Source organism: Oncorhynchus kisutch, linkage group LG18, assembly GCF_002021735.2.
Source record: "Oncorhynchus kisutch isolate 150728-3 linkage group LG18, Okis_V2, whole genome shotgun sequence".
NCBI classification, from domain to species: Eukaryota; Metazoa; Chordata; class Actinopteri; order Salmoniformes; family Salmonidae; genus Oncorhynchus; species Oncorhynchus kisutch.
This window is the reverse complement of record NC_034191.2, coordinates 66,037,119-66,105,787: the sequence shown is the minus strand read 5'-3', so window position 1 is coordinate 66,105,787 and position 68,669 is coordinate 66,037,119. Positions and strand designations below refer to the sequence as shown.

Sequence of the window (68,669 nt, the reverse complement as noted above, 5' to 3'; positions counted from 1 at the left end):
TAGATTTGCAGTGGTCTGATACTCCTTCCATTTCAATATTATCGCTTGCACAGTGCTCCTTGGGATGTTTAAAGCTTGGGAAATCTTTTGTATCCAAATCCGGCTTTAAACTTCTTCACAACAGTATCTCGGACCTGCCTGGTGTGTTCCTTGTTCTTCATGATGCTCTCTGCGCTTTTAACGGACCTCTGAGACTATCACAGTGCAGGTGCATTTATACGGAGACTTGATTACACACAGGTGGATTGTATTTATCATCATTAGTCATTTAGGTCAACATTGGATCATTCAGAGATCCTCACTGAACTTCTGGAGAGAGTTTGCTGCACTGAAAGTAAAGGGGCTGAATAATTTTGCAAGCCCAATTTTTCAGTTTTTGATTTGTTAAAAAAGTTTGAAATATCCAATAAATGTCGTTCCACTTCATGATTGTGTCCCACTTGTTGTTGATTCTTCACAAAAAAATACAGTTTTATATCTTTATGTTTGAAGCCTGAAATGTGGCAAAAGGTCGCAAAGTTCAAGGGGGCCGAATACTTTCGCAAGGCACTGTATTTTTGGTTGAGTTGGAGACATGAATCCAACATATCATTTGTTAACAAGTTAATCGGCTTTTTATTGTATTTCGAAAGTGAAATTGAATTGTGTTTATTTTTTTGTCAACACAACCAAATATCAACATTTGAAAGATATTTATCTTCTGCTTGGATAGTTCCATCTGTGCCACTGACTTACTCTGGCTTTAATTCTAGTTTGTCTGCAAATTAATCATTGATATGTTGGAGTATTATATCTGATTTTTCTATGTTGAAATTTGGTTACCGTGATGCCATTATTCTCTGGTTGAAATTTGGTTACCGTGATGCCATTATTCTCTGGTTGAAATTTGGTTACCGTGATGCCATTATTCTCTGGTTGAAATTTGGTTACCGTGATGCCATTATTCTCTGGTTGAAATTTGGTTACCGTGATGCCATTATTCTCTGGTTGAAATTTGGTTACCGTGATGCCATTATTCTCTGGTTGAAATTTGGTTACCGTGATGCCATTATTCTCTGGTTGAAATTTGGTTACCGTGATGCCATTATTCTCTGGTTGAAATTTGGTTACCGTGATGCCATTATTCTCTGGTTGAAATTTGGTTACCGTGATGCCATTATTCTCTGGTTGAAATTTGGTTACCGTGATGCCATTATTCTCTGGTTGAAATTTGGTTACCGTGATGCCATTATTATCTGGTTGAAATTTGGTTACCGTGATGCCATTATTCTCTGGTTGAAATTTGGTTACCGTGATGCCATTATTCTCTGGTTGAAATTTGGTTACCGTGATGCCATTATTCTCTGGTAGAAATTTGGTTACCGTGATGCCATTATTCTCTGGTTGAAATTTGGTTACCGTGATGCCATTATTCTCTGGTTGAAATTTGGTTACCGTGATGCCATTATTCTCTGGTTGAAATTTCACCTTCAAAACAACAGGATGATATTTTCCACATAGATTCCACGTCACAATACATTGACAAATTACGTTGAAACACTTGATTCAACCAGTTTGTGCCCAGTAGGGGAAGGGGGGGGGGGGTTCGCAGTGAAGGTTGTTTGCGGTGTCTCATGAAACATTATCTTATAAAAAGAGTATGAAAACCAGTGAAGAACAAATTACTCAGTAGAAAAAATCATTGTATTAATGTGTCCTGGTAGAGAAGAAAGTAATCCTTGGTGTGTGTGTGTGTGTGTGTGTGTGTGTGTGTGTGCGTGTGTGTGTGTGTGTGTGTGTGTGTGTGTGTGTGTGTGTGTGTGTGTTTGTGTGAAATAGAGTCCTTGACGTGGTGTGTGTCCTTAGTGTAGACTGTGTTCCCTGAACCTAGTGCCTTGTGTTCCAGGCACCTCATGCAGCAAGAGAGGAGTGTTCAGTGGTCGTTCTTCAGTCAGTAGAGGAACATCCTTCAATGCTGTCTCACTATTGCGTTACTTATTCCGTGTTTTTATTGGTTGGTTTGTTATAGTTGTTAATTCCAGAGAGATTGAACCTGCTGCTGTTTCTCCAGTGCGAGGTCATCATAGTACAGTAGTTGCTTGTTCGAGTGGTGGAGCACATATGGTCCAGAGGAGAATGTGTGTGTTTGTCATTCACTTAGGACGATTACGTTTTGTGATGTTGTTTCTTGGTTATGTTCACTGGCAAGGTGAGGTGTTGTATCCGGTGATCTCCATGTACACCTTAGTAAAAATACATTTATAAATGCTTTCTGATTGTTTTTAGCAATGTTGTCACCACTGTTATCCACTGGTACTTTAGAACTGGGAGAAGAACAGTCAACAGTACACCCCACATTGCCACGGGAAGTAGGGGTGCTGAAGAAAATTACAAAAATAGTTTTTTTTTAAATCACAAAAGTAGTGCACTGGGCCTTTAATAGTCCTGTATTGCTCCTCTGTAGCTCAGCTGGTTGAGCATGGTGCTTGTAATGCCAGAATAGTGGGTTTGATTCCCGGGACCACCCATACGTAGAAATAATTGCACACATCGCTTTGGATAAAAGCGCCTGCTAAACGGCATTAAAAAAGATGTAGATGAGGATTGAGACTGTGAATGTAGTCTGGGATTAGGAGGTAATTAGTTAACAATTAGATTATTACAAACTGTTTCATTAGATTAGGCCGTCATTAGATTAAACACGTGGTATCATGTAAAAATCTGTGTTTCAGAAACAGAAGAGAAGAAGAAAAGCTTCTCTAGTCATTCCTAGTGGTGTGCAGTGCAGTTGAATTCTGTGACCATTGTTTACATATTCAAAAGCGCTGAGAGTTGTCGAAAATGTCTTTAAGTCTTTAAAAGTGTCCCATACACATAATTTCAGTGATGCTGCATACACAAGTCCAGTGATGCTGCATACACAAGTCCAGTGATGCTGCATACACAAGTCCAGTGATGCTGCATACACAAGTCCAGTGATGCTGCATACACAAGTCCAGTGATGTAGATGTTTTGTTTTTAACTTTAACTTTTGGGGGCGTGACCCACCAGAACCAATGGAAGTGTTGTTTAGAGCTCCTATCACTCTCTTTCAAGTCTTTATCATTGTCTGATGCATTTCACAATACACCAGTCCGGCAATGTCATACACACTAGTCCAGTGATGTTGTCTAGTTCTAACCAAAGACATCAAAGTCCATGGCTGCCTCGTCCAGACTTACTTCCTGGGGGCTGGCCCTCGTGTAGCGTTGCCGGGCTTGTTCCTAGGGCGACGGACTGGCACCTTGGAGACAGGGATCCTGGTCCGGGCTGGGGGAGGAGCTTGGGTGGGTGTGTCAGAGGGAGGAGTGGCTGTGAGGACAGTGGAAAGAGCTGATTGGCTCACCGAGTGAGGGGGTGTGTTCTGTCTGACACTAAGAGGGATTTTGGACTCGCGGGGAAGGCTAGTGCTTCCCTTCATCGAGCGAAACGATGAAGAGGAGGAAGAGGAAGGAGGAGTAGTCTGGGAGGGAGCGCTGCGTTTGTAGTCGTCAGTGGAGAGGGAAGGAGTACTTGTCAGATCTTCTTCCTCTTCATCAGATCTGTCCAATTCCTCATTGTAGAGGTCGTACAGCGCGTCGCCAGAGCAGCTGTCACGCGATAAACCAATCCTCTGGTTCCGCAGGAAGCCGTCGTCAGGCGTTGCCGTGGGGGTTGCAGAGGGCGTATCCCAATAGCCCTCGTCTCTAAGGGCCGGGACATCCTGTTGGGGCTGGACCTCCTCCTTAGTGTCCTTCTCATTGGGCAAAGAGGTTTGACGGGCAGCATGAGTGGGGAGTTTACTCATCCTTCCTCCCCCCACTAAAGGGATCTTGCTGAGTCCCAGAGACTTGACCTGGGGGGGTTTCCGCTCTGTACCCCTGGGGGGAGCCGGGTGAGAGCTGGGTCGGGGGAGGGCGGGGGAGTTATCTCCCCCAGAGGGGAGCATGTGCCAGAGCCCCTGCATGTCTGCGTCGTCCACCCCGTCAGGGCTGGCCATCTCCTCGCCACCCCCCATGTAGGCCACCACGCCGCTGCCAGAGGGCTGCTGAATCGGGGCAGAGTGGGAGGGCATCAGCCGTGCCCTGGCTGGGAGGGGGGCAGGGGCGGAAGTGGGGGTAGGGGTAATGCTGGAAGGGGTGGCATGGTTAGTAATGGAGGATTTAGCTGGGGAGCTGCGTACTACCCCTCCCCCACTGCTACTGCTACTACTGGTGACACTTCCTCCTCCTCCATTTCCTCCTCCCACGTTTCCTGCCACCTCCTCCTCTGCGTCTGCGATGATATCACCGCATCCTGTCAGCGAATCAAAGCTCTTGAGCGAGGTGACGTCAGTGAAGAGGAGTGAACAGAGCCGGTCCACTGAGGGTTCAGAGGTGGGGTCACACCGATCCAGAGGGGGGGTGGCCGTTGCTGAGGAAATGGACGTTTTGGTTCTTGAGTGAAAGGCAGAGTGAAGAGGGGAAGGGGATGGTGTATAGGGGAATTCTGACAGGTTTGTCGTCATGGCAGTAGAGTGCGTGAGTGGTGTTGTGGCGTTGTCTGCGGGAGAAGTTCTCGCTGATTCTGTGTTTAGCTCAGCTTCCAAGCTCCCATTATCCTCCTGTGGTGAGCGGGGCTGGGGTTCAAGGGTCAGAGTGACGTCTTTCACTTCCTCCTTTAGAATCACATCTCCCTCTCTCACCTCCCTCCCCTCAGTTACCCCCACCTCTCCCTCCATCACTCTCTCCTTCCGCCGCCACCTTATACTACTAAAGAAGCCTTTTAAACCCCTCCCCCTGCTTCCAAACCCTGTATTCTCATTAGCTCTCACACTTCCTCGTCTGAGCAGCGAAAAGAAGCTCAGTGATTTGCTGAGAGACCTCACCTGTCCCGCCTCTGATATTCCAGACTCCTCCCCTCTCTGTCCATCTGTCTCCGAGCTTGTTAGTCCATCATGCGTTTTACTCCTGACGAGCTCGTTAGCCGCCCCCACAGAATTCCCATTCACAGAATTCCCATTCTCGGAATTCCCATTCCCATTGGCCTCTTTGTTCCTGAAGGAGAAGAATCTGGCCATTCCGGAGCTGGAGCGTCGTTTTCCAAACAGCTTTAAGGCTGCTTTGTTGATCTTCCCTGGAGGTTGGGGGTCGCATGGGGGAACAGAAGGAGTAGGTGGAGGAGGTTCCACGCATTCTGACTGCACCTCCATCTTCTAGCTATCTCTATCACTCTATTTCTCCTGCTGTTTCCCTCTGTTCCGCTCTCTCTCTCTCTCTCTCTCTCTCTCACTCACACTCGCTCTCTGTCCTGCAGCCTGGTACTCTCTCGCTTTCTCACTGGTTCTATCTGATGCTTGCCTGCTGGTTTTCCCTCTCTCTCTCTCTCTCTCTCTCTCTCTCTCTCTCTCAAACACACACACACCGGGTGCTACTCCTGACTGTATCCATGGCAACTGGTTGGGCTAAGCAGCTTTCGTCAGAGTTGGCGGACTGCCCATGTCTCTCCTCCTCCCTCTCTCCCTCCCCTTCCCCACCCGATCAGCACCATGGCTCCCTCTCTTCTTTTCTGGCCTTTATTTATTCATCTTTGTTCACGCCCCCAGATGAGTTCCTCCCATCAAAGTGAGACATAGAGAGAGACTGACTTGTGCTGCACTACTGTGTGTGGTTGTGTGTATGTGGTTGTGTGTGTGTGGGTGTGTGTACGTGTTTGTGTTTGTGTGAGATTTCAATAGTACGTTAGACAGATGAGCTTGTGTTTGCTCATGAATGTGTGACCTATACAGAACTTACATAATAACGTGTGTATGTGTTCAGAAGTAAACACTTTAAGTATAAAAACTGACCCCCTCAAATCCCACTCAGATGAGAAGACTCAGTTGTGTAATGTTTTTCCCCCATTGCATGTGTGTCTGTGTGTGTGTGTGTGTGTGTGTGTGTGTGTGTGTGTGTGTGTGTGTGTGTGTGTGTGTGTGTGTGTGTGTGTGTGTGTGTGTGTGTGTGTGTGTGTGTGTGTGTGTGTGTGTGAGAGTAGATCTGCTGATCAGTGGAATGAATAGGATAAAGCATGTATATAGATTTAGAGAATTATTTCAGCGTTGCTAATGTTCTCAACACACACACACTCACTCAGTCACACACACACACCTCCAGTAGAGTTTGGCCTGGCAGTATACAACATATGGCAGTATACAACTAACCCTGTTCCACATGGAGTCAAGGTCCATGTGTCCAATAGGATATGACAGCTAAGAGACAGTGGTCTAACAGTCTCATCTAAAGAAGACTGACTGTTGAAATAGATTTTTTTGTGTTGTGTATTTGACCCAATGAAATAAATACATACATGTATAGTACCTGTATATCATACCGTTTTGTTCTGTCTCCCTCCTCGTGTTTCGTCCACAGACTCTGTTTCATTCTCTCCTTCCTATATGAGTACTGCTTATGTGCTCAATCTGTACTATTCTTTTTCTTGTCTTTTTCTATTCCTCCAATCCTCCCTATCTCCCCTCAGCACCCGACCTACATTTAGCCGCTCTCCTCGCTCCTTCCCTCCTCCCCCTCTTCCTTCCTAGTTTTGAGGCACGGGACCCATCTTCCACCTCATTGCTATCAAACAATGTCTTCATTCACAGGCTGGAGGCTACCAACATCCACACAGACACACACACAAAGACAGGTGAGGGCTTCCCCAGAGTGAAGCGCTGAGGTGGATCTCCTTATGCTCTTTCCCAGCCAACTCTATTAGATAGAGCCTAACCAGGCCTGCCTGTCTGTCTACCTACCTTTCTGTCTGTCTGCCTGCATGTCTGCCTGTCTACCTACCTTCCTGTCTGTCTGCCTACTAGCTTGTCTACCTACAGTACCTACCTGTCTGCCTGCAAAAATAGTATGTTACTCTCTATCTCTCTCTCGATTGCGTGTTTTTTCACAGGCCCCCTGGGTTGATCTCATCACTAAATGGAACAGTTAGAGGACATTACAGAGTGTTACTGAGTGTGTGCATGTGTGTGTGTGTGTGTGAGAGAGAGAGGTATCTGTCTATTGACTCCATATTCAGACCAATGACTCAATCCATTGATGGGCTGAAGCAGAGTGGAGTGGATTGTGAGAGCGGTTGGCATGGTAACAAGTATTGGATGGATCAGGCCGTGAATAGCCATGTTATTCATATCTGCCTTATTAGACATCCGTCTGGCCATAGTGGTAAGGACAGATTTGATGGATTTAACAGGTCATATCTTCTGATCTGAACAATACAAAAGTGTAACCCTTCCTCTAATACAGAATTAATAACACACAGTACACAGACATGTGCATGCAGACAGAGCACACACTGGTCACCCCCTCTGTAGCCCCAGGAGTATTGTAGTGAGTGGTTTTGGGGGGTAGGGACTCTTGGAAGAGTGTCTCCTCAGTGTGGCTGGGTCAGAATTAGACTAATCCATGTACGTGTGTGTGTGTGTGTGTGTGTGTGTGTGTGTGTGTGTGTGTGTGTGTGTGTGTTGTAACCCCCCCAGGATTACTCCTTGTGCTCTTTTGTTCCTGTAATGAACAGGGAGCAGCTTTAGGTCTTATTAAGTGACATAGAGCCACTCCCCTCATTGTGATATAGTATGAATATACACACACTCCTATATTAAAATCACATGTACAGTTCAGTCAACAAATTGTATTTGCTGTCTTAGGACTGGTCTAAATGTGAGCATGAAAAGGGAACATGTAGATACAAAAGTATGTGGACATCCCTTCAAATTAGTGGATTCGGCCATTTCAGCCACACCTGTTGCTGACAGTTGTATAAAATCGAGTACACCGCCATGCAATCTCCATAGACAAACATTGGCCCATACTGAAGAGCTCAGTGACTTTCAATGTGGAACCGTCATAGGATGCCACCTTTCCAACAAATCAGTTTATCAAATTTCTGCCCTGCTAGAGCTGCCCCAGTCAACTGTAAGTGCTGTTATTACAATGGCTCAGCAGGCTCAATGGCTCAGCAGGGCACACAAGCACAAAGTGCTTAAAAATCATCTGTCCTTGGTTGCAAGGAACACTCACTACCGAGTTCCAAACTGCCTCTGGAAGCAACATCAGCACAATAACAGTTCGTCGGGAGCTTCATGAAATGGGTTTCCATGGCGTGCAGCTGCACACAAGCCTAAGATCACCATGCACAATGCCAAGTGTCAACTGGAGTGGTGTAAAGCTCGCCGCCATTGGACTCTGGAGCAGTGGAAACGATGGAGATGAATCACACTTCACCATCTGGCAGCACGACGGAAGAATCTGGGTTTGGAGAACGGCAGGAGAACTCTACCTGCAGAGTGCCCACTGTAAAGTTTGGTGGAGGCTGTTTTTCATGGTTCAGGTTCAGGCCTTAGTTCCACTGAAGGGAAACCTTAACGCTACAGCATACAAACATTCTAGATGATTCTGTGATTCCAACTTTGTGGTTGGAGGAAGGCCCTTTCCTTTTTCAGCAGGACAATGCCCCCATGCACAAAGCAAGGTCCATACAGAAATGGTTTGTCGAGATCGGTGTGGATGAAACTGACTGGCTTGCACAGAGCCCTGACCTCAACCCCATCGAACACCTTTGGGATGAATTGGAACGCCGACTGCGAGCCAGGCCTAACCGCCCAACATCAGTGCCCGACCTCACTAATGCTCTTGTAGCTGAATGGAAGCAATGTTCCAACGTCCAATGGATAGCCTTTCCAGAAGAGTGGAGGCTGTTGTAGCAGCAAAGGGGGGACCAACTCCATAGTAATACCCACGATTTTAGAATGAGATGTTCGACGAGCAGGTGTCCACATTTGGCCATGTAGTGTATATGGAGCGTGTGTGTAGGTGTGGGTGGACGTGCATGCATGTATACTTAGCCCTCAGTAGTGTCACGGCTGTCTCTGGTCTAGAACGTAGCAGAATGTTGGCGTGCTATGGGAGAGGGTAGGGGAACCATGTCGTGTAGAAGACCTGTTAATGTTTAATGGAAGTTAAAGTGCAACGGGACTAAATGGCTTACGGAAGCACAGTTCATCATGTAGAGGGAGAGAGAAGTGTCGGGTGTGAAGTCTTGTCTATGCAGTCCAACCCTTCAGCAGACACTCTTGACAGAGTGTCTGTGTGTGTATAGTAACAGTGACCTCCAGAGCTCATTTACAACAAGGACCTTCTTGTCTCAGGCTACAGGGTTTTAGCTGGTCTTTAGTGAAAGCTGACACGAGTATAGAGTAGGAACAATGTATTGGTGAAAACAGACAATCACACACACAGGCTTGGAATAAAAGGCCTGGTAAAGGACATTGGTACAGTGTCTTCATGGAGGTTTGCAGAGAGCTGGTGGAACTAGTTCAATGCCCATGCAGGGCATATTCATAAATAATTTAGGAGCAAGTGCTTTACCCCCCTCCCCCAGTTACATTGTGAAGTTTGTCTGAAAGTATGTTCACACACACAAGTAATACCATCTGTACACTGTGTGCTTGTCAGTGTGTGAGAGGGATCAGAGAAATGGTTTAGGTCAACTTGTATAAACCCATTCCAGACAGTCTAATCCTAACTCTGTTACACTACTGTAGTGACTGCTGTGGGACAGCAATGTCCTGACCTCGGCATGGGCCGTCGTGGGGTTACATTATACACTGAAGTGAGGGTCCCGCGGGCCCAAGGGGAATCAAGGAGGGCCTAGTTCTAGTGGCCAGCTCAGATGCACTACGACGAACAACTAAAACCAACGGGTGACTGTCCTATTGTTTGCTGTCGCCACAGAGTGTTGTAGCGACCACCTGCTGGATGCCAGCTATGGCTGTTCTCACCAATGTGGAGGCGGGGGAAAAACGCACACCTGTTTAGGCGAGGTGCTGCCTAGCGGAGTAGAACCCTTGAAAAATAAATGGAGAACCGCACACTCTAGGAGCTCCGATGCAATAACTGAATAACCTAACCAACGTTGACAGACAAGCGGTCTTCATCAGGGTATAGTCACCCTGACGTTCTCACCAATGGAACATGATGAACTGTCTGAAAGATTGCAATAACCTGGTCAGAGGCTCTACTGCACATGTCAAACTCATTCCATGGAGGGCCAATCGTCTGTGGATTTTCCTTCCTCCCTTGTACTTGATTGATGAATTAAGGTCACTAATTAGTAAGGAACTCCCATCTCACCTAGTTGTCCAGGTGTTCATTGAAAGGAAAAACCAGCAGACACTAGGCCCTCCATGGAATGAGTTGACAGCCCTGCTCTAGTCTCCTCTAATGGATTGACAAACTCTTCCAGTCTCTCACACACAGCCTCCTTGTTCTCCTGCTGACCCCTCCAATGTTCTATGACCCTAGAGTAACTATGGCAATTACCTTGAAAATGGGGTTATGACCTTACCCAGTGAGACAAAGGTAACCAACTGGATTATCCAATCAACCCAAGGGAGCCAATGGGATTATCTCAATGCCATGTCCACGGATGAATGTTGGACATGGAAGTAAAAATCAGCTTTCACCATCCATCATTCAGATTACAGTGGAATCATGCAATCTCGGAAGATGGAACAGTTTGAAGGATAAATGATCTGATTTCAGTGCAATTCCACGTTAAAACAGGGTTATCCAAAGATGTCCTGGCTTAGACGGAGGACATTTTAGAACTCAAATCTGTACCTGGCCGTCACCCCATCTGGAGGATCACAATATTAAGAACATGAATTATGGGATGTTCATTACTAAATCGGCTCGACGTTGGATTAAGAATCTGATGGTTTGAACATCAAGAGATCAGAGCAGACACAGTCTGATGCCAGGAACTGTCCTACAGAGTATTGGCTTTCACAAATATAGTTGTGTTGAGTTGAATAACATAGGCAGACAGAACACACAGATCTTCATGATGTCATTTATTCTCTTTAGTGCTTTTCAACATTCTTAAAAACAAGCCTTTCTATGTGCAGTAAATGGCGCTTTCTATAAAGATTTATAATACAACCTTCATTCGCCAACATAGGAATATGGCTAAACACAACACACACACACACACGCACGCACGCACTCACACCAACACGCACACACTCGTCCTTTAGTGACCCCATCTCTCACTCTTTCCATTCCTCCTCCCTCCATTCCAGCCCAATCACCCCTCCTCCATTTCTCCAGTATCACGCGCCTCAGCAGGTCATGCGGGCCACTCCAAACTCCAGGCTGACCACAGCGGGCTCGGCCTTGGCCCCGTATGTCTCCTGCAGGTCACTGTAGCTCTCCTTGCGCTCTGTACCGCTGCTGCCCTCTACTGTCCGCTCTGTGTCACTGCAGCACTCTGTCACCTCCTCTCCCACCTCCTCCTCCTCCTCCTCCTCCTCCTCCTCCTCCTCCTCATGCTGTCGCTGTGCCTCCTTCCGGCTGAGGGGGGCTCCCAGGATGAGGGAGTGAGGGCGCGTGGGGAGGATGCGTTGGGCTCTAGGGGAAGCCTGGGGGTCCGGGGTGGGGGGGCTGATGCCATGCTTCTGTAGCCTCTGGAGGGACAAAGAAGGAGACATAGGGTTAGATTTAGTAACGAGAACCCCCTCCACCCATAAAAACACATTGCGCACCACCAATACCTCCACACAATCACCTGTTGTTTTCAGAATTCTGATGTGCTGATTGATGTCACATTGTGTGTCGTTTCAATACACCAGCACCACATTAAAACCGTAACTCTAACCCCTCCTCTCAAGCCATATTTTATTTCTTTATTAACTTACACCTTTATTTAACCAGGTAGGATAGTTGAGAACAAGTTCTCATTTACAACTGCGACCTGGCCAAGATAAAGCAAAGCAGTTCGACACATAACTACACATGGAGTAAAACAAACATACAATCAAAAATACAGTAGAAAAATCTTTATACAGCTTGTGCAAATGAGGTAGGATAAGAGAGGTAAGGCAATAAATAGGCCATGGTGGTGAAGTAATTACAATATAGCAATTAAACACTGCAATGGTAGGATGTACAGAAGACGAATGTGCAAGTATAGATACTGGGGTGCAAAGGAGCAAGATAAATAAATAAATACAGTATGGGGATGAGGTAGATTAGATGGGCTAATTACAGATGAGCTATGTACAGGTGCAGTGATCTGTGAGCTGCTCTGACAGCTGGTGCTTAAAGCTAGTGAGGGAGGTAAGGGTCTCCAGCTGATTTTTGCAGTTCGTTCCAGTCATTGGCAGCAGAGAACTGGAAGGAGAGGCAGCCAAAGGAAGAATTGGCTTTGGGGGTAACCAGGGAGATATACCCGCTGGAGCGCGTGTCAGTGAGCTGAGATAAGGCGGGGCTTTACCTAGCGTAGACTTGTAGATGACCTGGAGCCAGTGGGTTTGGCAATGAGTATGAAGCGAGGGCCAGCCAACGAGAGTGTACCGTGGTGGGTAGTATATGGGGCTTTGGTGACAAAACGGGTGGCACTGTGATAGACTACATCCAATTTGTTGAGTAGAGCGTTGGAGACTATTTTATAGATGACAATGCCGAAGTTGAGGATGGGTAGGATAGTCAGTTTTGCGAGGGTGTTTGGCAGCATGAGTGAAGGATGCTTTGTTGCAAAATAGCCTTTTCTAGATGTATTTTGGATTGGAGATGTTTAATGCAAGTCTGGAAGGAGAGTTTACAGTCTAACCAGACACCTAGGTATTTGTAGTTGTCCACATATTCTAAGTCAGAACCGTCCAGAGTAGTGATGCTGAACGGGCGGGCAGGTGCGGGCAGCGATCAGTTGAAGAGCATGCATTTAGTTTTACTTGCATTTAAGAGCAGTTGGAGGCCACGGAAGGAGAGTTTTATGGCATTGAAGCTCATCTGGAGGTTAGTTAACACAGTGTCCAAAGAAGGGCCAGATGTATACAGGATGGTGTCGTCTGCGTAGAGGTGGATCAAAAAGTCACCCGCAACAAGAGCAACATTATTGATGTATACAAAGAGACAGCCCCCTGAGCCCCCACACCTCCTGAAATGACACCACACTGTTAATAATTTGATACAATTCAAACCGAAGGCAGTGTTCGTTCTTGTTAGCCATACAGCCAACTTGGTCTGGCCAAACAAACAGTTCAGCAAAACACATTTTACCCTTTTCTCTGCTTGAATAGCTTGGCCCCAATCACAAACATCCCCACAGAGAAGACCACTCCCAACCTCACACAGAGTCTAGAGACAATAACAGCATTATCTTGGCACACAGAAAAAAACATGATCAGTCTCAGTCACTGCACAAAACAGATACCCCTCCCCAACTAAACCCTATAGCTATTGGTGACCAGGGCTCCATGTAATACCCTCCACTGGAGGTCCTCTGACATGTTTGGCACTGTGAGCTTAGAGCACCCTCCACCTATACCCTGCCATGCTCTCAGCCCCACACAACCCCCTGATGCCCCGTCACTCCCACTAAGCTCCTGATGTGCCTAACCTTGACACGGAGGGTGTACAGCGCCTTACGCACCACTTCCACAAACTCGGCGTGCTAAATATCAGTAATATCAGTCTCTGCTGTCACTTGCAGTGGTGGCCACTCCTCCAGAGGCTGCTCTAGCACACGCTTCTCTGGCTCAGGCAGAGCCTCCTGGACCTTCCCATGACTCTCTCCAGCAACCTAAGAGACATTAGTCCCGCCTGTTGTGCCAACTCCTGGGGGGTTTCCCACCCCCCCACCAGTCGTTGGTCAGCTAGTCTCCTGCTGCCATTAAACGTCACTGCAGGGTGGCTGAACAAACAGGCCTCAAAGGGATCAGTGGGTTGTGGAAGATGGGCTTCTCCCATGCCCCCCCCTCGTGTGGGCCTCAGCAGCTGCCAGGCACTCAGTACTGCAGCATAGAAATCAGAGACCCCTGCTTCGTTTAGTCTCTCCGGCTTCTTCTCATGAAGAAGAGCTTGCGGCGCAGCCCTAAACCACTCATAAACAGAGCACATGCTGGTTCCCTCCAGCTAACATCAGTGTGGTACAGTAGCCTCTGCACTGCTTCAAGTCAGAATGATGCCACCCTGCTCTCCAGGTCCAGCAGGCCTTGTCCTCCCTCCTGGACAGAAAATAATCCATGTATTTGCGTTGCATGTCCGCAAGCAATCCGCCGGTGTGTGTGTGTGTGTGTGTGTGTGTATCTCCCTCACAACAGAAGTTACACGCCCATCAGACAAAAGTAAACCATGGGTTTTCTTGGTTTCCCCACTCTGTTTTTCCAACCCAAACAAGAAATGGATGCTGACAGCTCTCTCTCAACATGGAAAGTCTCCTTTCTCTTTGATGGGATAAAGAGCCCCACGTCCCAGTGTAGTTGATAGATGATCTTGCATCCCCCACCTTATCCTGCCACACCAGCTCAACCTCCGCTACACTCAAGCTCCCCAAGTACCCTGAAGAAGAAAAGGCTGTATACTGCTGACAGAAGAACCCAATCTGGGCTTTCCATACATCCCACCACTGACAGAGACTCCAACTCCCCTTTCCGGTGTCCCCACCTCTCCCAAAAGCTTGAGCAAAAAGTGTTATCTTGTAAGAGCTTAAATTTGAATTTTCAATAGGACACCTGCCTGGGCCCTGGTGGAACAGAGAAGTGAGCCATGGCAATATGATGGTCTGAAAGCCCAACTGGGAGAATGGAGGCTCTCACTAGCGTATTGCTCTGATTTTGAAAGTATAGATACGATCCAAACGAGTTGCGTTCACCCTTCCCCAACCACCTTTAATGCTTTGGAGGTGGGATACTTAGTTCTCCATGTGTCCACTAAATCAAACTCATTCAGAACATCATTCAACACCGCTGCAGAGACCGAACGCAATTCCTCAACATTCCTGTCTTTAGTGAAGTCAATTGTCTGCTAACTCCTGGACAGTCTGTGGTGCAACGTGGCTTCGGTCGATGGAGCGAGACATGATGTCCCAGATGTGCTCAATTGGATTCAGGTCTGGGGAAGGGGCGGGCCAGTCCATTGCATCAATCCCTTCCTCTTGCAGGAACTACTGACACACTCCAGCTACATGAGGTCTAGCATTGTCTTGCAATAGGAGGAACCCAGGGCCAACCGCACCAGCATATGGTCTCACAAGGGGTCTGAGGATCTCATCTTGGTACCTAATGGCAATCAGGCTACCTCTGGCGAGCACATGGAGGGCTGTGCGGCCCCCCAAAGAAATGCCACCCCACACCATGACTGACCCACTGCCAAACCGGTCATGCTGGAGGATGTTGCAGGCAGCAGAACGTTCTCCACAGTGTCTCCAGACTCGTCACGTCTGTCACATGTGCTCAGTGTGAACCTGCTTTCATCTGTGAAGAGCACAGGGCGCCCGTGGCGAATTTACCAATCTTGGTGTTCTCAGGCAAATGCAAAACGTCCTGCACGGTGTTGGGCTGTAAGCGCAACACCCCCACCTGTGGAAGTCGGTACCTCATACCACCCTCATGGAGTCTGTTTCTGACCATTTGAGCAGACACATGCACATATTTGTGGCCTGTTGGAGGTCATTTTGCAGGGCTCTAGCAGTGCTCCTCCTTGCACAAAGGCGGAGGTAGCGGTCCTGCTGTTGGGTTGTTGCCCTCCTACGGCCTCCTCCACGTCTCCTGATGTACTGGCCTGTCTCCTGGTAGCGCCTCCATGCTCTGGACACTACGCTGACAGACACAGCAAACCTTCTTGCCACAGCTCGCATTGATGTTCCATGCTGGATGAGCTGCACTACCTGAGCCACTTGTGTGGGTTGTAGACTCCGTCTCATGCTACCACTAGAGTGAAAGCACCGCCAGCATTCAAAAGTGACCAAAACATCAGCCAGGGAGCATAGGAACTGAGAAGTGGTCTGCGGTCACCACCTGCAAAACCACTCCTTTATTGGGGGTGTCTTGCTAATTGCCTATAATTTCAACCTGTTGTCTATTCCATTTGCACAACAGCATGTGAAATGTATTGTCAATCAGTGTTGCTTCCTAAGTGGACAGTTTGATTTCACAGAAGTGTGATTGACTTGGAGTTACATTGTGTTGTTTAAGTGTTCCCTTTATTTTTTTGAGCAGTGTATATAATAAGAAAAAAGAATCACATTTAAATGATTTTGTTTTACAAACCCCTCCCCCCCCCAGTCTCTGCTGCTTTCATGTTAAGGCAGCCAAACCATAAAATCTCCAGGTGGGAGAGAAAACACCACAATTAGAAACCAGTAGAGTAGCCCATGAAGCCACCATGCCATAAAATACCTATCAATTTACAGGTCTATAGAAATGTCCCTTACGCACCAATGTGACCCATTTTCTTAGCCTATACTGCTTCCTGGGTGAGGACACTAAACCCCTCATTCTTCATCAGGTGTTGTGTTGACCTTACAAACCTTTCAGAAGCAGGAATATAACACTCCAGCGGAACCTTCTTTTTCCCTTTAGTCTCCCTCAGGAAGCTAGACAGTTCCCTCGCTGTATGTATAGGGCCCACAGACCCTGTACTCACCTCCTCACCGCTCCCCACAGACCCTGTACTCACCGCTCCCCACAGACCCTGTACTCACCGCTCCCCACAGACCCTGTACTCACCGCTCCCCACAGACCCTGTACTCACCGCTCCCCACAGACCCTGTACTCACCGCTCCCCACAGACCCTGTACTCACCGCTCCCCACAGACCCTGTACTCACCGCTCCCCACAGACCCTGTACTCACCGCTCCCCACAGACCCTGTACTCACCGCTCCCCACAGACCCTGTACTCACCGCTCCCCACAGACCCTGTACTCACCTCCTCAGCGTTCCCCACAGACCCTGTACTCACCTCCTCAGCATGCTTAGCGTTCCCCACAGACCCTGTACTCCCCTCCTCAGCATGCTTAGCGTTCCCCACAGACCCTGTACTCCCCTCCTCAGCATGCTTAGCGTTCCCCACAGACCCTGTACTCACCTCCTCAGCATGCTTAGCGTTCCCCACAGACCCTGTACTCCCCTCCTCAGCATGCTTAGCGTTCCCCACAGACCCTGTACTCACCTCCTCAGCATGCTTAGCGTTCCCCACAGACCCTGTACTCCCCTCCTCAGCATGCTTGGCGTTCCCCACAGACCCTGTACTCACCTCCTCAGCATGCTTAGCATTCCCCACAGACCCTGTACTCACCTCAGCATGCTTAGTGTTCCCCACAGACCCTGTACTCACCTCAGCATGCTTAGCGTTCCCCACAGACCCTGTACTCACCTCCACCACCAGAGTTTCCGTTACTACAACAACCTGCCTCTGCTCACCCCCCCCCCACATCTATACACCCCCTTCTCCAAGAAACAAACAATGCGTTAACACTGCACCATGAAAACAAATGCATAAAAACGTCAAAATAAGCACGAAACAGGATAGAAAAACGATAGTTGCCCTCAACACAACCCATCAACCCAGACCCCAGGAAAATAACCTCACACTCAATGTCAACAAAACCAAGGAGATGATTGTGGACTTCAGGAAACAGCAGAGGGAACACCCCCCTATCCACATCGATGGAACAGTAGTGGAGAGGGTAGCAAGTTAAGTTCCTCGGCGTACAAATCACAGACAAACTGAATTGGTCCACCCACACAGACAGCATCGTGAAGAAGGCGCAGCAGCGCCTCTTCAATCTCAGGAGGCTGAAGAAATTTGGCTTGTCACCAAAAGGACTCACAAACCTCTACAGATGCACAATTGAGAGCATCCTGGCGGGCTGTATCACCGCCTGGTACGGCAACTGCTCAGCCCACAACCGTAAGGCTCTCCAGAGGGTAGTGAGGTCTGCACAACGCATCACCGGGGGCAAACTACCTGCCCTCCAGGACACCTACACCACCCGATGTTACAGGAAGGCCATAAAGATCATCAAGGACAACAACCACCCGAGCCACTGCCTGTGGCTCTGACTGAAAAACAGCTTCTATCTCAAGGCCATCAGACTGTTAAACAGCCACCACTAACATTGAGTGGCTGCTGCCAACACACTGACTCAACTCCAGCCACTTTAATAATGGGAATTGATGGGAAATGTAAAATATATCACTAGCCACTTTAAACAATGCTACCTAATATAATGTTTACATACACTACATTATTCATCTCATATGTATACGTATATACTGTACTCTATATCATCTACTGCATCTTTATGTTATACATGTATCACTAGCCACTTTAACTATGCCACTTTGTTTACATACTCATCTCATATGTATATACTGTACTCGATCCATCTACTGTATCTTGCCTATGCCGCTCTGTACCATCACTCATTCATATATCTTTATGTACATATTCTTTATCCCCTTACACTTGTGTGTATAAGACAGTAGTTTTGGAATTGTTAGCTAGATTACTTGTTGGTTATTACTGCATTGTCGGAACTAGAAGCACAAGCATTTCGCTACACTCGCATTAACATCTGCTAACCATGTGTGTGAGACAAATAAAATTTGATTTGATTTGATACAAGTACTCACAGTCTCCAGGTCTTTTATTGTGTCCTCCAGTTGGCAGTTGCTCTCTTTCAGGGTGAGAACGTTCTTCAGGACAGACTGACGGGGGTGCATGGAGCGATCAAACTGGTGGTACATATTCCTCCAGAACCTGACACACACAGAGAGAGAGAGAGAGACAGAGAGCGAGAGCGAGAGAGCACGCGAGAGAGACAGAGAAAAGAATGTATAACAGTGTAGGGTTGATGAGAGAGAGGCAAGGTAGAGGAAGAGAGAGGGACGGAGAGGAAGAGAGAGGGACGGAGAGGAAGAGAGAGGGACGGAGAGGAAGAGAGAGGGACGGAGAGGAAGAGAGAGGGACGGAGAGGAAGAGAGAGGGACGGAGAGGAAGAGAGAGGGACGGAGAGGTGGAAAAGGGGGAAGAGATCAAAATGTAATTGTATTTTCTTCGTAAACAGGTGTAAACTAACAGTGAAATGCTTAATTACGGACCCTTCCCAGCAATGCAGAGAATTTTTTTTATTTTAATGAAAATATTTTGGGGAGGGGATGGCTATATACACAGGGTACTGTACAGTTTATGACTGAAGATTTTTAGGGCCTTCCTCTGACACCGCCCTGTATAGAGGTCCTGTATGGCAGGGAGCTCAGCCCTAGTGATGTACTGGGCTGTACGCACTACCCTCTGACACCGCCCTGTATAGAGGACCTGTATGGCAGGGAGCTCCGCCCTAGTGATGTACTGGGCTGTACGCACTACCCTCTGACACCGCCTTGTATAGAGGACCTGTATGGCAGGGAGCTCAGCCCTAGTGATGTACTGGGCCGTACGCACTACCCTCTGTAGCATCTTGCGGTCGGATGCCAAACAGTTACAATACCAAGTGGTGATGCAGTCAGTCAAGATGATCCCAATGGTGCAGCTGTAGAACTTTGAGTATCCGAGGGCCCATGCCAAATCCGAGGGGCGTGGTCCTGCCCTCTTCACGACTATGTTGATGTGTGGACCATGATAATTCCTTAGTGATGTGGACACAGAGGAACTTGAAGCTCTAGACCTGTCCCACAACAGCCCCGTCTATGTGGATGGGGGCGTGCTCTGCCCTCCATTTCCTATAGTCCACGATCAGGTTGTTGTTCTGGCACCACACTGCCAGGTCTCTGACCTCCTCCCTGTAGGCTGTCTTATCGTCGTCGGTGATCAGGCCTACCACCATCTGCAAACTTAATGATGGTGTTGGAGTCGTGCTCGGCCACACAGTCATGGGTGAACAGGAGGGGACTAAGCACGTACCCCTGAGGGGCCCCTTTGTTGAGGGTCAGCGTGGCGGATATGTTGTTGCAGAAGGTGTTTAATACCAGGGTCCTTAGCTTAGTGATGAGCTTGGAGGGCACTAGGGTGTTGACCGCTGAACTGTAGTCAATTAACAGCATCCTCACATAAGTGTTCCTTTTGTCCAGGTGGGACAAAGTAGTGTGGAGTGAAACCGAGATTAGGAAGATGAGGAAAGGATAGAGAAAGGATATTCTTAGAGTAGAGTGGATGAGGGAAGGAGAGAAAGAGAGGAGGTAAAGGACTAGTTCTTACTTGAAGTGGCAGGGCAGGGTGGAGGGTTCTAGGACGGGGTGTGCGTCTGCGTAGGTGGGGCAGTAGGCAGGGTTTAGGTAGTTCTGCTGCTCTCTTAACAGAAACGCCCACAGAGAGTGAGTCCTGTCTCCAAGTCTGGCAGGAGAGAGAGAGAAGACTGAGTGAGTGAGTGGGAGAGAGATGGAAAGCGTGCATGTTTGTGGTTTACTCACTGCAGCTCTTCTCTCAGTCTCTGGTTGTTAGCCAGGAAGTTTCCGTACTGACAGGAGTGAACATGTTCATGGATCTGCAGCAGCAGCCACTCACTGAACTCAAACGCCTGAGGAAGAGTAGGTATCATCATCATCACCACAATCATTCCTCACTCTTCCACTGTGATGGCTGCTATGTGGTGAGTATACTGGAAACACCAGATGCCTGCACACACACACACACACCTGGGGAAACTGCTCGGTGAGCTGCCACACACACTCCAGGAACTGTGTGAAGACGGGGGACACCTCCTTGGGGTCTCCATCCAACTGGTCACACCTGTCTGCAAACTTGTGTCCAAATGAGATCCAGTCTTTCTCTATGAGGACCTGAAACACAGAGAGAGCAGAGTTTCTCATGACATGTTTCCTTCCTCTACAGGCATAGGGAAGTTGTTTGATGGTGCAGTAGCACACACACACACACACACACACACTTACCATGAAGCCTTTGATGGTGCGGTAGTAGGGGTCCATGAGCAGAGCTCCCAGAGAGCAGACCTGGGCTGTCCGATCCCAGCCGTCTGAACAGTGGACCAACACACTGGCTCCTTCTACGGTCACTGCCTATGGGGGAGGGGGACTGAAGTTAAATCACTACCATTGCCATTATCATAACTTGTAAATAAATTATATTTTTTTAAATACAATGTTTTAATTGTCACACACACCAGAAAGGTGCAGTAAAATGTGTTGTACATAGTCAGGATTAGGGTATTAGAAACAGGTGACCTTTTGGTTACTGGCCCAATGCTCTAAGTGCTAGGCTACCTGCTTCATGTGACAAATTAGAAAAATGCTGGAGAGTCGACTCCAAAATAATTGATTCCTCAGCAGCACGTCGACTCCCGGTGTTGACTCCCATTTCTGAATGCCAAGATTAGATTCCGCTCAGAATCAACTCCTAAAGATTCAGTATTTTTGGAACAGAGGAGACTGAGTAGTTGCCGTACTTCCACGAAACACAAACACTTGCATCTTTCATAGCGAGCTAGCGAGGGACGGATATCGAGGGGAGGGGCACAGCATAGTCAGGTCAGCCACCAGGCAGGCAGACAGACAGAACCGTGCACTAGGCCCATCTATAGGCAGTCAAAAGCTGTATATCGCAACGGGATGCTGTATCTCACTATTTATTTCCTTGCAATGTCTCGCAACTTCAGTAAAGCAGGGCCTATTATCAATGAATAGGCTAGGATATTCTACACGCAACAGACGGAAGACTGAACACACACTGGCATCATGATCATGACACTGCTCTAACAGTTGAGAAGCGTTTTTCAACTAAAACTAGAGTTTCTACAGACAAATGCAGGTAGGTCCCTCCCCGTTTTCTTCTGTTTAAGAATAATTTTGCAACAGAATCGGCAGAATGAATACGCCCCCAGGCGAGCCAGCGTGAGGGAGAGAGGTGCGCATGTGTCTTGGTAATCTGTTTTGCATTCCTCGCAAATTCACCAAAGTAGCCTCAAGTTCACCTCTTCCGCTCTGGCTTTATTTAAATGACAACTTTCCCCAGACCTATATAGCATATAGTCTAGTTAGGATATAACACGCAAAATCATGTTGTGTGATAACTGCACTGCTACATTGTTTTTCGGTTTGGGATTTTTCTTAAAACGTTAAGGATCCCAAATTAACGTTTATACCCCTAACTGTCTGCAATCACAGTGTGACTAAACTGAAGTGGAAAGAAAAAAGTGATTGGAGAAAGGACATGGCCTTACCTTGGTGAGGAAGATGGCTGCATCTACCACAGCTTTGACGTGCCGTAGCCAACCACAGCTCTCCAAGCCCAGCAGGTAGTCATTTACCGACAGAAAACGACTTCCCACCACTGAGACAGGCAGAGAGAGATGGAAGGGGTGAAATAAATAGCGCATGCGGGTGTAGTGCATGTGGGTGTAGTGCATGTGGGTGTAGTGCATGTGTGGTGTGAGTGAGTGTGCCCGCCTGACCTTCCAGGAGTTTCTGTAGGCTGGTCCTCATCACGTGGATGTTCTCGATCCCCACAAACTGGAAGCGGATGTTGGAGTAGTTATCTTCATTCTCATAGCCTTTACCTGCTGCTCTGTTGGCCATGGCATTCAACTGCAGAGAGGGAGGGCGATAAACAAAAGAATGAAGGAATGGACTGAGAATGTCCACATTCTTTGGGAAGAGCTTGCTAACGGCGTTGCGATTAGGTACCTTGGGCCTGGTATCCATGACGTAGACAAATCGGCTGTTGTGATTGGCCTTGCTGATGGCCTGCAACATGCTCTCGTCCTCCAAGCATCGTGCACTGAACCCAGAGAGAGGCTGGCTGCACCGACACACTGCTGCCTGCAGGGGACAGGGACGAGCACAGAAAACAGGGATTGGGCCCCATACACCTAACCGGACGATTTACAGAGACTTGTTCGGTTGGGAATATTGTGTTGGGGTGAAATGGTAAAAGTTACAGTACAGATTAGGTTTAGATTATGACTGGTGTTGTGATCAGTGGTAAAATGTTAGGGTAGGGATCATCAACTAGATTCACTGTGTACAGATTATTCCTTGAGCAGATGGTCGGGGTGCCTGAACATAATTATAAAATCATTTGTAGACTGTAAATTGACCGAAAGAAGCCCAAACAGATAATATTCAACTAGCACATAATCATTTCAAACCTTACATGATTGTATACAAATGTATCTCCATTATGTGTGGGAATACTTGGGAACAGATTACTTAAATTAAAATCACTTGGGACTGATTAAAATTCTCAACAATAAAAGAACTTGGGGGGCCAAATAAAAGCAGATAGGTGTTATATGTTTAGGGTGAAGATGAGTAGGGTATACACTGCATTCAGAAAGTATTCAGACCCCTTGACTTATTCCACATTTTGTTACGTTACAGCCTTATTCTAAAATGCTTTAATTTTTTTTTATTAAAAATAAATAAATACTACACACAATATCCCATAATAACAAAGCAAAAACAGGTTTTTAGACATTTTTGAAAATGTACTACAAATAAAAGCTGAAATACCTTATTTATTTACCCCTTTTTCTCTCCAATTTCGTGGTATCCAATTGATAGTTACAATCGTCTCATCACTGCAACTCCCTTACGAACTCAGGAGAGGCGAAGGTCAAGAGCAATGTGCCTGGCCCGCCATGTTCGGGACACGAACATCCCTGCCGGTCAAACCCATCCCTAACCCGGATTACGCTGAGCCAATTGTGCGCCACCCCATGGTTCTCTCCCAGTCGCTGCGACAGAGCCTGGACTTGAACCCAGAATCTCTAGTGGCCACTGTGCCACTTGGGAGGCCCTGAAAAACCTTATATGCATAAGTATTCAGACCCTTTGCTATGAGACTCAATTGAGCTCAGGTGCATCCTGTTTCCATTGATCATCCTTGAGATGTTTCTACAACTTCATTGGTGTCCACCTGTGCTAGATTAAATTGGACATGATTTGGAAAGGCACACACCTGTCTATATACAGTTGAAGTCGGAAGTTTACACACACTTAGGTTGGAGACATTAAAACTCGTTTTTCAACCACTCCACAAATTTCTTGTTAACAAACTATAGTTTTGGCAAGTCGGTTAGGACATCTACTTTGTGCATGACAAGTCATTTTTCCAACAATTGTTTACAGACAGATTTTTTTACTGTTTCACAATTCCAGTGGGTCAGAAGTTTACATACGCTAAGTTGACTGTGCCTTTAAAGAGCTTGGAAAATTCCAGAAAATGATGTCATGGCTTTAGAAGCTTCTGATAGGCTAATTTACATAATTTGGCCTACATTCAAACGCAGTGCCTCTTTGCTGGACATCATGGGAGAATCAAAAGAAAATCAGCCAAGACCTCCGCAAAAATTTTTGTAGACCTCCACAAGTCTGGTTCATCCTTGGGAGCAATTTCCAAATGCCTGAAGGTACCATGTTCATCTGTACAAACAAGAGTACGCAAGTATAAACACCATTGGACCACGCAGCCATCATACCGCTCAGGAAGGAGACGCATTCTGTGTCCTAGAGATTAACGTACTTTGGTGCGAAAAGTGCAAATCAATCCCAGAATAACAGCAAAGGATCTTGTGAAGATGCTGGAGGAAACAGGTACAAAAGTATCTATATCCACAGTAAAACGAGTCCTATATCGACATAACCTGAAAGTCCGCTCAGCAAGGAAGAAGCCACTGCTCCAAAACCGCCATAAAAAAGCCAGACTACGGTTTGCAACTGCACATGGGGACAAAGATCATACTTTTTGGAGAAATGTCCTCTGGTCTGATGAATCAAAAATAGAACTGTTTGGCCATAATATCCATAGTTATGTTTGGAGGAAAAAGGGGAGGCTTGCAAGCCAAAGAACCCCATCCCAACCGTGCAGCACGGGGATGGCAGTATCATGTTGTGGGGGTGCTTTGCTGCAGTGCTTTGCTGCAGGAGGGACTGGTGCACTTCACCAAATAGATGGCAACATGAAGCAACATCAAGACATCAGTATTAGGAAGTTTGGTCACAAATGGGTCTTCCAAATGGACAATGACCGCAAGCAAACTTCCAAATTTGTGGAAAATGGCTTATGGACAACAAAGTCAAGGTATTGGAGGGACCATCACAAAACCTCATCCTATAGAACATTTGTGAGCAGAACAGAAAAAGCATGTGAGCAAGGAGGCCTACAAACCTGACTCAGTTACACCACCTCTGTCAGGAGGAATGGGCCAAAATTCACCCAACTTCTTGTGGGAAGCTTGTGCAAGGCTACCCGAAACATTTGACCCAAGTTAAACAATTTAAAAAGGCAATGCTACCAAATACTAATTGAGTGTATGTAAACTTCTGACCCACTGGGAATGTGATGAAATAAATAAAAGCTGAAATAAAGTCACTCTACTATTATTCTGGCATTTCACATTCTTAAAATAAAGTGGTGATCCTAACTGACCTAAGACAGGGAATTTTTACTAGGATTAAATGTCAGGAATGACACAAGGATGTCCCTGCCGGACAACGCTGGGCCAATTTGCGCCGCCCAATGGGCCTCCCGGTAGCAGCCGGCTGCGACAGGGCCTGGGCTCGAACCCAGAATCCCTGGTGGCACAGCTAGCACTGTGATGCAGTGCCTTAGACCAAGAAGGATTGGAGGCCCCTCCAATCATTCTTAAATGGAAGAAGTTTGGAACCACCATGACACTTCCTAGAGCTGGCCGCCCCGGCCAAACGGAGCAATCGGGGGAGAAGGGCCTTGGTCAGGGAGGTGACCAAGAATCCGATGGTCACTCTGACAGAGCTCCAGAGATCCTCTGTGGAGATGGGAGAACCTTCCAGAAGGACAACCATCTCTGCAGCACTCCACCAATCAGGCCTTTATGGTAGAGCGGCCAGGCGGAAGCCACTCCTCAGAAAAAAAGCACATGACAGCCCGGTTGGAGTTGCCAGAAGGCATTGAAGGACTCTGACCATGAGAAACAAGATTCTCTGGTCTGATGAAACCAAGATTGAACTCTTTGGCCTGCATGCCAAGCGTCACTTCTGGAGAAAACCTGGCACCATCCCTACGATGAAGCATGGTGGTGGCAGCATCATGCTGTGGGGATGTTTTTCAGCAGCAGGGACTGGGAAACTAGTCAGGATCGAGGGAAAGATGAACAGAGCAAATTACAGAGAAATCCTTGATGAAAACCTGCTCCAGTGCGCTCAAGACCTCAGACTGGGGTAAAGGTTCACCTTCCAACAAGACAACGACCCTAAGCACACAGCCAAGACAACGCAGGAGTGGCTTCGGGACAAGTCTCTGAATGTCCTTGAGTGGCCAAGCCAGAGGCTGGACTTGAACATCTCTGAAAAGACCAGAAAAAAGCTGTGCTGTGACGCTCCCTATCCAACCTGAAAGAACTTGAGGATCTGCAGAGAATGGGAGAAACTCCCCAAATACAGGTGTGCCAAGCTTGTAGCGTCATACCCAAGAAGACTTGAGGAAGTAATCGCTGCCAAAGATGCTTCAACAAAGTACTGAGAATAAGGTCAGAATACTTATGTAAATTGTTTCATTTTTTTCTTTTTAATAGATTTGCTAAAAAAAATCCACAAACCTGTTTTTCTTTTTCATTATGGGGTATTGTGTGTAGATTGAAAAAAACACACAAAAAACTACTTAATACATTTTAGAATAAGTTATGGTAAGGGTGAAGATGGGTAGGGTGGGGTAAGGTGTTACCTTCTTCTCCTGGTAGAAGTATGTGAGGACAGGGAAGCGTCCTTTGCTCCTGAACTTGGAGCTGCCGACGATGATGGGCTTACTGGCTGTAATGGGCACATACAGGTCCCTGGGATACGTCTCACATATCTACAACAGGAAACATGGGATTTGTTGTCAAATACTGAACCAATCTTATTCCATTACATCCTGAATCCTATTGGAACGCTCTGCCCACCTTGTAGTCCCTGTTGACGTCAGTGAGCTGCCATCGGTCACAGGGTACGCCCATCCTCTCAAACTCTGCCCCCAGATCGATGAGCTGCCAGCCTTCCTCTCTCTGCTGCTCGTTTTGCTTGGGGTTGTAGGAGAACGCATAGAGCTCATCATAGGATACTAGGGAGGGAGACAGAGATGGAGAAGAGGGAGAGAGCAAATGTCAACATTCTTTAGAAACTTCACTCAACTCAACCGTCCTGCACACTCAAAGTAGGCGGGCACAATTACCTTATAATCATCTAACCAACGATTATGAATGAAGACTCATTAAAATAAACAGTCATAACCGTTTAGTTTTTGTTTTTTGGGGGGGTGGAATGAACTGCTGACTGAAGACAGGACGGCAGGTCATTCTTGCGGTTGAGTCCATTTCCGCGGTAACATGGACTCTTTACAACGTGATGAAACTGTTGCTCCTTGCTGAAACAAGCAAGGTGTTGTGGCAAACAAGTCTTTGGTTGCCTCGGCAACACCCCCCTCCCTCCAGCAGCAGCACATGCAGTCAGGAGCAGAGGTGCGTCTTACATTTTTTATTTTTTATAAAAATGCTATTCTAACGATTTTAAAACGGTGACCACGGTCATTTAGCTGACCAATAACCATCACCGTCACAGCCCTAACTGAAACACACACACGCTCAGGTACAGTAGGTACCTGGTCGTAGCAATCTGAGCAGTGAGCTGTAGATGTCGTGACAGTCTCTCTCTCTCTGGACCACAAAGTGGACCACTCTGAAGTTACGACACTGGATGACCAGAGGACAACCGCTGGTGGTCAACGACAGCTTCTCCACTGACGCTATGTGGTGGTGCAGGATCTGGAGGGGAACACAAAACAGTCATGACACCTTTCCTTAATATGACACCACAGGACATACTGTAGGGGCAGCAGGTAACTTAGCAGTTAAAAGCCAGCCACCGGAGGTTTCCAGTTCGAATCCCGGGTCTGACTGGAAAAATATGTTGGGAAGTGAGCTGGCAATCGGAGGGTCGCTGGTATCAAATCCTAGATGTCCTGCCATTGTGCCCTTAAGCAAGGCATTTCAACCTCCACAACAACTGGTTCATGGGCACCCAGTGTAGCAGTCCCCTGCTCCAACCTATGTGAGTGTGTCTTTTAGAGGGGTTGGGATAAAAGCGAAACTCAAATTTCGGTTTAACCTTTTGTAAAACAGACAAATAAAGTAATCTTAATCTAGAAGGTAGAGACCGTTTTCTTTCACTCTATCAAAACATTTAAACACACATAAAGGACACAGGGAGATAATGTGCACTCACACACACGCTCATTGCAATCATACCTCATCACCTTTTTCTATCTGCCAGGAGTGTGTGAATGAGGTTACCAATTCATTAAAGCCTTTTCATGACCATCAAAACAGAGAGCATGAAAGGACAATGCACCAAATAAGCATATTTAAATCAGCCCATCACCATATTAGATAACCAACAACCCTATAGTGACTCCAACCCTGGGACATAATTAAAATGCGCATTCATCAGCATTCCAACACTAAGTGTGTGAGAGAGAGAGACAGAGAGAGAGAGAGAGAGAGCGGGAGAGAGAGACAGAGAGAGAGCGGGAGAGAGAGATAGAGAGATAGAGAGATAGAGACAGACGAGACAGAGAGACAGAGAGACACAGAGAGAGACAGAGAGAGAGACAGAGACAGAGAGAGAGAGACAGAGAGAGAGACAGAGAGAGAGACAGAGAGAGAGAGAGACAGAGAGAGAGAGCAATGAGTCAGACAGTAAGTTTGGGCGATATACCGTATACCGGGTTATTTGAAAATATAAATAGATTTTCAATACCCTTAACTATTTGAGACGTTTTTTTATTTTTATAAATGTGAACGTTTGTAGCTACATTTAAGTAAATACCTGCAGTCAAATTGTGCTGTACATTAGGAGATAAAGAAGATTGCGTTCTTCATTTCACCATTTCACCACATAATTTTTTCATTATGAAGCTTGACGCTATTCGCCAGTCACATGGTGTTTGTTTACAAGCACACAATGACGAGAGACCATGGCCTTGTGAGTTACCCACTGTTGTGCAGCCAGGTGATCTAGGTGACTTAGCTACAGTATGGAATTTAAACTAAAAATGTCTTATAAAAACTCATAACTATTAAGTTAACTGTCTAAAGATGTGCTAAATGCTCTGTAGTTGTTCATTTGGTTTGTTCATTTAGTAGCTTGTGAGCCATCTAGTTACAGCGGTACCTCCTTTAAAAGATGCAGGGTACTGCAGCACAGCTTGCACGGTGACGCAGAATTCTATGGCACGTTATTTAAGTGTGAACCACTGGTACCATTAATGCTAGTTAGTGCTACTTTGACCACCAAAGGGCATCTTTGAGAAGCATTTTATAGCGGCTGTACTACAGAATTTAAAACCTTTTTTTTGTAAAAACATAGTGTAAGGGGCTGATAAAGAAATGGTGTTTCTATCCTAAGAAAAATGAAAAACCCTCTGGGTTTCCGTTAGGATAGCTCGGAAAATATGGCGCTGTACAACGTGACGGCCGGGAGTAGCCTACAGTACTGGGCTATTTAGCTAAAGAATCCCTGTGTCATGCAGGCACGCGGGAGACCGGGGTTCAATTAGACAGAGAGGAAGGAGTAGGCTGTCCTAGTAAATTTACATAGTTGTAATATATTCACTACTTTTCTACAATGTAGAAAATAGTCAAATGAAGAGAAACCCTAATTAATTTGATTAATATTATGGTGTTTCTAATCCAAGAAAAACAAAAATCCCTCTGTTTCCGTTAGGATGGAACTTCAATGTACTCTTTAAATAAATAAGACCACCACTTTTAACAGCACATTACTCAACACTAGTGAGACTCATGTCGCCTATGGTAGGCCTGCAGTATAGCAAAAAAAATAATGTGACTCTCCTTCAATAATTAAATATAGAGGATTGTAGGATATTTTTATCATTATTTTATAAATGAAAGCATAAAGATGACATTATTAGTTACATTATTTTAGTTTGAACTTGCAGACGGGCACTAAGAACAGCGGGAACGATTCCCTAGTTAGCGCCATTATTAGTGCAATCCCCCTTAAAGTGTTGCTCTGTGCTACCCAGTGGGGCGGGGGTCCACCACCCCTTTCTCATGGGCTAGGTCCATCTTCTCTGCAGCGCACCCTTGCCCTCGTGCCTTGAGCCTTGTGTAAAATGTGCGAGATAAAGGCCATTCTTGAAAATAGGGTGAGACATTGTTATTAATTTGTTAATAAAGGCAGTTTATTATTTTGAATGATTTATTTTGGTTTTTAGAGGGAGAGAAACCAAAAACCTACAGTCATCTCATGGGTCTCCCAGTCGAGGTGGGCACGGGTATTGAACCAGCATCTGTAGCAACACAGCTTGCACTGCTATGCAGAGTCTTAGATCGTTGCGCCACTTAGGCGCTGTACAACATGACCGGTCGGGAGTGGGCTACAGTAAGAGCAAAATAATCCTAACATAATAAACAGTATTAGTAAGTGATACTGAAGTCGTGCACAATTATCAGTTTCTATTTAGGTTTATGTCGCCCATTCATTGTCAGTTAAAGACACCGTAGGACCCAAAAGCATAATCAGCACTCCAACTCCCCCTTGCGCTGGTCTGGAGCAATGAAGTGGTGACACAGGGTACCGTACTAAACCACAAATTACCTCTAAGTCCCGCAGCATAATCCCCAAACTTTTAGTGGAACATCCACTGTAAGTGGTTAGCCTGGTAATAGAAGAATCCCCTCTGGATCAAGAGCCTTGTTTTGCGCGTGCAGCAAACTGAGTAGCATTTTGGAGTTACTTGTATAACTTTATGAGCTGGGATGTTTGTCCTGCAAATAATTTAGGTCAGAGACTGTATACAATGTTCCCAATGCGGTCATTAATATTTAGTTAGCACTGTTTATGGGATTTTACATGTACTTATTAGCATTGCTAACCTTCGGGTTACAATAGCGCCCCTTGTATTCAGTACCGGTACTACCGAATAGCCCGGTATGAAGTTGACAATCTGGACACCGCCCAAGCCTAAGACAAAGTCTTAGCATCTCTTGAATAGTTATGCCCTGGAGGCAAATTTTGCCTTGCTACACATACTCGGACTCTCTGACTGAGTGCTAGCTACCAAATTGACACACACTTTTCCCCTTGCTCAGCAGTCGGAAGAGGAAGGAAGTGTGTAGGAAGCCTGGCAGCAGTGTCTTTGTTAAGAGATCCGACTCCAACTGTGAACCCTGGAGCTACACGGTTTACAGATTTCTGTTCCAGACTCCAACCCAGTCAGCACTAACTAGCCTACCCGATTCAACAGCTGACTAAGGCGCTACAGAGGGTAGTGCCTACGGCCCAGTACATCACTGGGGCCAAGCTTCCTGCCATCCAGGACCTATATACTAGGCGGTGTCAGAGGAAAGCCCCAAAAATAGTCAAAGACTCCAGTCACCCAAGTCATAGACAGTTTGTTTTGCACTGCTGCTACCCGCTGTTTATTATCTATGCATAGTCACTTCACCCATACAGACATGTACAAATTACCTCGACTAACCTGTACCCGCACATTGACTCGGTACCCCCTGTATAGCCTCGTTATTGTTATTTTATTGTGTTACTTTTTAATTCAGTTTATTTGGTAAACATTTTCTTAACTCTTTCTTGAACTGCATGGTTGGTTAAGGTAAGTAAGCATTCCACGGTAAGGTCTACACGTTGTATTCGGCACATGTGACAAATTAAGTTTGATTTATCAAGTCAAGTAGGACTAATAAGAGCTTACTGTCTTCCCTCATTCCTACTCTCTCACCCCTCCCTTTCCACCTGGCACTGCCAACAGGTTACCAAGGCGATGTTGAGAATAGGCTGGGCCAGCAGGTTACTGTAGCAACAGTTGTCACTTGAGGAAGGCCGAACCCATTTCCCACGGTGTCTCAACATGAACTATCACCGCTAGACAGACTACACCTCACACTGCCCTACTTCCTCACACCACCCACACACACCTATGATATTAATGAACACTAATCTGTAATGGGGTGTGTCCGGCATTAGCAAGTCCTACATTCAGAATTTAGAGTGCTGTGTGATATGAGGTGTGTTCTGTATTCCATTAGAATAGAGGTACTTCTTACCCAGATCTCCTGTGCAGCGGTGGTGGCAGCGTTATTGCTCTCCACGAAGATGAGATGTGTGGCTGTCAGGTGCAGCGTCCCGCTGGTGGACTTGTTACTGAAGCGTTCCAACAGACGCACCTGCTCCACCTGCACAGGTACAATTATGATTACGGTGACACCTGTCAAACCTGTCTCCTTGCAACATTATGTAAAGAGATTTGGACTCTCTCTTTCCCTTGTCCACTCAAACCCAAGCACAAAAACACTTGTAGTGAAAACCTTTGGTCCTATTACCATGTCCTCACTAATACTCCCACAGCATGAATGTCAGTAGAACATTGACAGAGTCTGTCGAACCAGAGTTGATCATTTCTGGACGCTTTAAAAAAAAAAATACACATTCCTGGTTCACTGACTCCTGTTGACAGTGGTTACAAGATGAAGAACTACTTAATTTAACTCTCACCTTTGTCTTCACACCCTGTAGGTTGTATCACTTTAATGGCATTTAGAACACTTGACTGAATATACTTCATCCGCACTATTCTAATCTGTGATTAACAAATAGGCTAGCCTATTCTCGCTCCCTCTCTTTGAGTCTCTCTCTGTTTCCCAGCAACCAGTGTGGTGCTAGGCAACGCCACAGGATGGCGATCAGTCAGCTCAGTCAAGGCCTGGTAGCAAACAGAAGAGAGTGTGTGTGTTTGTGTAGACTGACACACACACACACACACACACACACACACACACACACACACACACACACACACACACACAGAGGAGGAAAGAAAAGGTTGATGACGGGCCTGAAGTCAAGCTGATGACTGTCCGGTTCACCAACTGCATTGCAGTTCCACAGTCCCAAGGCCTATTTCCTTGATTCAGATATCAGCATGATCCAGATTAGTGCACCCATGACCCAAGGCCACAGCAAATCTCAGGAGTTGACGGTCTGTATGTTTTAATTAAGAGTTCAAACAGGGTCCAGGGGGGCAGAGCCTAAAATACTGCAGATGGGTAACACCCTTGCAGGCGACCACACCCACCATCTTTCACCTGAACAAAACAAACACACATGACAAGTACCAGTTCAACAGACACACTCATTCAGGTGCCACTTCACTGATAAAAAAAATATACAAAAGGACTTTGAGGTGGCTCTTCACTGCAGTGCCACCAACATGAAAGCTTTGAGCCTGTTTTGTGAAAACAGCGGCTGTGATGACGTCTGTCACTCAGTATAGCAAATCATTGTATAACTAGCTCATTATTCTGACTATAGCATAAATACAAAAAAATAATCCACTTTGCTCATTTGGCGTAGTGGTGGCCCCATGATCTGTCACACTAAGTGCATTATCTGGAAACATCCAGCTGGTACAATAAATCTAATATCGTGTTTGTGCCAAGGAGGACAGGCAGCTGCAGGAGGCGGCTAGCGAGAAAAACAGGTCACTGGCACACAACACATCAGACAGTCTGTTGTCAAAACAACAGAAAAAAAAAAGATTGTCTTCATGGTGTAGCCTACTCGGTTGTCTCCACCTATACTGTTTTATATTACTAGCAACGTCTACAGTGGCTTCCCTGAAGCTCTCTCTCTCTATCAAGTTCTAAAATCACCACCCAAAGCGCGAGCCAACTTGCCCATTCTAAACAACCATTGTAATGGCCATTCATACAGCCGTGCAGCATCCGCTTCTCTTGGAACCAAAACAAGACTGGGCATATTAACAAGTTAGCTAGCTAACTATCTAATTAACTGGCCCTGTATCTGTCAGGCCTAACGTTAGCTTTTAGGGCACCATTGTCAACGCACCAGACGTTGTAATTGCAAAGCAAGTTATTATAGCTAGCTAAAGTTAGTTAACTAGCTACATCATATGCATTTGACATGTTTTGCTGGCGTTAAACAAAAAAACAGTAACGTGAATGGCGCTAGCTAGCTTTCTTACCTTAGGCGTTCGGATATGTTCCATTTCCCTGACAGCTGTCAGTGCATGCAACGATTCAACCAGTTGACATGTGATGTGGCTCGCACATCGATTATCAAGGTGCGGCAAGCTGACGTTATTTGTTTTACTTTGGTACCGACATTAGTTGAGTATTCACGATTGTGTATTTTTTTCAGTAGATGCTCGCTAGCTATTAGTTATTCACTGTCTTCACTAGTCACCACAGCCACAAAGTAATAAACCCCGCCCATTTCTACAAATTATCTTCTTAAAATGTGATTTTAAACCTAACCTTAACCACACTACTAACATTAGGCCTAACCCTAACTTTAAATTAACACCAAAAATCAAATTTTTGTTTTCATGAATTTTTACGATATAGACATTTTTGACTTTGTGACTGTGGTAACTAGTGGAGCCCGTTATCCACTACAGCGCTTCCCGCTTGGGTGACGTCAATGGGCGTTCTACCTCACCGCCACGTAGTGCAGATTCCATTGTTTGATTGTTTATTCTTTTATTACTTGATCTTTTTTGTATGTTTTAGTATTTTGTCGTTAATACATGTGTTCTGTTTTGTATGATGTAACAATGTAAATTGTTGCTTTGTATTTTGTATAATACATTTTTTTTAAAACGTAGTACAGATTCCAGACGTTATGGGAAATGTTTCACCCATCCATCAGACATCGAATTCAGAGTAGTCTAAATAGAGTATATTCTTGTTAGGCATTACTCCACCACCTGTTACTATTTGCACATATTCTGTAATCGTTCCATCGTGACACATGTATGTATTTAAAACCCGTTCTCAAACTGACAAATAATTAAAGCGAATTTTTACTTCTTCAAAAACATGATAGCAATCGGTAGATGTCCCCATATGACCGTCCAATCTGCCAAGTCCTCCAGTATCCCAGCAGGCCACAATAACCGGAAAGTACATTGGGGGTAAAGCGCGGATTCGGAAAAAACAGTTTTGAGAAGGAAGCTAACATTTTAGTGCTGTTTAACTATATGCATAACGGATTAATTACCTTTCAGATCGCTGTAAATGTGTATACGTTACTGAGCTTGTGAGTTTAAATCGCCGAATAGTATGTTTTTATTTTCTTTCACGTTACCATGACTTCGTAGCCACAGTCACACTGGCCTGCACGCGGGCGTTCGTGCCTTTCAAAGCTAGCTAACAGCTATCGAACAGTCAGTTAGATAAAGTTTGACTAACTAGAAACTTGGTTGTTGCTTAAAAATGTCAGGCTTTAATTTCGGATCCGGGTCTATTGGTTCCACCAACGCTGGCGGAGGGTTTTCGTTTGGAGCCGCTGCCAGGTAAGAATTGTACGGCTGACGTACGTTAGCTTTATCTCGCGGATATGTCGATACAGCGAGGGTTACCCAGGATGTATTGTAGCTAACTAAATATCGATGTAGAAGTAATCATGCAAACAGCGCTCTGATGTAAGTGTGTCAAACTGCTAATATATTATGGGTGTGTCAACTAGTTGTTTTATATATATATATATATATATGTGTGTGTGTGTGTGTGTGTGTGTGTTATATGAGAGAGAAGTTTGTATTCAGTGTGGGGTTTAGACTTCGGCCTTTTCTATGTCATAGCTACGTACTGTTCTTATTCAGCAGATATACATTGTAATTGTGACAGCGGATATTGCACGTCTGTAAATATGGTAAGGCATACTGCAAAGTCATGTAATGTTTTGTACTTATTCCCTCTATCTCCCCCACTTTTTCTCTCACCCCTTTCTCTAGTACCCCAGCTGCAGCAGGTACAGGTGGGTTTACTCTGGGTGGAGCTCTGGGTGCTACAGCCCCAGCCTCCACCACCACCACCTCTTCTCTGGGCCTGGGCGGGTCACTATTCTCACAAAAACCTACTGGGGGGTTCTCCTTTAACACTCCTGCCTCAGGTAGGCGCACATGTTTTCAACATGGCCTGTCGATCTCTTTCCCTCTGCGACCTGCCTCATGCTTGATGTTTCCTACCACCAAGCACAAAGAAATACACAGACATACATATAGGTGTAGGTGACTATTGTAGTTATGGTGCTCCTGCACCCACCCACGGCCTTACATTAGGTGAGCTTACTATCAATATAGCTCCACATCAGTCAAGACCTCCACTGCTACCATTGGCTCATCCCAGTCTGTGCCTTCGCATGATGATACAATAGTCCCTGTCTTGGCAGATTAATTTGTTAATGCCTGTGGGTGAGGATGTCGTATGGTTGAGTCTACCTTTAACCCTGCTCTACCTGCTGTCTCTCCCAGGTGCCCCAGCAGCCTCTACAGCCCCTACCACGGGCTTCAGTATGACCTTCAATAAACCCTCTGCCTCGGCCCAACCCTTCTCCCTCACTGCAGCCTCCTCAGCCCCCACAGGGGCAGGACTGACACTAGGCTCAGTCCTCACCTCCACTGCGCCACAGCAAGGAGCCACAGGATTCTCTCTCAACCTAGGGGGTGTGGCCGCAAGTACAGCCCCATCCACAGGTCTATCGCTGGGTTCCAGTATGTTCTCTAACATGGCTACTACTGGTTAGTTAACTAAATATCTCTGTCTCTCTCTGTTATCCAGCATGGATCCTACTGGTTAGTTAATTACACACATCTCTCTCTGGGTCTCATCTAGAGGTTGACCGATTGATCGGAATGGCCGATTTCAAGTTTTCATAACAATTGGTATTTTTGGGCGCTGATTTTTTTTCAATATTTTTTTTTATATATACCTTTATTTAACTAGGCAAGTACGTTAAAGAACACATTCTTATTTTCAATGACGACTTAGGAACGGTGGGTTAACTGCCTTGTTCAGGGGCAGAACGACAGATTTTCACCTTGTCAGCTCGGGGGATCCAATCTGGCAAGCTTATAGTTAACGAGTCCAACGCTATAACCACCTGCCTCTCGTTGCACTCCACGAGGAGACTGCCTGTTACGCGAAGCCAAGGTAATTTGCTAGCTAGCATTAAACTTATCTTACAAGAAACAAGCAATCAATCATAATCACTAGTTATAACTACATGTGGTTGATGATATTACTAGTTTATATAGCGTGTCCTGCGTTGCATATAATCAATGCAACGCTGGGGGATGATTTAACAAAAGCGCATTTGCAAAAAAAAGCACAATCGTTGGACAACTGTACCTAACCATAAACACCAATGCCTTTCTTAAAATCAGTACACAGTAGTATATATTTTGAAACCTTCATATTTAGCTAAAATAAATCTAGGTTAGCAGGCAATATTAACCAGGTGAAATCGTGTCACTTCTCTTGCGAGTCAGGGTATATGCAACAGAATTTTACATAATTATGACATAACATTGAAGGTTGTGCAATGTAACAAGAATATTTAGACTTAGGGATGCCACCCGTTAGATAAAATACCGAACGGTTCCGTGTTTCACTGAAATAATAAACGTTTTGTTTTCGAAATGATAGTTTCCGGATTTGACCATATTAATGGCCTAAGGCTCGTATATCTGTGTGTTATGTTATAATTAAGTCTATGATTTGATAGAGCAGTCTGACTGAGCGATGGTAGGCAGCAGCAGGCTCATAAGCATTCATTCAAACAGCTCTTTCGTGCGTTTTGCCAGCAGTTCTTCGCAAGCACTGCGCTGTTTATGACTTCAAGCCTATCAGCCTAATGGCTGGTGTAACCGATGTGAAATGGCTGGCTACACGCTAATAGCGTTTCTAACGTCACTCGCGCTGAGACTTGGAGTAGTTATTCCCCTTGCTCTGCAAGGGCTGCGGCTTTTGTGGAGCGATGGATAACGCTTCTTCGAGGGTGGCTGTTGTCGTTGTGTTCCTGGTTCGAGCCCAGGTAGGGGTGAGGAGAGGGACGGAAGCTGTACTGTTACACTGGCAATACTATATTTGCCTATAAGAACATCCAATAGTCAAAGGTATATGAAATACAAATGGTATAGAAATAGTCCTATAAATACTATATTAACTACAACCTAAATCCTCTTACCTTGGAATATTGAAGTCTCATGTTAAAAGGAACCAACTTTCATATGTTCTGAACAAGGAACTCAAACGTTAGCTTTTTTTACATGGCACATATTGCACTTTTACTTCTCCAAACTTTGTTTTTGCATTATTTAAAGCAAATTGAACATGTTTCATTTATTTATTTGAGGCTAAATAGATTTTTATTGATGTATTATATTAAGTTAAAATAAGTGTTCATTCAGTATTGTTGTAATTGTCATTATTACAAATAAAATCGGGCCGATTTTTAATCGGTATCAGCTTTTTTGGGTCCTCCAATAATCAGTATCGGCGTTGAAAAATCATAATCGGTCGACTTCTAGTCTCATCACACCTATCTTTTTCCATTTCTGTCTCTTATCTCTGTCTTTTCACTACATTCCTTATTTGGAGGTAATGAATGATCTGTCTCGCGTGTGTGTGTGTGACTAACACCTTTTTGATTATGTGTTGATCTTAGGTCTGAGTCAGTCCACTCTTGGAGGACTGGGGTTTGCTTTAGGTTTGTATGGGTGTCAGACTAACATTGGCATGGTTGTGTTTGTGAGTGTCGGTGTGTTTATTTGTGTTAATGTTTTCAGGTTTGGGCCAGACCACTCTCGGATCAGGGGGGTTGACGTTAGGTTCCCTGGCCTCTACCTCCACGGCGGTGTCAGCGGCCCCCAGCCTTGGACTGGGAGGAGTTGACTTCAGCACCTCCTCAGAGAAGAAAAACGACAAATCATCAGGGGCCAGCCCACAGTGAGTCCTACTGACTGACAGCTGTCTGGACCAATGAGTATCCATAGTGTCATTTCTTGACCAATTGTTTATAATGGTCATCATAATAGGTCATATATCTGACTCTTGTCCCTGTTTATTTTTCTTTCCTCTCACTCTCAGAGACAGTAAAGCTTTGAAAGATGAAAATTTGCCTCCAGTCATCTGTCAGGATGTAGACAACTTCCAGTACGTAAATCACTACTTTTCTTCAACTACACCCCATGTTAGTGTGTGTGGCTCTAACAGTACTGTTTGCACATCGTTGGTCATGAAGATGCATTGTGTTGACGTGTGAGTTCTCCGTCCTGTAGGAAGTTTGTGAAGGAGCAGAAGCAGGTTCACGAGGAGATCAGCAGGATGTCATCTAAAGCCATGCTGAAGGTTCAGGACGACATCAAGAGTCTCAAACAGCTGCTGTCTGTCAGCGCTTCGGGACTACAGAGAAACGCCCTGGCTATAGACAAACTGAAGATGGAGACTGCGCAGGTACACACGCTGATGTGACATTGTCTTTTGAGGAATTAAGGCTCAAAATACACATGCCCTTACTGTTGCTGAACGTCATAGTCCCTCTCTCCTAACCCTCCTCGTCTAGGAGTTGAAGAATGCAGACATAGCTCTGCGGACTCAGAAGACTCCCCCTGGACTCCAGCACGACAACACAGCTCCCTATGAGTGAGTATTCCTATCACCATCATTGTTATATCCCCCTGAACTTACATGATCAAAAGTATGTGAACACCTGCTTGTCGACTATCTCGTTCCAAAATCATGGGCATTAATATGGAGTTGGTCCACTCTTCTGGGAAGGCTTTCTACTAGATGTTGGAACATTGCTGTGGGTCTTGCTTCCATTCAGACACAAGAGCATTAGTGAGGTCGGGTACTGATGTTGGGTGATTAGGCCTGGCTCGCAGTCAAAGCGCCAATTCATCCCAAAGGTGTTTGATGAGGTTGAGGTCAGGACTCGGTGTAGGCCAGTCAAGTTCTTCCACACCAATCTCGACAAACCATTTCTGTATGGACCTCGCTTTGTTCACATTGACATTGTCATGGTGAAACAAAAGGGCCTTCCCCAAACTGTTGCCACAAAGTTGGAAGCACAGAATCGTCTAGAATGTCATTACATTATAGCGTTAATATTTTCCTTCACTGGAACTAAGGGGCCTAGCCCGAACCATGGAAACAGCCCCAGACCATTATTCCTCCTCCACCAAGCATGACAGTTGGCACTATGCATTAGGGCAGGTAGCGTTCTCCTGGCTTCCGCCAAACCCAGATTTGTCCGTTGGACTGCCAGATGGTGAAGCATGATTCATCACTCCAAAGAACGCGTTTCCTCTGCTCCAGAGTCCAATAGCGACAAGCTTTACACCACTCCAGCCGATGCTTGGCATTGCGCATGGTGATCTTCATGAAGCTCCCGACAAACAGTTATTGTGCTGAAGTTGCTTCCAGAGGCAGTTTGGAACTCGGTAGGGAGTGTTGCAACCGAGGACAGGTTTTTACACGCTTCCGCAGTTGGCTGTCCCGTTCTGTGAGCTCGTGGCCTACCACTTCGCGGCTAAGCCATTGCTGCTCCTAGGCGTTTCCACATAATTAACAGTTGACCGAGGCAGCTCTAACAGGCCAGAAATTTGATGAACTGACTTGTTGGAAAGGTGTCATCCTATGACGGTGCCATGTTGAAAGTCACAGAGCTCTTCAGTAAGGCCATTCTACTGCCAATGTTTGTCTATGAAGATTGCATGGCGGTGTGCTTGATGCACCTGTCAGCAAAGGGTGTGGCTGAAATAGCTGAATCCACTCATTTAAAGGGGTGTCCGCATACTTTTGTGTGTGTGTATATATAATGTACCATACCCCTTTTTTTATTTTTAACCACAGATGAATGTACTGCATTTTAGCCATAATAAATTCAAGCCTGTCTCATTCTTTCTCTCTGTCTGTAGTTATTTCCGGTGTTTAGTGGAACAGTTTGAGGTTCAGTTGCAGCAGTACAGACAGCAGATAGAGGAACTGGAGAATCACCTTACTACACAGGGCAGTGGATCACACATCACACCACAGGGTAACATACATACATACATACACGCATACATGCATACATACACAGACTCTTGACTTTCTTCATAGTCTTTGTGTGTGTTTCTGTGTCTCTTCACTGAATATTGTGTGTAGATCTGTCACTGGCCATGCAGAAGTTGTACCAGACGTTTGTGGCTCTGGCTGCTCAGCTCCAGTCAGTACACGAGAACGTCAAGGTAAGTCCTACAGACATCACTGTTGACTGTTCTATAAGAAATCACCTTGTTACAGAAATAAATATTGAGTATTTTGAATGAAGTGATTGAGGTTCTTCCTCTGGGGTATCTGTAGACCCTGAAGCAGCAGTACCTGGGATACCGCCGGGCCTTCCTGGAGGACTCCACGGACGTCTTCGAGTCCAAGCGGGTGGCCAGTAAGAAGTGGCAGAGTGCCCCACGCATCACCACTGGCCCCGCCCCCTTCAGCAGCATCCCCAATGCCGCGGCGGTCGCCATGGCAGCCACGCTGAGCCAGCAGCAGCAGCCCGGCCCAGGTCTGACCTCCGCCTTCAAGTTCTAGAACCCTGACCCCCTCACCTTTGACCTTTCACCTTACCACCCCTCAGTCTGACAGAGAGAGGGGGGAGGAGAGAGATGTAGGGGGGAGAGAAGGAAAGTGGGACAGAATAAAAATGTAGCCAGTGCCCAACTTTTAGGTTAGTTTGTCTTTTCTTTCTCTGGAAAGAGGGAGAGAAATGGAGGGAAGGAGAAAGAGGAGAATGTAAAAGCAACATAGTAAGTTCCAAACCGTGTTCAGTTTGTCTTTCTCCAGTGGTTCTGCTCTATACGTGTGAGAAGACCTTTTCCTCACAGGCATTAGACCCAAAGCAATCTTTCTGCGGTGGTGTTGGAACTGCCTGTTCATCAACGTAGCAGGGGCCATTACTTGGCTCTCTGCTTTCCCTTCATCTCCCTCTCTCTCTCTCTCTCTCTCCCTCCATAAGAGAAGCATTTAACAGTTTCTCAGTGAATCTGTGGCTTTTTAAGATGATTGAAAAAGTGTAGAGTGCTCAGATTACTAGAAATGAGACTAAAAACAAGGAAGGCAGGACTTGTATCACTGGGTATTCATTCACAGCTCTCATCTGTCCCAGACACTCTAGACTATAATCTTTTGAATACGTGGAGGCTACATTCTCTTTGGGTTCAGTCGCTTAATTTATATTGAATGGGTTCTTGATTATCTATATTTATTGAAGGTGCTTTTTTGTGAAGCTTAACTGCTTTTGGTTTTATTGAATAAAATATCATAGGTAGTTACTCTGGACTTAGTCTGGATGGTGTAACGTGGTGGTTCCAAGTGAGTGTGCTCTGTGTCTTCGATTAGGACGCAACTGTCCAAATCGGTTTAGTTCGGAAATTGGGTCTCAACCTTTTATAAATTATTATTAGGATTTTCCTGAACAAACTGGTTTAGATTAGGACACAGTTGTGTCTGTGTGTTTTCATAAAGCAGTAATGTAGCTTTCACTGTGTGGTAGCAGTCTTGATAAGCACTTAAATCACACACACTCATTCTCTCTCACACACACACACACACCAGCCTTAGACCAGCAGATCTCCCTTCCCAACTAGGTTGTATGTAATGAGTAATGATTTGTCTGTTTTCTCGGCATCTGTCATTTTGTCTTTGATTGACATGCTTCACCTATATTTCAGGATGACATTTTAAAAGTTCAAGACGATCTGACAGTGTATAGCTTAGTGTTTAAAGAAGATATGATCATTTACTGCACAGGTCTTGCATCAAAAGGGTGTTTTAATTTCGGTGAAAGATTTTAACTGTTGAACATATGCATTCCTTTTTGTAACAGCGGCAGCGTCTTTAGTTGTAATAGCAATAACAGCAGGCTCTGGTTGCTAGTGGCCAGGTGTGTGCTTCTCTGTGTGTGTGTGTGACTGTATCCGCATTGTAGACAGGACAATGACTGCCTCAGCCGGTAATAACCGTTGTACAGTCATTTTAACCACAGACAAGACACCCACTTCTACCTGACAGTCCATATCACTTTCAATTCATCACTATGCATTCTACAATAACCTTTTGACTAAGATAATGATTGTGATTTATCAGTATTTCCTACACACACTACTTAACACTGGCAGGTGGTCTACCATGCAGGTCTACCTCACTCCAGGATATAGATGGCAGAGAGACTGTGCGTCATCAGCCCATCTGTACAGATGGAACCTAGTTCTCTTTAGTTCCATAATCCATTCTATTTAATAGAAGGGCTACGGTGTTACGTCACTCACTAGTTTTACAGGGGAGAAACCGAGTGAACGTGCTGCTCGTATCGACTGCCTTGGGAAGGCCAGTTGGATCATTAGTGCCAAAAATCAGTATTTTTCTCTATTCAGAGTCGGCCATTTTGTGCTCCGAGATTAACCAACTGCTGCTCTGGACTGCCCCGTCTGTCCTCCATTTCACGCTAGCATTCCAGAACCACTGAAACTTTGATTGTTCTAGAATGAGTAGCTAAATAGTTGTGAAACTGGAACACGTAAATTAGTTCTGGAACTCTGTGGTTGGTTTCTATAACTCGTGGTCTGCTCTACATAGCAAACTCCTGTTAATGTGACAGGGCTGGCTAACAGGACTATGATGAATGTCTTGGGGCTTTTTGAAGGGGTTCAATGAGGTCAGAAGGTCCGATAGTTTTTGTTTTTTTAATCCCAGCCCCCGTCCCTGCAGGAGGCCTTTTGGTAGGCCGTCATTGTAAATAAGAATTTGTTCTTAACTGGCTTGCCTACTTAAATAAATAAATGACTACTAGTTGTGGTTGGACTGACTGGCTGAGAGACTGTCCGTCCGTGTTCAGACTCAGAGGAATAGCTAGTTGGAGCCAGTGAAGTGCTGGGATGTTTGTGGAACACTGGTATTGGCTGGGGAAGGTGTATTTTCAGACAAAAACACAGATGCCAATTCTGTGGCCTGTTCAGGAGGGTGTGACGTTCTAGAACGTTCAGATAGAAATGTGTTGTAGAATAGGGAGTCATATCAGCTCTATTCATTACATTTCTGTCTTCAACGTACAGAACGTGTCGCATCACTGAACACACCCCTCATCTTCACTCTGGTTCAGAGTGCTTTTGTTTAGAATGGTGTGTTTAATCTAAATATAACCAATGCTTGTTGTTGACGATGATGCATATATCTGATACTATATAATATTGTGTGCCTTTTGAAACTAGACATATATTAATAATAATTTTGCGATGCATTTTTTTCTAGCACATGCTAGTTCCTTCACTCTTGGAATCTTGAATAGTTTTGGAAGACTTGTGAAATGCAATATAGCGGCTAGGAATTAACAATCGGTTGTGTCCTTTAACTGTGTCTGTTTATATGTAAGTGGTATTGCTTTAAATTGACAATAAATCCGTTTTAAAGGAGCGACTTTGTCTTTGTTTCTTTTTGACTGGTAAATTACTGATTTTTGAACACCCAATTGGATTTAAGAGAATTAATGAGTACACTTTTGGATGATGCTAAAAACCAAGCAGAGTTTGCATCTCTAAAATCCAATTTGAGAAACGATACAGGTGCACGGAGGTTCAGAGTGAAGGAACTAGCAGACATGTTTCTACCACAGTCACATTTGTTTGACCATTTTATCTGTGAAAATCTATCCACAGTTGCTAATGTATTTGTAGAAATGTGTAGGGATTATCTCAAAGGGAACAACTTCGATGTGGCAGTAAGGTTAGTGTTGGGGTGAGACAGGAGGTTGGGCTTAGACGTAGTCTGGTGGAATGTGATACAGAACCACTGATCCACGGGGTCCTGACATGTTACTCTGTTCACTCTCTTGTGGACACACACACACAGCCTATATCACTACTGAACGTTGCAGAGGAGAGGGGGAACTTGACTTCAGTAACACACACACAAATGGACACTCTCTAGTCCAGAGGAGTAAGCTGTGTGCTCTCTCTGTCTCAGGGAGCCAGGTGTCCCTGGGGACTGGCTTGGGAAACCCCTTTGCCTTGGGAGTGGGCTCTAGCTTGGGCACCTCAGGTCTCGGAGGTACTACCTCTCTTTTTACATCTAGTCTTTTCCTCTTCCTCATCCATCGCTACTATGTATCTTTTCTCACTCGCAACCTCCCTCCATTTCTCCCCCTCTGTGTGGAAGACTGTTGGCAGTGTTAGGAATGTATGTGGTGTGAGTTAAGCTCTTCACTATCTAGGGCTGAAACAGTCTGCCTGTAGCTGTGGTATGTAGTGGGTCTCTATGCTTTACTCTCGTCATTGGAGACAGTTACTTCTACTATACCGTTTGTGAGAGCCATTACAGAGGCTTAGCTACTGTTATTTCTCTCACTCTTGCAGTAGTTGTGTGTGTGTGTGTGTGTGGTGTGTCCATGAAGCTAAGCTCTCCCTCATGTAGTAGCAGCATAGTGAGTGTGTGTCCCTAAAGCTTGGCTCCCTCAATCTCTCTCCCCTGCAGTGTTTGGTGGGGGTCCAGGTTTCGGGGGGGTAGCGACGGGGGGCTCCTCATTTGGTTTCTCCTCTGCCAGCAAGCCCTCGGGAGGGAGCCTGAGTGCAGGTACACACACACACCTTACCTCCTTGTGCAAGCTCTCTGGAGGGTGTTTTAGCAGACACACACACTCCCTGTGAGCATACTCATTATTTGAATAACTCATGTCCTCTTCTGTTTCTCCTATCTCCTTCTCTCCAGGTTTTGGAAGCAACAGTAGTTCAGGGTTTAACTTCAGTAGCCCCGGCCTCAACGCGTCTGCAGGCCTGACGTTTGGCGTGTCCAACCCTCCCGCCACGGGCTTCGGCACTGGAGGTCCACTGCTGCAGCTCAAGAAGCCCCCGGTGGGAAACAAGAGGGGCAAGAGATAGAGGGGCAAAGGGAACGGTTAGGATTTGGGGAGGGTAAGCTGATCCTAGATCTGTGACTTCCAGAACTGTCCAAGGTTGTTTAATGGGTCACAGTCCATGTAGGTGGATTTGGGAGGGTACGTTTATTCTAGACCTGTGCCTAAGGGCGACTTCTAGAGCTGTCCAGGGGAGGTCGGGGTGTAACAGTCTGTCCCAGATCTTTATTTTTATACCTGACAGGGGAGCAGAGGGTTTGAGGGAGGGGGTTATGCAGGACCAGGGTGGATAAGGTTCATAACCTGTGTTTTGTTCTTTTTAAATGTCCTCATTATTGTTTCATCATGATTGCTTAGTTTTTGTAGAGTTTTTATTTTATACTCTTTGTAAGTGTTTGTTGTGTGTGCAAGGATGCATGCAAGGGAGAGAACTGGCTGTGCTGAATGTCCCACACAGCCTCAAATTAGAACCTGAAAGGGCACCAGAACACACCAAACATGCACAAACGCATACGTACATTTCCTGTCAAGTGTAAGTTTATGCAGTGTGTGTGTGTCAATAGACCGTGGTGTTGTTTTAGGGCTGGTGGATGATGAGGGTATTACGGTCTGTGCTTTTCCGTTGTCTATTCTGATTCTCTCTGTTACCAAATAGTGACGTCATCCTGTTCTATTCATTTGAGTTTAAGTGTAAACCTGTATTTTCAAACATCAGTTTAATAATAAAATTCCTGATGTTGATGATGGTTTTCCTTTGTCTGTTTTTGTTGATATGTTTCTCTTATGAGCAGAGGACATGTATCAAGTGTTTGGAAAGAATCTGCTGTTTGCCTGTTTACAATGCCACCTGGCGGTTGAAGAAATATTTTGCGGCAATACATGTCACCTTTCTGGTCCAATCATCGAAGCAACAGTAAGCTATGTGACCTTGAGGGCAAACGTTTGGGGTTACTATGCAATGAAAATCGGGTTTTCCGTCTCTAAACCAAATCAACTTATGTAATTTAGCAATTATTCTATAGTTTTTTTTTTTGCCACCAAGAGAGATTCGATTCCATTTTTGTAGTAACTAAACTGATTACATGACTTGGTTAGCCGTGTTTTATGTCTGCTAAACGTGACTAGCTAAGACCGTGCACTAGTTAATACTATTTATACTAGCTAATATTTTGTAATGACCTGACTAGATCATAAAGGAACAATTATCCTGACTAAGGCTTGAGTTTATGAATTGAGGGTTTATTAACCCCAATTTACACAGGCTACTGTTTGGCCGTAGCCCACGCCAAATAAATGAAAGATGCCCCACAAACCAACTGTGACCTTATCTTATGAAGGCCAGACGTAAGAGAGAAAACAATGGCTAAACCTGGTCTTAACTTCCAATGCTCCATCCCCCTGCCCAGCCCCCCTCCACGCCACTCCGCCAGGATGCCCGGCATCAGAACATTCCAGGTATTCCCGTGATTGGCAGATAGCAGGTTGATTGGCATGTCGGACCCCGCGAACACTGGTAAGTACAACACAACCCACTAATAGCCTAACACAACACACAGCTGTCTTTGCGGGTCACTACCCCCCACCACAAAATCCCTCATCCCCGAGGGAACAAACAAAGTCTCTGTAACGACTCGGAGGTCTCCTTTGCCTGCGTGGCCGTGATGGTCGCAGAGTGTCCAGATGTGAAACAGGGGGCTCCATCCGTGGCAGGGGGCTGCCCCTCTGGGACCCAGGGGATGAAGGAAGTGATATGGGGAAGAAGGAATGGGGAATACAGTCTGTGGCTCCGGGGAACCACGCGGTGACACAGGGAGGGAGACAGGGAGAGTGGGCTGTCTGGAGCCTTGTCTGGGGCACCTGGGGGTGGATGCCTGGAGAATGTCATTGCCAGAGAGGGGAATTGTGGGGGTCCCTGGGGTTTGGGGAGAAGAGGCCCCTCTGTATGGGGCTAACCTGTCCCTGTGCAGTGCCACCGTTATCCCCCTGGCAGGAAGCTGCACCGGTAAACAACCTCCCCTCTCCAGGACGCTGCAGGGTCCCACCCAGTGACTGTCCAACTTGGGGCATCTGCCTTTTTTTCTTAGGGGACTGTAGACCCAGACCAGCTCCCCAGCCACAAAGTGCCTTCCCCGGGTGTGCACGTCGTAGTTCCTTTTCTGCCTCACACCTGCATTCACCAGCTGCTCTCTGGCGAAGGTGTGGGCTGTCTCCAGGCGGTCCTGGAGTCTCCGGGCATACTCCGGCCCCGGGGGAACATGAGGGCTATCCAGTGGCCAACCAAACGCCATCTCCGCAGGGGTGCAAATCTCTCTCCCCAGCATGAGGAGGGCAGGAGTGCAGGAGGTGGAGTCTTGGACAGCGGAGCGGCATGCCATGAGGAGCATAGGCAGGTGCTTGTCCCAGTCACGCTGGTGTTTGGCAGAGACGATGGCCAGCTGCTGTCCAAGCGTTTTGTTGAAGCACTCCACAAGGCCATCACTTTGAGGATGGAGAGGAGTAGTGCGGGTCTTGTGCATACCCAGCCTCTCACACATGGTGGCGAACACACGGGACTTAAAGTTTCTGCCTTGGTCGCTGTGGATGGACTCTGCAGCTCCAAACCTGCTGAACATCCCCACTGTCAGGGCGTTGACGATGGTCTCTGCCTCCTGGTCAGGCAGAGCCTAGGCCTCGGAACATTTTGTGAAATAGTACATGGAAACCGCTGGATGCTCACGGCCACTGTCTGTGGTGGGGAACGGCCCAACTACATCCACCCTCTCCATGGGAGCCCCCACTGGGAACTGTTGGAGCTGAGCATGAGAGCGGCCTGGGGGGCCATTTTTCGCTGTGCAGTGGTCTCAGCGGTGACAAAAGTCCTCCACATCCCTCTTGTGCTGCCCCCAGTGAAAGCCCTGACGGAGGCGGCGGAGTGTCCCAAAGTGTCCAGTCCCCAGCCCCCCATGAGTACTCTGGAGCACAGCCTCCCGCATTGCTTTTGGGACCACCACCTGCCACCTCTCCTCTCCCGTAGCTGACTCCTTCCATGCCCGATGCAGCACAACATCAGCCAGCCGCAGTCTCTCAAACTTTGACCACAACCCTTTGGTCGCAAGTGAGAGCGCTGTCACCTCGCCTGACTCACTGTGGCACAGACCCCCTCCTCTGCACACTGCTCTCTCTCCCGTCCCTCTCTCCGCTCACAGTGGCGGCAGCTGTCTGCAGTAGAGGGCCGATGGGACATGGCGTTGGAGTGGCGTGCCCCTGCCCTGTGCACTACTGTAAAGTCATACGGCTGAAGCTCCTCCAACCAGCGAGCCACCTGCCCCTCTGGCTCTCTGAAAGACATGAGCCACTGGAGAGCAGAGCGGTCAGTCCTTACAGTAAAGGGCAGGCCACCCAGGTAGTACTTGAAGTGTTTGACGGAAGCCACAACAGCCAAGAGCTCCCGCAGGGTAACACAATAGCGGCGCTCATGTTTGTCAAATGTTTTGCTGAAGTACGCCACCACTCTCTCCCCCTCTGGCCCCACCTGGGCCAGCACCCCACCCATGCCCACATTGCTCGCGTCTGTGTCCAGGATAAAGGGCAAGGTGAGGTCAGCGGGGGCGAGCACGGGGGCCTCGATCAGTGCACGTTTGAGGGTGTTGAAGGCCTCCTCACACTCCACTGTCCAAGTGAAGGCCTTGTCCTTCGGCAGCAGGCGGTTCAGGGGAGCAGCGACGCTTGAGCAGCCCCGTACAAACCTCCTGTAGTACGAGGCCAGGCCCAGGAAGCTCTTCAGCTGACGGTGGTCGGTGGGGGTGGGCCAGTCTGACAGCCCCCACCTTGTCCTCCATGGTGCTGATCCCCTCCTTCCCCACTCGGTGGCCCAAGAAGGACACCTCTCTCCTCATGAAGTGGCACTTCTCGGGATGGAGCTTCAGACCTGCGGCAGCCACCCGCTCCAGCACACGCCGAAGCGCCACCAGGGCTGACTGGAAGAAGCTGCCATGGGCCAGGATGGCATAGAGGTATACCAGACACTGCTGTCGGGGGATGCCATCCAGCACCCTGTCCATCAAACGCTCAAAAGTAGCTGGAGCATTGCACAGGCCGAAGCACAGGACCTTGAACTGCCAGTGTCCTCTGTTAGTGGAGAACGCAGTTTTGGCTCCGGTCTCTGGGGAGAGGGGCACCCGCCAGTAGCCACTGCGGAGGTCTAGTGAGGAGAACCAGGCGGACCCCCTAACCAGGTCCAGTGACTCATCGATATGGGGTATGAGTCCTTCCTGGTTACCTCATTCAGCCGCCTGTAGTCTGCACAGAACCTCAGCTCTCCCCCTTCTTAGGAATCATGACGATTGGTGCCACCCAGGGGCTGTCTGGGGGCTCGATGGAGTCTTCCCGCTGCATCTCCAACACAGCCTTGTCTGCCGCCTCCTGGCGTGCCAGCGGGATACGGACGCATCTTGATGGGTCGAGTATCACCTGTGTTGATCTCATGCTGCACCAGATGAGACTGACCCACCTCTTCCTCACTCAGCGCAAAGCTGTCTCTGAATTCAAACAGCAACTGCCACAACCGTTACTGCTGCTCGGGGTCAAGACCAACACTGTTCCTTCCCCATATCTCCCTCACTGCAGACAATGTCCTCTCCTCTCCCATCTGGGGTAGCTAGGCTGGGGGGGGGGCGCGGCCCGGACTAACGGAGGGATGTGTCGTGGAAGTAGCTGGGGGAATGTAACACACAGCCGTAGGTGACAGGGGGGCTGGAGAAAAGTCACACACAGATGTGGGGGAGGGGTGGGGGGGCAGCCATGAGCCTCTGCTGCTTTAACTGGTGGAGTAAAGGGGTTGTTGGGTTGTGTGAATGTGACATTAGGGGGGACCATGGTGACTGCCGGCCCTCCCTGGAAGCTCAGTGTGCCCCCATTTAGGTCTAACTGGCAGCCTGTGCTCCTAAGAAAGTCCAACCCCAGGATACAAGGGTCCTGCACAGCCGCCACCCACACAGGATGACGTACAGACCTGCCCCCTACTGTCAGAGTCATTATTCCCTTCCCTTTCACGGTGCCAGCTCACCTGTGACTGTGCAGAGCCGCACAGTTGTGGGCTCACACTGAGTCCAACCTGGCACAATATCCGGCCTGACCAGAGTTACTGTGGACCCAGTGTCCACCAAGGCAGAGCAGGGCACCCCCTCCACAGTGACATGACAAAAGTCCCCAACGCAGGTCCGGCCCACCACAACAACAGGCTCCAGCTTCTTGCCCTTGTCTGCTTCTGGGGGAAGTGGAGCCTTGCTTCCCCTCTGTGCCGGTGGGCTCCTCCTGAAGATGATGGTGGTTGGGAAAGAATGCCAGGGGTCCGCACTACCAGGTCTATGTGGACCCCGAGCCGTTTCCCTGAGCTCTGGGGAAAATGGGGCAATCCCGGCGCAGATGGGCTGGCTGGCTACAACCTCAGCAGACCCTGGGACCAGGGCGTGTGTTTTGAGCTTTTCCGGCTCTGGGCTGCTCTGCCTCACAGCCTGCACAGAGGATATTTCTCTCTGCACCCCCACCAAAGCCCCAGCTGAAGCCCCAGCCCACACCAGCTCCCTCTCCAAAGCCATCTCCAAGGCTATCTGCAATGGGTGAGCCAGCTGGGTCTGTATGCGCAGCTCCGTAGGAGAGAGCGCCTGTATGAACTGGTCCCGTGCTAGCTCGCTCTGCACGGAGGGGGGCATGTGAGCCTATGCCCACCGAGACAGGCTCTCAATTAGCTAGCACCCGTAGAGGCTCTCCATGCTGCCTGCGTCTATTACTTAGTTCGGAGCGCAGTAGCCCGGGCTGTACACACAGTCCATAGCGCCTCCTCAGTGCTCCCACTAAAGCACCATAATCATGTCTGTCCTTGGGGCTAATCAATATCAAACAGGCCAGAGCTTCATCCGTGAGGCATAAAGCCAACTGCAGTGCCCTTTCTTCATCCGACCGCCCCCTAAAATGAGCTAACAGTTCAAACTGAGCATGAAAAGCTTCCCAATCCGCCTTACCGGAATACTTCAGGGTCTTAACTGATACGGACGCAGCCGGGAACTGGGCGCCACCATGTTTATTTACATCCTGAACCCCAAATTCCTTGTCCCGCCGCGTCGACGTCACCCCTTCGGTCCACCCAACACAATCCGCGCGAAACACAGTCGACGAAGGACTCATGCCCGCTTCAGCCGCCATCACTCTAACATCCTCCCTCAAGCGGCCTCTGGGATCCGACGCCCTGGCGATCTCCTCAGCCAGATCCTCCGACGTCCATGCACACACACACCTCCTTGGCCATAATCGTCCCCTACCTCTACTTTCGGATTCCCTCGAAGCATTTTCAACCCCCGTTCTCACCTACGATAGCTAGCCACAGACGTCAGCTACCTAGCTGGCTAACTTTTAACAACGTTTTTACTTCTGACACCAATGTAATGACCTGACTAGATCATAAAGGAACAATTGTCCAGACTGAGGCTTGAGTTTATGAATTGACGGTTTATTAACCCAAATTTACACAGGCTACTGTTTGGCCGTAGCCCACGCCAAATAAATGAAATATACTGTGACCTTCTCTTGTGAAGCTCAGACGTAAGAGAGAGAACAATGGCTAAACCTGGTCTTAACTTCCAATTCTCCATCCCCCTGCCCAGCCCAGCCCCTCTCCACGCCACGCCACTCCACCAACCGCCAGGATGCCCGGCAACAGAACATTCCAGGCATTCCCGTGATTGGCAGATAGCAGGTTGATTGGCATGTCGGACCCTGCGAACACTGGTAAGTACAACACAACCCACTAATAGCCTAACACATAATACACAGCTGTCTGTGCGGGTCGCTACAATATTATCACAGCTTGAATAACATTTATTTCCCAGCAATGACTTCTCCAGATACTATGTACTGTTCCCAGCAAATCAACATCCCCCACTGAACTACCAGACATCCTCAAACAGTTCACCAAAGCTGCCATCAGAACGTAAGTACAGGCTACAGCCTCCCTGCATGTGACTGGACTGTAGGAGAGTTAAAAAGGTTCGCCCATCAAACTTCAAACGATCAGAATAGGACAACCCGTTTGAGGGTCAGTGGTCCAAGCCCGCGAACAGGAATATTCCAAGTTCAGACAAGGGGGAGTCCGATCGCTATGATCGCCAAGAACTTTACTTTTGGTGTCTATTTTTAATAGTTGCGCTACTGGTGCTGCCTGTTGATGTTAGGTAGGCAGCTACAGAAGCTGAATGAGGTTTTGTTTCATTAAATGTATTTTATTTCATCTGGGTGCTTACATCACCTACTAACACCCTGGTACTACCCGTAGCTCCCGTTCTCCTCAGTCCGAGAAAACACTGAGAGAAAGGTTGCAGATTACTCCTTTGTAGAAGTCCATAACGTCAAATAAATAAAACATCCCAAGGTTAATGCTGAAGATAATGTTAATATGGAGTGTGAGACTATTGAAACATGTAACTTAAGAGTTGTAAAAAAAATAAAGGGAACACTTAAACAACACAATGTAACTCCAAGTCAATCACACTTCTGTGAAATCAAACTGTCCACTTAGGAAGCAACACTGATTGACAATAAATTTCACATGCTGTTGTGCAAATGGAATAGACAACAGGTGGAAATTATAAGCAATTAGCAAGACACCCCCAATAAAGGAGTGGTTCTGCAGGTGGTGACCACAGACCACTTCTTAGTTCCTATGCTTCCTGGCTGATGTTTTGGTCACTTTTGAATGCTGGCGGTGCTTTCACTCTAGTGGTAGCATGAGACGGAGTCTACAACCCACACAAGTGGCTCAGGTAGTGCAGCTCATCCAGGATGGAACATCAATGCGAGCTGTGGCAAGAAGGTTTGCTGTGTCTGTCAGCGTAGTGTCCAGAGCATGGAGGCGCTACCAGGAGACAGGCCAGTACATCAGGAGACGTGGAGGAGGCCGTAGGAGGGCAACAACCCAGCAGCAGGACCGCTACCTCTGCCTTTGTGCAAGGAGGAGCAGGAGGAGCACTGCCAGAGCCCTGCAAAATGACCTCCAGCAGGCCACAAATGTGCATGTGTCTCAGACTCAATGAGGGTGGTATGAGGGCGGGACGTCTACAGGTGGGGGTTGTGCTTACAGCCCAACACCGTGCAGGACGTTTGGCTTTTGCCAGAGAACACCAAGATTGGTAAATTCGCCAATGGCGCCCTGTGCTCTTCACAGATGAAAGCAGGTTCACACTGAGCACATGTGACCAACGTGACAGAGTCTGGAGATGCCGTGGAGAACGTTCTGCTGCCTGCAACATTCTCCAGCATGACCGGTTTGGCGGTGTGTCAGTCATGGTGTGGGGTGGCATTTCTTTGGGGGGCCGCACAGCCCTCCATGTGCTCGCCAGAGGTAGCCTGACTGCCATTAGGTACCGAGATGAGATCCTCAGACCCCTTGTGAGACCATATGCTGGTGTGGTTGGCCCTGGGTTCCTCCTAATGCAAGACAATGCTAGACCTCATGTGGCTGGAGTGTGTCAGCAGTTCCTGCAAGAGGAAGGCATTGATGCTATAGACTGGCCCGCCCGTTCCCCAGACCTGAATCCAATTGAGCACATCTGGGACATCATGTCTCGCTCCATCCACCAACAGATGCTTTAGTCCAGGTCTGGGAGGAGATCCCTCAGGAGACCATCCGCCACCTCATCAGGAGCATGCCCAGGCGTTGTAGGGAGGTCATACAGGCACGTGGAGGCCACACACACTACTGAGCCTCATTTTGACTTGTTTTAAGGACATTACATCAAAGTTGGATCAGCCTGTAGTGTGGTTTTCCACTTTAATTTTGAGTGTGACTCCAAATCCAGACCTCCATGGGTTGATAAATTTGATTTCCATTGATAATTTTTGTGTGATTTTGTTGTCAGCACATTCAACTATGTAAAGAAAAAAGTATTTAATAAGAATATTTCATTCATTCAGATCTAGGATGTGTTATTTTAGTGTTCCCTTTATTTTTTTGAGCAGTGTAGTTTACAGAGTGCAAAAAGTGCTGCTGTTGCTAGCTAGCATGCCTTTCTGTGATGCAGACTGTTAGCTGAGCTGCCGACTGGTGCTGGCGTTGTATTATGGGAGATGTAGTTTTGGCTCTCTAAGGTCTAAATGGGATAGAGGCGATTTTATGTTGTAACTTGTTTGTGTTAAAGGGTTTTTGTACATGAGTTGTATTTTGGTACTGTCAACACTGAAAGCACCTATTAATGTATTGGGGATGTGAGACAGGATATGTGTTTTACCTTTCTTCATGCTCCTGTATAGAACAGCTTGTCAGATGGGGCATTGGAGACGGATGTGTTCCTGTCCTGTCTTTTCACAACACTATTGCAGGTATGGTTCTATTGTCTAAGAATTAAGAGGATGCATTTGTTGTATTAAGGACTGGTTATTATTTTATACTATACATTATGGCTTTATGTATGAATGTGATTTGAGTCTGAGAAAACACAGAGAGAGAAAGAACAACTTGTCAAATGTGCATTGGAGACGGATGTGTTCGGACGGATGTGTTCCTGTCCTGTCTTTTACAATACTATTGCAGATCAACATAAAAGCCAAAAAGACAGCCGTGGTGTCGCTCTTCATTTCTGGGTTCTCCTGTGGTACATATAAAACCCGCTACAGGACCACCAAGAGAACGGGGCTTTTATGGTACAGGTGGTCGTACATTGGCTGTGTAACTACCCAGTATCTGAGCAGGGATAATGGGCAGGGTAAGGTGAAATTGTTTTGTTAAAGTGTATCTGTTGTTGTTATATCGGGTACTTCTCTGCCCTGTCCAAAGGAGACATTCTACCAATCAAGGAGAGGCTGGAGAGGCCTGTCGCCACACAGAAGACAGATACCAGACTAACTCCAGGCCTGCTCAAGGTCCTAAACAAACAGATAGTCAGTAACCCACAGAATGACACCAGGCCTCCTCACTCATATTTGGTACTCTAGCTTGCCCCTATTAAAACTGTCCATGGTAGTTGAAAAATTGAGAGGAACCAAGCTAATCCTCTCTCCATGTATGTTTCTAGCCTATTCCCAGGAGACAATCAGTATGGAGGAGCTGCAGCAGAAGTGGAAGGGTCTGTGTCAGCCCTCAGAGCAGCTGGACACTGCTGGCCCTGGGGAACTTCTTTGCCAACATCCACTGGATGCAGTTATTCGCTCTGTAAGGGGTGATTGACTGGCTCCCATATGTCAGTCAGTCTCCAGAGAGAAACTGTGGTGTAGTTCGTATAAGTACCACATGGAGGCAGTATTTCACTGTCTTGATGACCTGGCGTTTACTGACTTTTCTGTGTGTGTTCAGATCATCAATGCCCTGAGGTATGCATGTGAAATCCTGACAGAGTATGAGGGGGGTGGAGCGGCGACGATGCCCTTTGATCTGTTCGCAGGGCTGTACACCCTACCTGGCCCACCTGGGCGGAGAGATCCCCAGGACCAGATAGACAGCTTCCTAAGCAGCCTGCAGAAGCCTGTCTGAGTACACTACCCTACACATACTTTCTCTATCACTCTGTAGCTGTCTGTCTCTCTCTCTCTCTCTCTCTCTCTCACGATCTATCCCCCTCTGTCTCTACCTCTCTCATACTATCTATCCTGTTGTTCATTAGCCGTATAGGCCTAGTACAGTAATCTCATTGGTTTATAGTGCGAGAACATACCTGTAGTATTCACAGCACACCTGTACTGTGGATGGTACGTTACATTACTAAGGCGGTCAATACCCTCTAAAATATCCTAACCCTAATTCTATTGGTTATCATTGCGTAAGATCTGATTACGTTATCTAACACTGCCTAAGACGATTGGGAATATACCCTCAACATGAGATGCTAGAGATACTGTAGTTATAATCATAGATTTGATAGTAAGCAGCATGAAATGGTTCTAAAACAAGACATTAATGTTTACACCACCAAACAAATAGACATGATTCAGGTGGCTAACTTCTACAGCGGCAAAAATTGAGAGAATAGGAGAGGGAGAGAGACGATAGGGAATAGGAGAAGGAGAGAGACGATAGGGAAGAGGAGAGGGAGAGAGACGATAGGGAAGAGGAGAAGGAGAGAGACGATAGGGAAGAGGAGAAGGAGAGAGACGATAGGGAAGAGGAGAGGGAGAGAGACGATAGGGAATAGGAGAAGGAGAGAGACGATAGGGAAGAGGAGATGGAGAGAGACGATAGGGAAGAGGAGAGGGAGAGAGACGATAGGGAAGAGGAGAAGGAGAGAGACGATAGGGAAGAGGAGAGGGAGAGAGACGATAGGGAAGAGGAGAAGGAGAGAGACGATAGGGAAGAGGAGAAGGAGAGAGACGATAGGGTAGAGGAGAAGGAGAGAGACGATAGGGAAGAGGAGAAGGAGAGAGACGATAGGGAAGAGGAGAGGGAGAGAGACGATAGGGAAGAGGAGAGGGAGAGAGACGATAGGGAAGAGGAGAGGGAGAGAGACGATAGGGAAGAGGAGAAGGAGAGAGACGATAGGGAAGAGGAGAAGGAGAGAGACGATAGGGAAGAGGAGAAGGAGAGAGACAATAGGGAAGAGGAGAGGGAGAGAGACGATAGGGAAGAGGAGAGGGAGAGAGACGATAGGGAAGAGGAGAGGGAGAGAGACGATAGGGAAGAGGAGAGGGAGAGAGACGATAGGGAAGAGGAGAGGGAGAGAGACGATAGGGAAGAGGAGAGGGAGAGAGACGATAGAGGAGAAGGAGAGAGACGATAGGGAAGAGGAGAGGGAGAGAGACGATAGAGAAGAGGAGAAGGAGAGAGACGATAGGGAAGAGGAGAGGGAGAGAGACGATAGGGAAGAGGAGAAGGAGAGAGACGATAGGGAAGAGGAGAAGGAGAGAGACGAGAGGGAAGAGGAGAAGGAAGAAACAGAGCATAGCAGGAAAAAAGGGTTTACTACTTACTCTACAAATACATTCTCTAAATCAACATGAATTCAGGATCAGTGATTTTCTTCTCTATTAATGCTCAGATTTGGACAATAATAATAAATAATAGCCCGTGCTTGAATTATTTCCCAAACAGAATGCTCTCAAGGTCATTGAGTTTGGTCCATATCTTATTGAGAGTTGCTGTGATATTACATGGAAGGCTACTGTATGTAAGTTAGTATCACTGTTTCCAATGACACTCGCTCCTGTCCTGACAGGTTAGTCGATAGTTAATTTGTCATGCTCATGGCTTATCACTCAAGTGCCTGTTGCATTCACTTTCCACTTGGCATATTCTGTGAGAGGTTCTGAGACAGAGAGATTGTCAGGTCTTGTGAAATGGAGATACAGTGTTCGTATCAGTGGTCCTCTCGACAATAGAACAGACACTGATAAGGCTAGTGAGTGAGAGAGCCCCCAGATCATCTGTTCAAAGCTAACACACACACTGGTACACAGTAGCACATGCTGTAATACACAGAAGATTGCCTGTGTGTGATAGTGAAAGCCAGAAAACACATCACTGCAGTGGTTGAGCACAGGAATCAAAACAGACTAATCTCTCACTTTTTCTTTCCCATACAGTCATCATGTAGGATGAGGAAATATTACAAGGAATTGACGTCTATGTTTGACAATGTATCGAGAACTCTCATTGCATATACCAGTTGACTGCTTGCAGCATAGTAAAATCATCTCTCTAGCATGAAGCAGCCTAGGTTGCCTTGCAAAAGTATTCACCCTCCTTGGCATTTTTCCTATTTTGTTGCATTACAACCTGTAATTTTAAATTGATTTTTATTTGGATTCCATGTAATGGACATACACAAAATAGTCCAAATTGGTAAAGTGAAATGAAAAAAATTACTTGTTGCAAAAATGTACTAAAAATTCTTAACGGAAAAGTGGTGTGTGTATATGTATTCACCCCCTTTGCTATTAAGCCCCTAAATAAGATCTGGTGTAACCAATTACCTTCAGAAGTCACATAATTAGTTAGATTGCACACAGGTGGACTTTATTTAAGTGTCACATGATCTGTCACATGATCTCAGTATATATACACCTGTTCTGAAAGGCCCCAGAGTCTGCAACACCACTAAGCAAGGAGCTTAGTGGTGTTGCAAGAAATTGGCACCATGAAGACCAAGAAAGTGGCACCATGAAGACCAAGGAGCTCTCCAAACAGGTCAGGGACAAAGTTGTAGAGAAGTTCAGATCAGGGTTGGGTTATAACATCCCACGGAGCACCATTAAATCCTTGATAAAAAAATGGAAAGAATATGGCGCCACAACAAACCTGCCAAGAGAGGGCCGCCCACCAAAACTCACGGATCAGACAAGGAGGGCATTAATCAGAGAGGCAACAAAGAGGCCAAAGATATCCCTGAAGGAGCTGCAAAGCTCCACAGCGGAGATTGGAGTATCTGTCCATAGGACCACTTTAAGCCGTGCGCTCCACAGAGCTGGGCTTTACGGAAGAGTGGCCAGAAGAAAAATGTTAAAGAAAAAAATAAACACGTTTGGTGTTCGCCAAAAGGCATGTGGGAGATTCCCCAAACATATGGAAGAAGGTATTCTGGTTAGATGAGACTAAAATAGAGCTTTTTGGCCATCAAGGAAAACACAATGTCTGGCTCAAACCCAACACCACTCAATGCCCCGAGAATACCATCCCCACAGTGAAGCATGGTGGTGGCAGCATCATGCTGTGGGTATGTTTTTCATCGACTGGGAAACTGGTCAGAATTGAAGGAATGATGGATGGCACTAAATACAGGGATATTCTTGAGGGAAACATGTTTCAGTCTTCAAGAGATTTGAGACTGGGACGGAGGTTCACCTTCCAACAGGACAATGACCCTAAGCATACTGCTAAAGCAACACTCAAGTGGTTTAAGGGAAAATATTTAAATGTCTTGGAATGGCCTAGTCAAAGCCCAGACCTCAATCCAATTGAGAATCTGTGGTATGACTTAAAGATTGCTGTACGTCAGCGGAACTGGAGCAGTTTTGCCTTAAAGAATGGGCAAAAATCACAGTGGCTAGTTGTGCCAAGCTTATAGAGACATACCCCAAGAGACTTGCAGCTGTAATTGCTGCAAAAGGTGAATAGTTATGCACGCTCAAGTTTTCTGTTTTTTTGTCTTATTACTTTACAAGAAAGAATATTTTGCATCTTCAAAGTGGTAGGCATGTTGTGTAAATTAAATGATACAAACCCCCCCAAAATCCTATTTTAATTCCAGGTTGTAAGGCAACAAAATAGGAAAAATGCCAAGGGGGTGAATACTTTCGCAAGCCACTGTATTACAATGGGGGTTTCGTGCCAGACAAAGTGTTTCTTGAATCTGTGCCAGGGTTTCATTGGGTTAATCTAGTTCCCTGGCTAGCCTGTCACTGATGGTAATGTAATAAACTCCTTTACCTCACAACACCCTGTCATCCCATTGGCTGTTGGCAGCACTGCTTAATAAGCCCTGTGATCTGAATTGCTCCTGGCAGCGCTTGATGAGCTCTGTAATCTGATTGGCTTCTTGCAGAAATTGGTTAGGCAATCCTGTGATTTAATTGGCTGCTGGCTGTTTTGGGTAAAGGAGTTCTTTGATCGAATTGGCTCTTGGCAGTGATGGAGTGAGGGAGCAGAAAAGGGTCTTGCTAAAGGTTACCCCTATTGGTTAGGATTTGGGGATTGGGTAATCTGGTTCTATATCTGTGGTTCTGACCTCCAGATGCAGGGTTATGTAGAGGTTTGGGTAGGCGTACTGCTTATAGACACACCACATCATGGTGCCAAAGTCATAGACACTGCAAATCTCACAGGGAACACACACCCTTTGAGGCTGTTGAGGTGAGGGCTGGCTGGCTGGCTGGCTGCTGTGAGACAGACTGCAGCATGATGCCAAACCTGAAGAGCAGACAACTCACTGCTAGGGAATCTCTTAATCCCTAACACACACACTGCAACTCTCACACACACACACAAACCTCTGACAGTGAACACTTACACAAACACACATACCCTCAGAGAACACGTTTACAAACACACAAACACAAGTCTCACACACACACGCTAGCATAGGTAGGGCAAAGTTGAGGAAAGTAGGGTTTGTAACCATATTACACAATAGTATAGGTACTAACCAGCAGTAGAGTGTAACCTTGGCTAGGTACAGGTATAAAACAGGAGGTTTCCATGCTGTGAGTGTGGAGTGATCCAGCTAAGTTACAAGCCAGGTCAGGAAATAAGATCAGGGGGATTTTATGTTTCCGGGACTGGTTAGCAGCAGGCTAGAGGGAGCAGGAAGCGGGCTCATCAGCACCCCTCCTCTTCTAACTACCCCCCCCCCCTCTAGTCAGGGCTCCATGCCGGGACTGGTTAGCAGCAGGCTAGAGGGAGCAGGAAGGGGGCTCATCAGCACCCCTCCTCTTCTACCCCCTCCCCCCCCCCCCCTCTAGTCAGGGCTCCATGCCGGGACTGGTTAGCAGCAGGCTAGAGGGAGCAGGAAGGGGGCTCATCAGCACCCCTCCTCTTCTACCCCCCCCCCCCCCCCTCTAGTCAGGGCTCCATGCCGGGACTGGTTAGCAGCAGGCTAGAGGGAGCAGGAAGGGGGCTCATCAGCACCCCTCCTCTTCTACCCCCCCCCCCCCCCCCCCCCCTCTAGTCAGGGCTCCATGCCGGGACTGGTTAGCAGCAGGCTAGAGGGAGCAGGAAGGGGGCTCATCAGCACCCCTCCTCTTCTAACTACCCCCCCCCCTCTAGTCAGGGCTCTATGCTAGGACTGGTTAGCAGCAGGCTAGAGGGAGCAGGAAGGGGGCTCATCAGCACCCCTCCTCTTCTACCCCCCCCCCCCCCCCCCCCCCCTCTAGTCAGGGCTCCATACTCTGAGATGCTGTGTGGATATGGGCCCCGGTATCTTCATTGCTCCTTAGGTATCTCACGACTAAAGCTTGTGCACAAGACAGCCTGTGTGTAGCTTTGTAGAGTTAGTGGGCTGGGGTCCTAGAGAAGAATTTGTTGCACAACAGCAGCCTCTACTTTACTGCAGCCTGTCCCTGGGAAATAACATTTCTAGGGAGGTGACGCTATCACAGAATAGTAGGTAGGAAGGAAGGAAAGGAAGGAAACGAGTGGCCAGGGCCAGAGAGAACACAAAGCCCTCAGTGAGGAGAGGGAGTAACTAGGGAGATGGAACAGGAGGAGAGAAAGAGAAGAGAACAACAAAGAAAGAGTTGGACCCGAAGAGAGGGAGGGAGAGTGTAAGGAACATGCTTTCAGGGTAGATCACAGCTAACAATACAGTAAGGCCTCTCTCCTCTACAGCAACTAATTTTCTTTGTTTTGCCAAGGAGGAATGGTGCAGCCAGCTGACTTCAGGGATGGGATTTGTCCTGAAATGTCCCTTTTTTCTGAAATCAGGAATTCCTGCTTTTCTGTCATCATCCTCCATTAAAAGTCCGTTGGAATTGACGACCTATACCCCCCCCCCCCAAAAAAAAAGCAGTATCCCATTTTCCCTGACTTTGTATGTTGTCTTGAATTATACTGGTCTCTTTGTATTGTGGACTTGCCCTTTTCCAGACCAACAGACTGCACTGAGTAGGACCCAGGACAGATGACTTTCATATCCAGAGGCCTCATTCAAAGACCTGTCTGTCTATTGCCTGTCTATAATCATGTACTATGATCTGACTGTATGGCTGTCATGAACTGGTTCATTCTGTATGTGTGTATCTGTATCCATGTCCCATCTTATGTATCTGTATCCATGTCCCATCTTATGTATCTGAATCCATGTCCCATCTTATGTATCTGTATCCATGTCCCATCTTATGTATCTGTATCCATGTCCCATCTTATGTATCTGTATCCATGTCCCATCTTATGTATCTGTATCCATGTCCCATCTTATATATCTGTATCCATGTCCCATCTTATGTATCTGAATCCATGTCCCATCTTATGTATCTGTATCCATGTCCCATCTTTTAATAAATGGTAAACACACAGTCAGACAAATACGCACATCTGCGAGTGAGTACATAAACATACAAACAGGTCGTGTTAATGAAGGGGATTTGCTCTGTGATTAGAATGTGTTAATTGCCACTCAGATGCCTGAATAAATGCTACTGGAAGCAGTAAACACTCCACCTATCTCTCTCGTTCCTTTGCTTTCTCCCTCCTTTAGTGTCTACCTGGTGTTCTCTGCTCTGGCAAATGAACTTATACCTGCCGGTCAAAGAGCTACTGATAAACATATTAACACACAGCAGATTGGTGCTTTATGGGAAAAGGGGAAACAACTCAGAGACCTGTATAAACGCACACACACGGTGTACTCAAACCCACACAGAGGCCAGGGTGTGTCTAAGTAGTCATAAGAGGGCTTTTGTACACTGCAGCACAGGGTATTCCAGGTGAGGGGATGGCTTGTTAGCGGATAGTTCACCTCAGAAATATATGTACTTTTTTTTTTTTTACAGACATTTTCCGACCTACAAAGTAGAACCACTTTTGAGGGCTGAAAACAACTTTGGGTGGATCTATGCCTTTAAGGTGTTGTGTAGGCTCTGTGTTTTAAAGAAATTCATTGAGAGGTCTGTAGGTAGAGAGTGCATGTATAGACATGTTTAAATCCCAGGTAAGATGCTGTTGTTGTGTTGAGGAATACTGACAAAGATGAAGAATATAGGCAGTATGAGATATTAGTTGTCAGTTTATCTACTTATAAAGGCATGATCTTCATAGGAAAAAATATATATATACTGATGATTAGCATCTATAGAGCATTGACACGGGCCCACAGAATATGCTTAGGTGTAAAGTTTCGGGTGCTGATCTGTTGAGTGACACCCCTTTCTCTGGCTGTCACACACCCATGACCCTCAGAACATGGGCTCGGGCCAGACGTTTACCTGTCCTTTACCCCCCAGGGGTTCTACTCTGATTGGCTGTCTGGGGATTCCAGGTGCGCCTCACAAGTCAAGATGAGATCAGGTGGGTCAGAATCACAGAGGACACAGAGTGATAGATGAATTGCTACATATGAAGTGATATGGCAGGAACCAGGTAGGTTCTTATTGCCTCTGTCACGCACACAAACAAACAAACCAGCCAGGGCCACTGGATGTTTGTCTGCATCAGGCCTTTGACTACATCAGGAGGACCAGGAGAAAACAGACCTGCTTAACACTAAACAGCCTTGTCATTCACTCCTGTTGGATCTGATTAGCAATGGGCTGATACACTGCAGACTGATTTAGAGGTTGCATAGGCCTCGGGCGGCTAGGACAGCTGGGGCCGGGCCAGGGACAGATTAGGGTCAGATACACCAAGAGAGGATAGTCCGTCTAGCAAGCAGACACACAGATCCACAGGCCATTTAACAAACACAATACCACTGTCTTGGATTGGCATCATGAGTTGATGGAACCTTATTAAACATGGATTGGTCAGTGAATCAATAGTCAGTTTACTTTAACTTGGCTTGTTCTACAAGTGTGAAAATGTGAAAAGTGGTTGTATGGTTGAATCAAGGATGGATATCTGAACTGTTGTGACTGTTCTATGGAGTGTCTGAGTCATTCACAGTGAGAACTAAGGTAATGTAGGGGGATTTCCTGACAGATCTCACATCATCCAAGAAACAGAAAATGTACATTTGAAACCGCAGAATGACTGCACAGACGTTTTACTTTGCTTTTGCATGAAAGGGTTGCAATGGGGTTGCCCCCATTTAGCAAAAATGATCATCTCAAAGTATTTCTGATGTCAACATTTCAGACAGAGTGGAATTAATCTGCTCAAACGAAAACGAAATGAGGGAGGGCATGAGGGGAGAGCCATGGAGAGGAGGGGGCAGTTGGCTACGAAACTAATCGGATTATGGGACTACAGTTTATCGAGTGCCTGTTTTTCTACTCTACGCGTTAGCTGGGTGAGTGAGGCTCTTTTACTTTGGGTACTGCGTGTCTATTGTTTTCTGTCCTAATGAGGAACACATTTTTTTCCCGTACTGATGATGACATAACAAGAGTTGGCGTAACTCTCGGTTTACTTCGTGTCGGGAAAGGGGGATGTTGACTGTTGAATTGCACTTTAAATCACGAACATTTAATTTTCTCACTGCTCCAGACGTGATGGAAAAACTTTCTGTGTTTTATAAAATGAACAAAAACAATCAACTTTTGACTCCGGTGAAGGCTACAACCCGGTGTAGTTTAGGTTGGTATTCCAGGGACAGCGCAGCGATATGATTTCATGTTAATTTCTCTCTGGGATGCTGGAGTTGGACTATTATCAAGGGAATATTCCTCAACGGAGTAGGATCAGCAGTTTGCCTGTTAGATCACATCACAACGAGTTGCCAAACCTTCACTGTCATTCCATTTCCAGGCTCTTTGCAAAGTTCAACTCATACTCCGCGTTGATGTTGGAAAAAACGTCCACGTGCTCTTCGCCCGAGATCCCCCCGTTCTCCCCCCCCGAGGAGGACAGCCACCTAGGGGGTTAGATGGTGCTGATCACGGATGAGAGAGACGGAGGTGGCTCCTCTACTACGGTCCGAGTCAAACAGCAGCAGCAGAACCCCAAAGGCGCCAGCGGCATCGCCCAGGTCCATCCGACCATTACCGAGGAATCACCGTCCTTATCAGACGATGACTCATACCTCGGGTCCTGCGAGTCAGAGGGGGATGAGTACGAGGAAAACGACGATTTCTCGTTATTACCGGACAGTAAAAGTATCGCTTCGGACGACTCCTTTTACCCACCGGACGATGTGTTCGCGGACAACGAGCGGACCCCCTCTCCACCGAGTCCCGAGCCGCTGACGTTCTTCCAGGCGTGTTGCACCAACAACGCCACGATAGTCCGGATCATGATCCGACAAGGTGTGGGGGTAGAGGAGGTGAGGGAGACGGATAAAAACAACAGGGTAAGTCGGGTTAAATGTGCCCATATGTTCTGTGTCAAATATATATTTTTATCGGAATGTGTTCTGTTCTAATGCATTTCTATCCAGTGGCTTGTGTTCCTGTCGTGGGTTTGGAGATGAGGTCGTTTGGCACTGCCTTGTACACAATGGTGCGTGCGGTGTGAACTCACCTGTGCGTAATTACGCATGGTCAAAGTGCATATCCAAAGTGATCAACTGTTGTATATTTGTTGAAGTACGTCAACAGTTATGTATTCGCTCATGTATGTCAGTGTGTCGAGGGGTTAAACAAATATATATTTTTTTAGTTTTAAGAACATGTCAGCCACAACAACAGTAATCAGATGCTTCATATAACTTGGCCATTGTAGCAGATATTTCAACTTTGAGAGTCATGATTAACATTAGATCCCAAAGTTAAACCTATTCTTCCCATCCAAGCTGAGCTGAGTTGCTAAAGTAGTTTGTTTGTCAGTAGAATCAGAACCAGAGCCACATCTCATATTAGTTTTATTTCCTTTCACGTGTGTCTGCCCAGGATTTATGGGTCTTGAGAGAGGAGCCTGAAGTTCTGATAGTTATAATTACAGCAACAGGAAAACACGGAGTCTCTCACAGTCAGCAGAACAACCGGCACTGTGTGTGTGTGTGTGTGTCTTTATGTGTCTGTCTGTGTTTTACTGTCTGTGGATGGATTCAGGGTACCTGTGAGAGAATCAGTGTAATATAGGTTTGCTTACTGACTTTCTAATATGAATCTCCCCACTGTCAATTAAAGGCCTGTACTGTTAAGACAGTGTTTTACAGAGACTCATGAGAAGAGCGTTCTCATTTAGGCCTACAGGCTGTCCATTACAAGTCAATAACTGCTTTATAAATCTCATAGTAATAATGTATGTTTGATTTGACAATGCAAAGAGACCTGGAATACCAAGCAGGTAATACATGCTCTCAGTTGGATGTGGCTGTGTATCAATGATATATATAAACCCTGGATTGCTGATACTATGTATTGGCCATTGAGAGGCTTTGAAGCCACTGTTCGGCCATATTGGCACTCCCCAGTAGGAGCAGTCCTCCATAGAAATGATTGGAATTCTACACTACTTCAATTAAATGTTTCAAGGGCAAGATGACATGTATTTCATATAATTTTTTTGTTGCTGTAGTGGGGACAGTATCATTAGTCATCTCAAAAAATTATAATACAACATATTGTTTACACTGGTGAGGAAGTGCCAAGATGGAGGCATCGTGGCGTCAACACAGCATCCCTTATTAGCCATCTAATGTATACATAATGGTTCCCAAGTGGTTTTGCATTATTGTTACGCCACATGGTGTTTTCAGTGTCAGTATGACTCACCAGATACACACCAACAACACAGAGAACTAAGAGGAACTGGCTGTAAACCACCAGTTGGACCCTTCATTTGAATTGATAGACACTTTTAAAACCACTAAAGACCAACTCCCCTTTGAGTATTCGTGCCTCTGTATGTTGTTTAGTTCTCACTGTGAATCTAAACATTTGCACACACACTCACTCACTCATCTGGCAGTGAGCGAGATCAGCCTTTATCAGATTGTACAGAGAAGTGGTCATGCAGTCCTCTCTCTGTGTGTTATCAATGATGAGGTCACAGGACCTGAGGGAGGAACAGTGTGAATTACATAATCAGAATTGTAACGGCATGATGCCGACAGGCTGTCTCTCACTGCCTGGCCTTGGGACTGCTACTCATCTGCTCCCATGCTGCAGCATTCCTCATCAACTCTCTCGGTGTGTGTTGGTGACGTTGTGCCTGCATTCCTCATCAACTTTCTCGGTGTGTGTTGGTGGCGTTGTGCCTGCATTCCTCATCAACGCTGCCTGTCGAGGAATTCTTATGATAATTATGGGTATAATAGGAAGAGAGAAATGTGTGTGGATATCCTCAGTTGGGAGAGAGAGATGGAGGGAGAAAGACGGACCTTCGTTTTAAGAGTGGGTGATAAATCTCATTACACTGGGACACAGTCCTGTCTCCTGTCTGCTGTTCATTACACTGGGACACAGTCCTGTCTGCTGTCTTGTGTTCATTACACTGGGACACAGTCCTGTCTCCTGTCTCATGTTCATTATACTGGGACACAGTCCTGTCTCCTGTTTCATGTTCATTACACTGGGACACAGTCCTGTCTCCTGTCTGCTGTTCATTACACTGGGACACAGTCCTGTCTCCTGTCTGCTGTTCATTACACTGGGACACAGTCCTGTCTCCTGTCTTGTGTTCATTACACTGGGACACAGTCCTGTCTCCTGTCTTGTGTTCATTATACTGGGACACAGTCCTGTCTCCTGTCTCATGTTCATTACACTGGGACACAGTCCTGTCTCCTGTCTCATGTTCATTACACTGGGACACAGTCCTGTCTCCTGTCTGCTGTTCATTACACTGAGACACAGTCCTGTCTGCTGTTCATTATACTGGGACACAGTCCTGTCTCCTGTCTCATGTTCATTATACTGGGACACAGTCCTGTCTCCTGTCTGCTGTTCATTACACTGGGACACAGTCCTGTCTCCTGTCTGCTGTTCATTACACTGGGACACAGTCCTGTCTCCTGTTCATTACACTGGGACACAGTCCTGTCTCCTGTCTGCTGTTCATTACACTGGGACACAGTCCTGTCTCCTGTCTTGTGTTCATTACACTGGGACACAGTCCTGTCTCCTGTCTGCTGTTCATTACACTGAGACACAGTCCTGTCTGCTGTTCATTACACTGGGACACAGTCCTGTCTCCTGTCTCATGTTCATTATACTGGGACACAGTCCTGTCTCCTGTCTGCTGTTCATTACACTGGGACACAGTCCTGTCTCCTGTCTTGTATTCATTACACTGGGACACAGTCCTGTCTCCTGTCTCATGTTCATTATACTGGGACACAGTCCTGTCTCCTGTCTTGTATTCATTACACTGGGACACAGTCCTGTCTCCTGTCTTGTATTCATTACACTGGGACACAGTCCTGTCTCCTGTCTTGTATTCATTACACTGGGACACAGTCCTGTCTCCTGTCTGCTGTTCATTACACTGGGACACAGTCCTGTCTCCTGTCTGCTGTTCATTACACTGGGACACAGTCCTGTCTCCTGTATCCTGTCTGCTGTTCATTACACTGGGACACAGTCCTGTCTCCTGTCTCCTGTCTGCTGTTCATTACACTGGGACACAGTCCTGTCTCCTGTCTCCTGTCTGCTGTTCATTACACTGGGACACAGTCCTGT

At 46.7% G+C, this 68,669-nt stretch overlaps 5 protein-coding genes across 14 annotated transcripts in view; 3 read left to right on the top strand and 2 right to left on the bottom strand.

Moving 5' to 3' along the window:
- Nucleotides 1-497: 497 nt before the first annotated feature.
- Nucleotides 498-5,301, bottom strand: LOC109909675 (APC membrane recruitment protein 2-like). Its single transcript, XM_031796966.1, has one exon. It carries the CDS (start codon nt 5,186-5,188, stop codon nt 3,197-3,199), a length of 1,992 nt encoding a protein of 663 aa, XP_031652826.1. The 5' UTR covers nt 5,189-5,301; the 3' UTR covers nt 498-3,196.
- Nucleotides 5,302-10,861: 5,560 nt separating this feature from the next.
- LOC109909930 (myotubularin-related protein 6) lies at nt 10,862-35,160 on the bottom strand. The gene is made up of 14 exons (XM_020509019.2): nt 33,796-35,160; nt 31,859-31,987; nt 27,376-27,538; nt 26,681-26,838; nt 26,464-26,592; nt 22,446-22,580; nt 22,214-22,346; nt 21,983-22,092; nt 20,697-20,822; nt 20,442-20,585; nt 20,217-20,323; nt 20,005-20,139; nt 18,441-18,567; nt 10,862-11,488 (listed from the first exon to the last, which is right to left on the bottom strand). The coding sequence occupies exons 1-14, from the start codon at nt 33,817-33,819 to the stop codon at nt 11,144-11,146; spliced, it is 1,965 nt and encodes a 654-aa protein (XP_020364608.1). The 5' UTR covers nt 33,820-35,160; the 3' UTR covers nt 10,862-11,143.
- On the top strand, nt 34,251-46,252 carry LOC109909929 (nucleoporin p58/p45). Of its 10 annotated transcripts, none has more exons than XM_020509013.2 (14): nt 34,460-35,127; nt 35,569-35,726; nt 36,088-36,354; nt 38,283-38,324; nt 38,404-38,563; nt 38,705-38,770; nt 38,896-39,070; nt 39,180-39,259; nt 40,537-40,655; nt 40,766-40,848; nt 40,964-41,165; nt 44,618-44,701; nt 45,125-45,223; nt 45,359-46,252. In XM_020509013.2, exons 1-14 carry the CDS (start codon nt 35,048-35,050, stop codon nt 45,526-45,528), a joined length of 1,785 nt encoding a protein of 594 aa, XP_020364602.1. In that variant the 5' UTR covers nt 34,460-35,047; the 3' UTR covers nt 45,529-46,252. The 10 variants fall into 10 exon arrangements, with proteins under 10 accessions (XP_020364607.1, XP_020364602.1, XP_031652363.1 ...); XM_020509016.2 differs by having other exon boundaries at nt 35,014-35,127; nt 35,569-35,591; XM_020509015.2 differs by lacking the exon at nt 44,618-44,701 and having other exon boundaries at nt 34,679-35,127.
- A 6,072-nt stretch (nt 46,253-52,324) lies between these two features.
- LOC109909671 (ropporin-1-like protein) lies at nt 52,325-56,524 on the top strand. Its single transcript, XM_074933771.1, is given in 7 exon segments — nt 52,325-52,413; nt 52,415-52,477; nt 55,260-55,413; nt 55,544-55,622; nt 55,624-55,680; nt 55,729-55,741; nt 55,822-56,524. Coding segments are annotated over 7 exon segments (588 nt in total). The 5' UTR covers nt 52,325-52,368; the 3' UTR covers nt 55,999-56,524.
- A 7,732-nt stretch (nt 56,525-64,256) lies between these two features.
- The window catches only part of ankrd33ba (ankyrin repeat domain 33ba), a 45,864-nt gene continuing 41,451 nt past the window's right edge, over nt 64,257-68,669 (top strand). The window contains exon 1 of the mRNA XM_031796501.1: nt 64,257-65,395. Coding sequence (XP_031652361.1) covers nt 64,973-65,395 — 423 coding nt within the window. The 5' untranslated portion in view covers nt 64,257-64,972. The remainder of the gene's footprint in view (nt 65,396-68,669) is intronic.

What these genes read in the sequence shown, in the direction of transcription:
- LOC109909675 (XM_031796966.1), bottom strand. Translation starts at nt 5,188, where the DNA reads ATGGAGGTGCAGTCAGAATGCGTGGAACCTCCTCCACCTACTCCTTCT.
- LOC109909930 (XM_020509019.2), bottom strand. Translation starts at nt 33,819, where the DNA reads ATGGAACATATCCGAACGCCTAAG. An exon ending in CAGCCATCTTCCTCACCAAG is followed by an intron (nt 20,823 to 21,982) that starts GTAAGGCCATGT and finishes CCTCCCCCATAG; the next exon opens with GCAGTGACCGTAGAAGGAGC. An exon ending in ACCCTGCCCTGCCACTTCAA is followed by an intron (nt 18,568 to 20,004) that starts GTAAGAACTAGT and finishes TGTGTGTGTCAG; the next exon opens with GTTCTGGAGGAATATGTACC.
- LOC109909929 (XM_020509013.2), top strand. Translation starts at nt 35,048, where the DNA reads ATGTCAGGCTTTAATTTCGGATCCGGGTCTATTGGTTCCACCAACGCT. An exon ending in AGGACTGGGGTTTGCTTTAG is followed by an intron (nt 38,325 to 38,403) that starts GTTTGTATGGGT and finishes TAATGTTTTCAG; the next exon opens with GTTTGGGCCAGACCACTCTC. An exon ending in CAGGATGTAGACAACTTCCA is followed by an intron (nt 38,771 to 38,895) that starts GTACGTAAATCA and finishes TCCGTCCTGTAG; the next exon opens with GAAGTTTGTGAAGGAGCAGA.